This window comes from Nicotiana tomentosiformis, chromosome 7 (genome assembly GCF_000390325.3).
Source record: "Nicotiana tomentosiformis chromosome 7, ASM39032v3, whole genome shotgun sequence".
Lineage (NCBI taxonomy): Eukaryota > Viridiplantae > Streptophyta > Magnoliopsida > Solanales > Solanaceae > Nicotiana > Nicotiana tomentosiformis.
This window is the reverse complement of record NC_090818.1, coordinates 128,239,166-128,311,254: the sequence shown is the minus strand read 5'-3', so window position 1 is coordinate 128,311,254 and position 72,089 is coordinate 128,239,166. Positions and strand designations below refer to the sequence as shown.

Genomic DNA, 72,089 nt, shown 5'->3' with positions numbered 1-72,089 from the left:
TATAGAGATAGCTCGGAGGATCGAGGGTGCACGTCAGTGTGGTCGGGAGAAGGCTACGAGGGATAAGCGGTTTCGGTATTCTGGAGAGTTTAGTGGTGCCCCGACTGGGGACAAGGATCAGTTCATGAGGGGTCATTCTAGTAGGCCCACATATCCAGCACCGTCGCCTTCTCGGGGTGCTCCAGTGCGACCCTATTTCAGTGCCATTCTAGAGAGTTCCTACCGGCTACCAGCCATTCAGGGTTCCTTTAGTGGGTATTCAGGCCATCAGGTTCAGGCTTTCGGTCAGCAGTCCGCCGTTCTTAGAGGTTGTTATGAGTGTAGGGATCTTGGCCACATGAAGAGGTTTTGTCCCATACTTCGGGGCAAGGCAGTGCAGCAGGGACACTAGCCTATGATTACAGTACCAACTGCCCCACTAGTCGTCCGGCCGCCCAGAGGCGGAGGGCAGGTGGGTAGGGGCCGTCCTAGATGTGGAGGTCAGATAGGAGGAGGCCAGTCAGGTGGCGCTCCAGCTAGATTCTATGCTTTTCCAGCTAGACTAGATGCAGTGGTCTCAGATGCTGTGATCACATGTATTATTTCTATTTGCGGTAGGGATGCTGCGGTACTATTTGATCTAGGGTCTACCTATTCGTATATTTCATCTCTGTTTGCTCATTTCCTGGGTGTTGCTTGGGAATCCTTGGGTACTCCTATTTATATGTCTACTCCAGTGGGCGATTCTGTTGTTGTGGATCGGATCTACCGATCCTGCATTGTTACTTTTTGTGGTTATGAGACACGAGTGGGTCTTCTATTGCTTGATATGACCGACTTTGAGGTCATCCTGGGCATGGATTGGTTATCTCCATATCACGCCATCCTTGATTGCCATGCCAAGACTGTTACCTTGGTGATGCCAGAGTTGCCTAGTTTGGAGGGGAAGGGTTTGTCTGTCAGTACACCTAGTCAGGTTATTTCTTTTCTAAAGGCTCGACACATGGTCGAGAAAGGTTGCTTGGCTTATCTAGCCTATGTTCGGGATACTACCACAGAGACTCCAATAATTGATTCAGTGCCCGTGTTCCGGGAGTTCTCCGATGTATTCCTTTATGATCTTCCAGGCACACCTCCAGATCGCAATATCGATTTCTGTATTGATTTGGCTCCAGGTACCCAACCTATATCTATTCCATTGTACCGCATGGCTCCGAGAGAGTTGAAAAAGCAGCTTGAGGATTTGCTAGAAAAAGGGTTTGTCAGACCGAGTGTATCGCCTTGGGGTGCACTAGTATTATTTGTGAAGAAGAAAGATGGGACTATGCAAATATGCATTGATTACCGCTAGTTGAACAAAGTTACCATTAAGAACAAGTACCCATTGCCGCATATTGATGACTTGTTCGACCAGTTGCAGGGTGCTAGGGTGTTCTCTAATATCGACTTGAGATCGGGGTACCATCAACTGAAGATTCGGGACTTCTATGTCCCGAAGACGGCTTTTCGGACTAGATATGGCCATTAAGAGTTTTTAGTGATGTCTTTTGGCTTGACTAACACCCCGACAGCGTTTAAATTGATGAACATGGTGTTCAGGTCATATATTGATTCGTTTGTCATTCTCTTCATTGATGACATTTTGATCTACTCGCGTAGCATGGAGGAGCACGAGCAACATATGAGAGTGGTACTTCAGACCTTGCGGGATCAGAAGCTATATGCTAAATTCTCCAAGTATGAGTTCTGGCTAGATTCGGTGGCATTCTTGGGACATGTTGTATTAGGCGAGGGTATTACGGTTGATCCCAAGAAGATCGAGGCAGTTTAGAGTTGGTCTCGTCCTTCCACTGTGACTCAGATCAGGAGCTTCCTGGGGTTAGCAGGTTATTATCGCCAGTTTGTGGAGGGCTTCTCATCTATTGCAGCACCTTTGACTATATTGACCCAGAAGGGTGCTCTGTTCCGATGGTCCGATGATTGCGAGGAGAGCTTTTAGAACCTTTGACTATACCTTCTGGTTCATGGATGTATAATGTGTATTGTGACGCTTCACGCGTTGGTTTGGGTTGTGTAATGATGCAGGAGGGGCGACTTCTTGCATATGCTTCACGTCAGATGAATCCCCACGAGAAGAATTACCCTGTACATGATTTGGAGTTGGTCGCAATTGTTCATGCTCTTAAGATCTGGAGGCATTATCTTTATGGGGTGTCCTGGGAGGTTTTCACCGATCATTGCAGCCTGCAGCATTTGTTCAAGCAAATGGATCTCAACTGGAGGCAGCGCAGGTGGCTTGAGTTACTGAAGGATTATGATATTACCATCCTTTATCATCCGAGCAAGGTGATTGTAGTTGTAGATGGATTGAGCAGAAAGGCAGAGAGTATGGGTAGTTTGGCATTCATTTCAGCGGAGGAGAGGCCACTAGCTTTGGACATTCAGTCCTTGGCTAACAGACTTGTGAGGTTGGATATTTCATAGCCCAGTCGAGTTCTTGCATGCGTCGTCGCTCAGTTTTCACTATTCGAGCAGATCAAGGCTCGCCAGTTTGATGATCCGCACTTGTTGGTTCTCAGAGAGACGGTACTATAGGGTGGTGCCAAGGAGGTTTCTATCGGTGATGATGGTGTTCTACAACTTCAGGGTCACTTATGTATTCCTAATGTTGATGGCTTGAGGGAGAAGATCCTAGAGGAGTCACATAGTTCTCGGTATTCTATTCATCTAGGTACTGCGAAGATGTATCGCAACCTAAGGCGGCATTATTGGTGGCATCGGATGAAGAAGGACATAGTTGAGTATGTTGCGAGGTGTCTAAATTGCCACCAGGTCAAGTATGAGCATCAGAGGCCAGGTTGCCTACTTCAACAGATGACTATACCTGAGTGGAAATGGGAGCGCATTACTATGGATTTGTAGTTGGGTTGTTGCGGACCTTGCAGAAGTTTGACTGTTGTTGGGTCATTGTCGACATGTTGATCAAGTCGTCATACTTCATTCCGGTTGTGACCATGGATTCTTCAGAGAGGTTGGCCCAGATTTATATTTAGGAGATTGTTCGGTTGCATGGTGTGCCTATCTCCATCATATCAGATAGAGGCCCTAAGTTTACTTCGCATTTTTGGATAGCAGTACAGAGTGAGTTGGGGACCCGTGTAGAGCTCAGTACAACCTTTCATCCGCAGACCGACGGGCCTTCGGAGCGGACAGTTCAGATCTTGGAGGATATGCTTCGAGCATGTGTGATTGACTTCGGAGGACAGTGGGATCGATTCTTGCCTTTGGTCAAGTTTGCTTACAACAACAGTTATCAATCCAGCATCGAGATGGCTCCATTCGAGGATTTATATGGTCGGCGATGTCATTCTCCCATTGGATGGTTTGAGCCCGGCGAGGCTAAGTTGTATGGTACTGATTTGGTGAAGGATGCCTTGGAAAAGGTAAAGTTTATTCAAGAGAGACTTCGCACAGCACAGTCCAGACATAAGGGGATCATGTAGGCGAGAAAGTTCTCTTGAAAGTCTCGCCGATGAAGGGGATCATGAGGTTCAGAAAGAAGGGAAAGTTGAGCCCAAGGTTTATACGTCCATTTGATGTGTTGAGACGATTTTGGGAGGATACTTATGAGCTTGCCTTGCCTCGCGTCTATCGGGAGTTCATATGGTTTTCCACGTGTCTATGCTCCGGAGGTATCATGCCGACAGGTCGCATGTGTTAGACTTCAGCACGGTTCAGTTAGATGAGAGCCTGGGCTATCAGGAGGAGCCGATGGCCATTGTTGATAGGCAGGTTTGCCAGTTGAGGTCCAAGAAGATTTCTGTGATAAAGGTTAAGTGGAGGGGCCAACCAGTCGAGGAGGCGACTTGGGAAGCCGAGGAGGACATGCGGAGTAGATATCCACACCTATTCGGCACTTCAGGTATGATTCTAGACCCGTTCGAGGACGAACGTTTGTTTAAGAGGTGGAAATTGTAACGACCCGACCGGTCATTTCGCTTTCTAGATTCTCGTTCCCCTAAATAAGACTCCTCATATGTGCATTTACTGTTTTATGACTTGCGGGGATGGTTAGTCCGGGATTTGGAAGGGTTCGGGTTGAAATCGGAACACTTGGTTCCTTAGTTAACTTTTAAGAGGCTAAGTTTGACTTTGGTCAATATTTTGAGTAAACGACCTTGGAATCGGGATTTGACGGTTCCAATAGGTTCGTATGATATTTTGGACTTGGACATATGTTCGGACCGGGTTTTGGATGACCAGAGAGCGTTTCGGCGCTTAATATTGATAGTTGGCACTTGAAGGTTTTAAAATTTTTTAAATTTGGTTTGGAGTGGATTTTGGTGTTATCGAGATTCGTTTGGGATTCTGGGCATGGGAATAGTTATGTATGGTGATTTGAGACTTGCTCGCAAAATTTGGTGTCATTTCAAGTAGTTAAAGTATGTTTCGGCGCGTTCAGACTCTTCAGAGTAAGGTGGAAGAACTTGAAGTTCATAAGTTGATTCAATTTGGTTTGGGGTATGATTCTTAGTTTTGATGTTGTTTTAGGCGTTCCAAGAATTTGAGCGAGTTCGTTTTATGATTTCAAACTTGTTGGTATGTTTGGGCGTGGTCCCGGGGGCCTCGGGTGTTAGTTGGACGAGGCGTGAAACTCATTTGGACTTGGAAGGACAGCTGAAGCACCAGGTTTCTGGTGTAATCGCACCTGCGGAGGGCTAGCTGCAGGTGCGAGATCGTAGAAGCGAGCCATGGACCGCAGAAGCGGCGCAACACAGGCTGCCCAGTGATCGCAGAAGCGGCGAAGGGACCGCACCTGCGGAGGCGCAGGTGCGAAGAAGACGATCGCAGAAGCGAACCAGTCAGCCTTAGGCACTTCCGCAGAAGTAGACCTTGGTCCGCGGAAGCAATGCCGCAGATGCGGCCCAGCGACCGCAGGTGCGGAATCGCTGGAGGCAGAGTGATTCTTTTAAAACGGGACTTAGGCTATTTTGAGTTCATTTATTTCACACTTGGGCGATTTTGGAGCTTCAAAGAGGGGGGATTTCCACCTAGCTAATTGAGGTAAGTAATTTCTATGCAATATGAGTTATACATAGATTATAGGTAGATTTAACATGTAAAATTTGTGAAATCATGGGTTTAGATGAAAATTCTTGGTTTTGATAAAAATGGGATTTAACCACGAAAATGGTTATGGGCTTGAGTGAAAACTATATATTTGAGTTCGTGAGGTTATAGGTAATGACTTTCTTCAAAAAATTTCGGAACCCGGGCACGTGGGCCTGGAAGTGAATTGTAGGAATCTTCCAATTTGGGTTGGGTAATTACTATATTAGTTAAATTATGAACTTTTGAGCATGTATTGATTAATTTATATAATATTTGACTAGTTTCGGGTCGTTTGGCAACGAGTTGAGGATTTAAAGCATGTTTGTGGATCGAGAGTGAGCTTGAGAACGAGGTAAGTCTCTTGCCTAACCTTGTAAGAGGGAACTCATACCCTTAGGCGTATGTTGTTGTGAATTGTATGCGTGGGGAGCTACATACGCACTAGGTGATGAGAGTCCGTGCGTGGCTATATTCTATGTGATGTTCGGGTAGTCTTAGGCTTACACTATGCCTTGTTTGCTCTATTATGTTGGTCGTACCTATTAATCATCTTAACTAGAGCTGAGATTAAGGATTCTAAGATTTAAAAGTCTCTCGTTTAAATTTATTATGTGTGGGAAATAATGGAAAAATTTTATAATAACTTTGAGAAATCTATGTTCACTCGCGTCGCAAGTATTTTCGCGAGCTAAGTAAAATTTCCTCTACTCTCATGGGAGCGGGCCGTTCGCCTCGGCAGGTTAATAGATGCATCTATAGTTCATGTCGTTCGACCTTCGGCAGTGCACATTATATTTCTGGATCGGGCCGTATGACCTCGGCATAAATCGTGCGTGACAATACTCGGAGCCTAACTTTTACTTGATATTAATTTATGGCTTGAGCGGTTACAATTATTTAAAGGACATGAGTTTATTCGAAATTTATTGTAAGTGAAGGAAATTATTATTCACTGCTTGTTACTGTGTTGTATTAATTCCTTACATAATCCATTCTTATTTATGATTTTCGCATTTTATTTATAGCCCATAGTAAGTGTCGATGTCGATCCCTCGCCACTACTTCTTTGAGGTTATACTTGATACTTACTGGGTACATGTTGTTTATGTACTCACGCTACACTTCTACACTAACCGTGCAGGATCTGAGGCAGGTGCATCTGGTGGACATACCAGGCCTAGTGGTGAGCTGTATCCTGAGTCGTTCTGCAGCACCTAGAGCCTTTCTTTTGTACTTATTTTTTGTCTATGTTATTTGAGGCAGTAGTTAGAGTTTTGTATATTCTACTAGTGCTCATACACTTGTGACACTAGATCTTGGCACACACTCTAGTAGACTTTATGTTTTTGGTGCATTTACATATTTATGCTTGCATTCAGATGCTTTCAGTTTAATCATTTGACTCTCTATTTCTCAAACTTCTGAACAAATGGGATCTAAATACTTCAAAATTGTTTAAAAGAAGAAATCACATAGTAAATGCATCGTATGCTTGCCTAGCGGTGACGTTAGGCGCCATTACGGCCTATAGGAGAAATTGGGTCGTGACAATTTTGCAGGCCCATCAAAAATGACCTAACTAACAATAGTCATTAGTCTAGGACGATCGTTCCTTATTTCTTGGTGTTTTAGGGCCAAATGAATAGGAATTCAGGACGATTCCCTAATTTTCGTGTGCTATAGTCCATGCCACCAGCTTGTATATGGGGGACCGCCTCGAATCTCCTAAAATTTCTCGGGTCCATAAATAATAACCTAACGAACAATTGTCATTGCTCCAGCACGATCGTTCCTCTTGCTTTGGTGTTTGAGGGCTAACGAACAATTGTCATTGCTACAGCACGATCATTTTTTGGCGTTTTAGGGCCATAAAACTGGAATTCCGCTCGATTCCCAGTTTTCGTGTGCTATAACCCATTCCATCTGCATGGGCCCGGGCCACAAGATCTGGATCGCCTAAAATTTGGTTAGACTATCAAAAATGAACTAAGAAAAATTATTCATCGCCTCACCATGACCGTTCCTCATTTTTGGCGTTTTAGGGCCATAAAACTGAAATTCGCCCGATTCCCAGATTTTCGTGTGCTATAGCCCATGCCATCTGCAAGGTCCTGGGACACCAGACCCAGATCGCGTAACATTTTGTCGGACCACCAAAAATGACCAAAAGAAAAATAGTCATCGCCCCGCCATGACCGTTCCTCATTTTTGGCGTTTTAGGGACATAAAACTGGGATTCCGCCCGATTCTTAGATGTTTTTATGCTATAGCCCATGCCATCTGCATGGGCCCGGGACATCGGATCCGAATCACGTAAAACTTTATCAGCCGATCAAAAATGACCTAAGGAACAATAATTATCGCCTCTCCATGTCCGTTCCTCGTTATTTGGCATTTTAGGATCATAAAATTGGACTTTCGCCTGATTTGCAGATGTTTTTGTGCTATAGCCCACGCCATCTGAATGGGCCTGGGCTACTGGACACAGATCAAGTAAAATTTTGTCGGACCATAAAAATTACCTAAGGAATAATATTCATCGCCTCGCCATGACCATTCCTCATTTTTGGCATTTTAGAGCCATAAAACTAGAATTGGGCCCGATTCCTAGATTTTCATGTGCTATAGCCCACACCATATGCATTGGCTAGCGCCACCGGTCCCGGATCGCCTAAAATTTTGTCGGCCCATCAAAAACAACCTAAGAAACATTAGTCATCTCCTCTCCATGAACGTTTTGTGTTTCTTGGAGTTTTAGGGATATAAAATTGGAATTTCATCCAATTCCCAGATTTCCGTTTGCTATAGTATACGCCATCTGCATGCAATACTATGGATCTCCAAAAATTTTGTCGGACCATAAAAAATGACCTGTGGAACAATTGTCATTGCCTCGCCGTGATCGTACCTCATGTTTTGGCATTTTATGGCCATAAAACTTTGTCAAATTCCCAGATTTCTGTGTGCTATAGACCACTGATTCAGCATGCATCTGCGACCGACCCCGAATCTACTAAAGTTTTACGGGCCAATACAAAATGACCTAATAAATAATAATCATAGCTCTGGCACGACAGTTCATTATAGCCTAAAAGTTTGGGGCCCCATCAAAAATGACCTAACGAACAATAATTATCGCACCGGCACGGCCCTTCTTCATTTTTTGACATTTTATGGACAAAAATAGGAATTCAAGATGAATCCCAGGTTTTCGTGTTTTATAGTTCACACCTTCTGCATGCATACGAGCTTCGGCCTCGAATCTCCTAAAATTTTGTGGGCCTATAAAAAATGACCTAACAAACAATAGTTATCGCTCAGGCATGACTGTTCCTCGCATTTTGACGTTTTAGGGCCAAAAATAAGAATTTAAGACGATTCCCAGATTTTCGTTTGCTATAATCCACGCAATCGGCATGCATCCACGCAATTGGCATGCATCCACGCAATCGGCATTCTGGCCCATAAAAAGTGACCTAAGGAACTATAGTCATCGCCTCACCATGATAGTTCCTCATTTGTTTTGGCGTATTTGGGCCGTTAAACTAGAAATTTACCCGATTCCAAGATTTTCGTATGCCATCTGTTGGGCCTGGGAAATCGGACCCGGATCACCTTAAAATTTGCTGGACCATCAAAAACGATCTAAGGAACAATAGTCATTGCCTCGCCATGACCGTTTATCATTTTTTGGTATTTTATAGCCATAAACGTGGAATTCCGCTCGATTCCCAGAATTTCAAGTGCGATGGCCCACGCCATTTGCATGGGCCCGGGCACCGAATCCGGATCATCAAAAATATTGCCGGACTATCAAAAACGACCTAAGGAATAGTAGTCATCGCCTCACATAAATGTTCCTCAACCGGATTTCCATATTTTTGTATGCTATAGCCGACGCCATCTGCATGGCCCCTGGCCACCGCATCAGGATCGCCTAAAATTTTGTCGGCCCATCAAAAATGACCAAAGGAACAATAATCATCGCCACGCCATGACCGTTCCTCTTTTTTTGGCATTTAGGGCCATAAACTGAAATTCTGTCCGATTCCCAAATTTTTATGTGCTATAGCCCACATCATGTGCATGGGCCCGGGCCACCAAACCCAAATCGACTAAAATTTTGCTGGACCATCAAAAATGACCTAAGGAACAATAGTCATCGCCTCGCCATGACCGTTCCTCTTTTTTTGCATTTTAGGGCCATAAAACTATAATTTCGCCCGATTTCCAGATTTTCGTGTGTTATAACCCACGAAATCTACATGGGCCCAAGCCAATGGACGCTGATTACCAAATATTATTTTGTACCATCATACACGACCTAAGAAAAAATAGTCATTGCCTCGCCATGACCGCTCCTCGTTTTTAGTGTTTTAGGGCCATAAAACTAGAATTTCGTTCGATTTCTAGATATTCGTGTGCTATAGCCTACGCCATCTATATGGGCCCAGGCCATCAGACCCGGATTGCCTAAACTTTTATCGGCCCATCAAAAACGACCTAAGGAACAATAGTCATCGCCTCGCTATGACTGTTCCTCCTTTCTTGTTGTTTTAGGGCCATAAAACTAAAATTTCGCCTGATTCCTAGATTTTTGTGTGTTATAGCCCACAACATCTGCATTAGCCGGGGCCACTGGACCCAGATGGCCTAAAATTTTGACGGCTCATAAAAATGACCTAAGGAACAATAGTCATCGCCTCCCCATGACAATTTCTCAGTGTTTGGCGTTTTAAGGCCATAAAACTAGAATTCCGCCCGATTCCTAGAGTTTTGTATGTTATAGCCTACGCCATCTCCATGGGAGCGGGCCACCGAACCCGGATCGACTAAAATTTTACCGAACCATCAAAAATGATCTAAGGAACAATCATCATCGCCTCGCCATGATCGTTCCTTATTTTTTGGCTTTTTAGGGTCACAAAACTGGAATTCTTCCCAATTCCTAGATATTCGTGTGCATAGCCCACGCTATCAGCATGGGCCCGGGCCACCGGACCCGGATCGCCAAAAAGTTTGCCGGACTAACAAAAAATGACCTAAGGAAGAATAGTCATTGCCTCTCTATGAACGTTCTTTATTTTTTGCCTTTTTAGGGCCATAAATATGAAATTTCGCCTGATTCCCACATGTTTTAGTGCTATAGCTCACACCATATGTATGGACCTGGGCTACTGGACCTGGATCGCCTAAAATTATGCTGGGCCATAAAAAGCGACCTAAGTTATTATATTCATCGCCTCACCATGACAGTTCCTCATGTTTTGGCATCTTAGGACCGTAAAACTATAATTCCGTCTGTTTCCAAGATTTTTGTGTGCTACAACCCACACCATCTGTTGGGCCAGGGAAACCAGACCCGGATTGCCTAAACATTTGTCGGACCATCAAAAACCATCTAAGGAACAATAGTCACTGCCTCACCATGATCATTTCTCATTTTTTGGCATTTTATGGCCATAAACCTGGAATTCCACTCGATTCCCAATTTTTCATATGCTGTAGCACACACCATCTGCATGAGCCTGAGCCACCGAACCCGGATCGCTTATAATGTTTTCGGCCTATAAAAAATGACCTAAGGAACAATAGCCATCACCTCGCCAAGATCGTTCCTCAGCTTTTGGCATTTTAGGCTTAAAAAATTAGAATTCTGTCTATTTTCTAGATTTTTGTTTGCTATAGCCAACGCCATCTACATGGGCTCGGGCCACCTGACCCAGATCGCCTAAAATATTACTAAACTATCAAAAACGACTTAAGGAACAATAGTCATCGCCTCACATAAATGTTCCTCATTGTTTGGTGTTTTAGGGCCATAAAACTGGAATTTTGCGTGATTCCCAATTTTTTGTGTGTTGTAGCCCATCAAATCTGCATGGGACCGGGCCACCCTACCCGAATTGCCTAAATTTTTTTGTCCAATTAACAACGACCTAAGGAACAATAGTCATCGCCTTGCCATGACCGTTCCTCATTTTTTGGCATTTTAGGGCCATAAAACTAGAATTCCGCCCGATTCCCATATTTTCTTGTCCTATAGCCCACGCCATCTGCATGGGCCCAGACCATCGAACACGGATCACATAAAAATTTTCCTGCACATCAAAAACGATCTAAGGAACAATAGTTATCACCTCACCATGGGCGTTCCTCATTTTTTGGCGTTTTAGGCCATAAAACTAGAATTCTGCCCGATTCCCGCATTTTGGTGTGCAATAACCCACTCCATCTGCATAGGCCTGGGCCACCGAACACGGATTGCCTAAAATTTGGTCGTCCCATCAAAAACAACCTAAGGAATAATAGTCATTGCCTCGCCATGACTGTTCCTCATTTTTTGGCGTTTTAGGTCATGGCGATTCCGCTCGATTCCGAGATTTTTGTGTGCTATATCACTCGCCATCTACATGCGCCCGGGCTACCGGACCCGAATCGCCTAAAATTTTACCGGCCCATCAAAAATAACCTAAGAAACAATAGTCATTGCCTCGCCATGACAATTTCTCATTTTTAGTCATTTTAGGGCAATAAACTGGAATTCCGCCTGATTCCCAAATTTTCTTGTGTTATCGCTCACGCCATTTGCATGGGCTCGGGCCACCGGACTCGGATCGCCTATGTTTTAGCCGGCCTATACAAAATGACCTAAGAAACAATAGCCATCACCTCGCCATGACCGTTACTCGTATTTTGGCGGTTTAGGGCCATAAAACTGAAATTTCGCTCGATTCCCAGATTTTTGTGTGCTATACCCCACGTCATCTAAATGGATCGAACCCACAAAACTCGGATCACCTAAAATTTTGCCGGCCCATCAAAAATGACCTAAGGAACAATAGTCATCGCCTCGCCATGACAGTTCCTTATTTTAGGTGTTTTAGGGCCATACAACTGCAATTTTGCCCGATTCCCAGATTTTCGCGCGCTGTAGCCCACGCTATCTGCATGGGCCCGGGCCAGCGGACCTGGATCGCATAAAATTTTGCCGGACCATAAAAAGCGACCTAAGGAACAATAGTCATCATCTCGCTATGACTGTTCCTCATTTGTTGGCGTTTTATGGCCATAAAACTGAAATTTCGCCCGATTCCCAGATTTTCGAGTGTTATTGTCCACGCCATCGGCATGTGTCCGAGCCACCGAACTCGGATGGCCTAAAATTTTGCAAAACCATATAAAGGACACAAGGAACAATATTCATCGTCTCACCATGACCATTCCTCATTTTTTGGCATTTCAGGGCCATAGAACTGGAATTCCGCCCGATTCCAAAGTTTTCGTGCATTATAGCCCACGCCATCTGCATGGGCCCGAGCAAGGGGACCCGGATCGCCTAAAATTTTGTCAGAACATAAAAAACAACCTAAGGAACAATAGTCATATCATATACATGACCGTTCCTCGTGTTTTGGCATTTTAAGGCAATAAAACTGAAATTTCGCCCGATTCTCAGATTTTCATGTGCATAGCCTATGCCACTTGCATGTGCCCGACCCACCGAACCCGTATCTCCTAAAATGTTGTCGGCCCATCAAAAATGAACTAAGGAACAATAGCCATCGCATCTCCATGACCGTTCCTCATTTTTTGGCATTTTAGGGCAACAAAATTGGAATTCAACACGATTCCTAGATATCTTATGATATAACCCACACCATCTGTATGGCCCCGACCATCTTGCCTGGTTCGCCTAAAATTTTGTCAGACCATAAAAAATGACCTAAGCAACAATAGTCATCGCCTCGCCATGGCCGTTTCTCATTTTTTGGCAGTTTAGGGCCAATTGAATTTCGCATGATTCCTAGATTTTCGTGTGTTATAGCCCACGCCATTTTCATAGGCCCGGGCCACCGGACCTAGATTGCCTAAAATTTTGTCGTCCCATCAAAAACAACATAAGGAGCAATATTCATTGCCTTTCTAAGGTTGTTCCTCATTTTTTAGCATATTATGGCCATAAAGTTGGAATTCTATCTGATTTCCAGATTTTCGTCTGCTAGCCCACACCATCTTCATGGGCATTGGCCACCGGACACGGGTCGCCTAAAATTTTGCCGAACAATGAAAAATGACCTAAGGAACAATAGTCATCGTCTATCCATGACAGTTCCTTATTTTTTGCGTTTTAGGGTGAAAAAACTAAAATTTCACCCAATTCCTAGATTTTCGTAAGCTATCGCCCATGCCATCTGCATGGGCCGAGGCGATCGGACCCGAATTTCCTTAAATTTTAGCGGACCATAAAAGCGACCTAAGGAACAATAGTCATCGCCTTGCCATGACCATTTCTCGATTTTTCGTGTTTTAGGGCTATACAAAAGGAATTTCACCCGATTCTCAAATTTTCGTAAGCTATAGCCCACACCATCTGCATGGGCTCAGGCCACTCGACCCGGATCGCTGAAAAATTTGTCGGACTATAAAAAGTGACCTAAGCAACAATAGTTGTAGTTGCGCCATGACCGTTCCTCCTTTTTGGCATTTTAAGGCCATAAATCTAGAATTTCGCCCGATTCCCAGATTTTTGTGTGCTATAGCCTACGCCATCTACATGGGCTCGAGCCACAAAACCAGGATTGCCTAAAATTTTGCCGTACCATCATAAACAACCTAAGTAACAATAGACATTGCCTCGCCATGACAGTTCCTCATTTTTTGGCGTTTTAAGGCTATTAAACGGGAATTTCGCTATATTCCCAGATTTTCGTGTGCTATAGCCCACCCCATCTGCATGTGCACGGGCCACATGACCTGGATAGCCTAAAATTTTGCAAGACCATGAAAAACGAACTAAGAAGAATTATTCATCGCCTCACCATGACCGTTCCTTGTTTTTGGCGTTTTAGGGCCATAAAATTGAAATTTGCCCGATTCCCAGATTTTCGTGTGCTATAACCCATGCCATCTGCATGGTCTTGGGACACCTGACCCAGATCTTATAACATTTTGTCGGACCACCAAAAATGACCAAAGTAAAATAGCCATCGCCCCGCCATGATCGTTCCTCATTTTTTGGCATTTTAGGGACGTAAAACTAGGATTCCGCCTGATTCTCAGATGTTTTTATGCTATAGCCCATGCCATCTGTATGGGCCCGGGACATCGGACCCGGATCGCCTAAAATTTTATCAGTCGATCAAAAATGACCTAAGGAACAATAGTCATCGCCCGCCATGTCCGTTCCTCGTTATTTGGCATTTTAGGGTCATAAAACTGGAATTTTGCCTGATTTCCAGATTTTTGTATATTATAGCTCACGCCCTCTAGAAGGGCCCGGGCTACCGGACCCAGATCGACTAAAATTTTATCGGATTATAAAAATAACCTAAGGATTAATAGTCATCGCCTTGCCATGACCATTCCTCTTTTTTGGCATTTTAGGGTCATAAAACTAGAATTGCGCCCGATTCCTAGATTTTCGTGTGCTATAGCCCACACCATCTACATGGGCCCACGCCACCAGTTCCGGATCGCCTAAAATTTTATCGGCCCATAAAAAATGACCTAAGGAAATAGTCATCTCCTCGCCATGAACGTTTTGTGTTTTTTGGAGTTTTAGGGATTTAAAACTGGAGTTTCGTCCAATTCCCAGATTTTCGTTTGCTATAGCACACGCCATCTACATGGGCCCGGACCACCGGACCCGGATCTCCTAAAATTTTGTTGGACCATGAAAAATGACCTATGGAACAATAGTCATCACCTCGCCGTGATCGTACCTCATTTTTTGGCATTTTATGGCCATAAAACTTCGCCAATTCCCAGATTTTTGTGTGCTATAGTCCACAGATTCGATATGCATCTGCGACCGACCCCGGATCTACTAAAATATTACGGGTCAATACAAAATGACCTAACAAATAATAGTCACAACTTCGGCACGACCATTCATTATAGCCTTAAAATTTGGGGGTCATCAAAAATGACCTAACGAACAATAATCATCGCACCGGCACGACCCTTCTTCGTTTATTGGCATTTTATGGACAAAAATAGGAATTCAAGATGAATCCCAGGTTTTCGTGTGCTATAGTCAACGCCTTCTGTATGCATACGAGCATTCAGCCTCGAATCTCCTAAAATTTTACGGGCCCGTAAAAAATGACATAACAAACAATAGTTATCGCTCCGGCATGATTGTTCCTCGCATTTTGACGTTTTAGGGCCAAAAACAAGAATTCAAGACGATTCTCAGATTTTCATGTGCTATAATCCACGCAATCGGCATGCATCCAGGCGACCCGCCCAAATCGCTTAGAATTTTGCGGGTCCATCAAAAATGACCTAACGATCAATAGTCATCACTCCGGCCACACCATTCCTTAATTTTTGGCGTTTTAGGGCCAAAAACCAGGAATTCAGGGCGATTCCTAGATTTTCGTGTGCTATAGTCCAAGCCATAGGCATGCATCCGGGCGACCAACCTCGAATCACCTAAAATTTTACGGGCCCATCAAAAGTGACCTAACAAACAACAGCCAGCGATCTAGCATGACCGTTTCTCAATTTTTGGCACTGTAAGGCAAAACAATTAGAATTTAGGACGATTCCTAAATTTTCGTGTGCTATAGTCCACGCTATACCGGTCCCGAATCTCCTAAAATTTTGCGGGCCTATAAAACACGACCTAGCGAAAAAGGTCATTGCTCTGGCATAACTATTAATCATTTTTTGGCGTTTTAGGGCCAAAAAACAGGAATACAAGACAATTCCCAAATTTTTGTGTTCTATATTCCACGCAATCGGCATGCAACCGGGCGTCCGACCCCAAATCCCCTAATATTTTATGGACCAATCAAAAATGGCCTAACGAACAATATTCATAGCTTTGGCACGACCGTTCCTTATTTTGTGGTGTTTTAGGGCCAAAAAAGAGGAATCCATGACGATTCCTAGATTTTTGTGTGCTATAGTCCGTGCCATCTGCATGCATCCGGGAGATCGTCTTCTAATCTCCTAAAATTTTGCGAGCCAATCATAAACGACATAATGACTAATAGTCATCGCGCCGACATGACCGTTCCTATTTTTATATTTTCGTGTGCTATAGTCCACGTCATCTGCATGCATCCGAGCGACCGACATCGAATTTGCTAAAATTTAGCGGGCCCATAAAAATGACCTAACAAACAATAATCATTACTCTGGCACGTCCGCTATTCATTTTTTGGCATTATATGGCCAAAAAACAAGAATTCATGAAGTTACCTAGATTTTCATGTGCTATATAGTTCACGCCATCTGCATTTATCCGGGCGACCAGTTCCGAATCGCTTAAAATTTTGCGGGCCCATAAAAATTACCTAACAAACAATAATCATTGCTCCGGCATGATCCTTCCTCGTATTTTGGTATTTTATGGATAAAAATATGAATTCAAGAAGATTCCCAGATTTTTGTGTGCTATAGTCCATGTTACATGCATCCGGGCGCTCGGCCTCAAATCTCCTACAATTTTGCAGACCCGTAAAAAATGACCAAACGAACAATATTTATCACTTTGGCATGATTGTTCCTCACATTTTGATATTTTAGGGCCAAAATCAGGAATTCAGGACTATTCCCAGATTTTCGTGTGATATAGTCCACGCAATCATCATGCATCCAGGCGACCCGCCCGAATCGCTTAAAATTTTATGGGCCCATAAAAAATGATATATCGATCAATAGTCATCACTCTGGAATGATCGTTCCTTATGTTTTGGCATTTTAGGGCCAAAAACCAGGAATTCAGGGCGATTCCTAGATTTTCGTGTGCTCTAGTCCAAGCGATCGGCATGCATCCGGGCGACCAACTTCAAATCGACTAAAATTTTACGGGCCCATCAAAAATGACCTAACGAACAACAGTCATTGCTCTAGCATGACCGTTCCTCATGTTTTGGCATTTTAGGGCGAAAAAACAGGAATTCAGGAAGATTCCCAAATTTTCGTATGCTATAGTCCATGGTATCGGCATGCATACGGGCGACTGGCTCCGAATCTCCTAAAATTTTAAGGACCCATAAAAATAACCTAGAGAACAATAGTCATTGCTATGGCACAACCGTTCCTCATTTTGGCGTTTTAGGACCAAAAATAGGAATTCAAGACGATTCCTAGATTTTCGTGCGCTATATTCCACGTAATCGGCATGCATCCGGGCGACTGCCCCCAAATCTCCTAAAAGTTTATGGGTCAATCAAAAATGACCTAACGAACAATAGTCATAGCTCCGGCATGACAGTTCCTTATTTTTTGGCATTTTAGGGCCAAAAACGAGGAATCCATTAATTTGCCCAGTGATTATAAAGTACTCTATTTCGGAGGTTTCGACCATTTTTGCATATTTGGAGCTATGGAGCTCGGATTGAAGCGATTTTTGAAGTGATTTTTACCATATAGATTGGAGTAACTGTTCTCTACTTGATTTTGATTTTATTTCATGAATCTATCTTCGTTCTTGGCATTTGATTGAGGATTTCAAGAGAGAAATTGGGGTTTTTTGTCTAAAGTTTCATAGAGTGAATTTTTGAGTTTTGAACATCGATTCGGAGACGGATTTGAATGAAACTAGTATGGTTGGACTCATAATTGAAAAGATTGCCAGATTTTGTAAGTTTCATCGGGTTCCGAGGTGCGAGTCTGGGTTTGACCTTTTGGTTGACTTTAGGCTTTTGATTAAAGATTCGACCTTTATCATTTGAAATTATTTCTTTAGGCATTATTTGATGTATTTGAGTTATTTTTGGATAGTTTCGAGCCGTTCGGAGGTCGGTACGCACGAGGTGGAATTTTTGGAGTATCGTTTGGCTTGCTCGGTATTGGATTTGGCTTGTTCGAGGTAAGTAACACTTCTAAACTTGGTGCTGAAGGTATGAAACCCTGAATTACGTGTTGTGTGATTGATGTTGAGGTGATGCGCATGCTAGGTGACAGGCGTGTGGGCGTACACCGTGTGAATTATGATTTAGTCGATTCCATAGAACTGTGTAGTTGTGTGATATGCGTACTTGATACAGGCATAGAGATGCATTTCCTCATGCTTCATGGTTTTGGTGACATTCATGATTTCACTTGCATATTGATATGTAGGTATAGAGATGTACTTTCCTCATGCTATCTGAAAATGAAATATCTTAATTATTGTTAAAAGATTTTTGAAAAAAATTACAGTTTTCAGATTTACCTATATCTATGGTGATTTGGTGAAAAGAACTGAGTTTTACTGATATCTTTGAAAAACATGCCTATTTTCGCGTAACAGTGAATGAGTTGAACATCATACCTCTGTATTATTTCTTGTACCATTTTTATCATGTTGTTATGAACTGTTGTTGGCTATTGGTGTTGGACTCCGACCCTTGTTCCAACTTGTCACTACTTTCAACCTATGGTTAGGTTTGTTACTTCTGCACCTTCTGTATCTTGCGTGCAGATGTTGGATGTTAATGTTGTTGCGTACTGCGACAGCTGGATCTGAAGATGTACCTGCATTCCAGTTATGGCTATCACCTTCCTTGGTAGAGATTCGAATGTTGTTCATTTCCATTTCAAACAGATGTTGTAATTATTTCAGTTCAGTCTTGTAAAAATCTAAATCTTAGAAGCTCATGATTTGTACTACCAGTCCTTGGGTAATTCTTTGTATAAAAGTAGTTGTATTATAATTCCTTCTCTTAATAAATCTCATTGAATTGGTTAGTTGTTAACTAGCTTACCTAGTGGGCTGGGTTAGGTGCCATCACGACTAGTTAGATTTTGGTTCGTGACAAGTTGGTATCAGAGCCATAGGTTCATAGGTTCTATAAGTCATGAGCAAGTATCTAGTAGAGTCTTGCAGATCAGTATGATGACGTCCATACCTATCTTCGAGAGGCTACAGGGCATTTAGGATAAACTTTCCATCTTTCTTTCCTTATCATGCGGCATTGATTCAGCCTGAAGCGTAACCCTTTGAATCCTTTCCACGTATTTGTGTGCGCATGTGAACACTCGATATTAGCGGTGCATCGATAACTTGTGATTCTATGGATGAGATGCAAGATGTGATTTCTATGTGCTGATGATGAGCCAGTCTAGAGGACTTGAGGCCGGGTTTTGATCGTAGCTTGAGCACGAGGATTTCGGTTATGTGAGCACATGCTTTTGGACTTATATGTCTGATAGTGTCCCTATGAGTGGTATTTGTGCCTGGATGGCTATATGATAAGTATGATGTGACTGCAGGATGTGTTTAGATGGATTGAATGTGACGAGAAGAGTTTGCTTGAGACATAATAAGGACTATTGGGTGCCTGATTTTGTTGTGGATGTGACGTATAGTCTCGAGTATGGGTGTTTTGAAGGATCTTCATGTTGCCTAGTTGTGGAACGAATTAGATTCTCGTGTCTTATTGATGAGTTCAGACTGGGAAGATTAAGTGATTATGTAATAGATGTGGTTGCGAAAGGGTATAGAGAGATGTCAGTTTTAGGCTAAGCAGGTGGGTTATAACATGCGGGGTAATCTACGGATATGTGGTTTTTATGATATTGTATGGAGGCTTTATTTTCTACCAGTGGGATATATGTGTTGCGATTTGAGTTTGGATCGATTGTAATAATTGACTTGGCTGTCACGAGGATGAATGCGAGAATTACAGGTGATTTGAGGTATTAGATGGTTTGTGTTGCATGAGCTTATGAAGGATTTAGTTGAATCTCTCGGTGGTATTATGGTAGCAATAGAGTATGGGCATTGTGAGTTATCAAGTGTTTTGATCTATGGCTTTGAGCCAAGTGGGGGAGTCTGCTATCGACAATTTGATTGCATGGTTACATGTTGTATTGGTTTCTGTCTGAGGCATACTTGTGGATCAGTTATGACTTACAGAGACTAGTTTTGAGGATGACTTAAGCCAGGAGATTTCTAGATGTATGGTGTACTACACATGACAGATATATAGTAATCTTAGAATGATTCAGGTTTGTTGTTCGTGGTAGATGTGATGTACTAAGGAAAAGAGGTTCACTCGGTTGCTTAGAGGTGTAAATTACTTCTTTGGGGGGTTATTGAGGTAATGGGGCACAAGTTGTTCGGCCCGTTTGGGCGATGCAATTGAGATGTGAGCAAAGTAGATGACTCTCGAGAAGTTTCTAATGGATTCAGGAGTTATATGTGGCATTTGAGATTTTTCGGATCCGTACATGGCTAAGATCTGAGATTTGTGTTGGATGGTGCCGGGGCTTGCAGTATTTTGGTATCATTATAGATTCTACATTTCAGTATCACGAAGGTGAGGGAAATAATTTTAGATTCATAGAAGGTCTCTTCAGAGTAGGTGTCTCGGTTGTGGTACTTCTGGGGTGCTTAAGAGGGAATGTAGTGACTTATGGGCCTTAGGGCGGTGTGGTTTGTGCTAAGATCTCTTATGGTGAGCTTGGGGTTAGGATCACGGTGTTCTGAGAAAGAAGAGTGCAACGTGAGGTTAATTCGAAAGGAGCTCAGAGAAATATGATAGCTTGGTAGTAGGTTAGATCAGCACGATAATGGATATGATTGGTTCTTTGGGTACTTATGATGTGGTGAGTCTTTACAGGTGTTTTGTAGCAATAATCTTGGGTTTGGCGACCTGCGAGGCTTGGTTGAGTTAGAGGGATTCAGTTCTGATGGCTTGGTTATGTGCAAATAGATTTAGAGGTGTTCTCGATAATTTCTACCATGGTTTGAGACGGATATTTCCTACCAGCGTGAGGAGCATGTTGAGTATTATGATTTGCTACTGGATGGGATCATGTGAAAAGTTCCTGGATAATTGAGTATGTAGTTTGCTTGTGACTCAGAGTTGATTATGAGATTCTCGTACTTTTTATATTATGGCATGACAGATATGGTGTGTTATGTGGGATTGAGATTTGCATGAGCTAGGTCACGGTTCAGTTTTGAAGGGAAAGTCATGAATTCTTAGACATCATAGAAGAGTTCAGATGCTGACACTAATTGGTATTACTTGAGTAGAGTGTACATTCAGAAGGCGCATTGTGTTTTGACTTACAGATGCTTCATTGGTAATGCGGTACTCGCCTGGTTGATCGACTGCTGATATTCAAATTTTGCTATGTGGAACAAAAGGATTATAGAAGTATTCCTCATGGGATGATCACGTATGAGAGATGTGTTAGACATTTGGGCGGTGGAGTTGGGATCAGATATGGTAATTCGTGTGTTCTATGAATTTGGAGGCTGAGAGTTCTAAGAAGCAAATTGTTTCGTGGTTGTGGACTATGAAAATGTGGCCAAAGCTAGCAAGATGATAGTATGTGTTATGGTTAGGTCATTGTGGACTTTAAGAGGGTTATTTACCTATTTATGGATGACCAGGGTTGATTTGGGGGCTCATTGGTAGGCCTAACGAGGATGTGTATTCTACACCGAGGCGGATGGGTTGACTCCATACTACTATTGTTGAGGGATGTGCGATTCGGTAGAATTGATCTCATTCATATCTGGTGTGTTCTACGAGTTACTTTTCTATGCTACGAGGAGTTGTGATTCGTTGGTTATATGCACACATGGTGCGGTTCTATTTGGGCCTTATAGCGAAATTTGAGTGAGATGGATATAAGGGTGTTGAATGATTGATTGTGCATTGGTTATGTTCTTTCCGGGTTGTGGTATTGTGTTATTTGTTTCTCCGTGGTTATGGTCATGCACCTTGGGTACTTGATGTCGAATTGAGGGTGGTTGTTGATTTTAGGCATGTTAGCTTGAGATATTTCATATGGACAAGTGTTTGGATGGGGTCACGCATTGCAGCGGAGTTATGTTGATATATGATCCTTTGTGTTAGATTCGTGTGTTTTGGTTCTACTATGTATGATGGACTCATGGCATTGCGGTGGTGGTGGTACTTGTTGAACTTGCAGGACGGTTCTCTTATTTGAGTCGTTTTCCATTTTTGGGTACATTGGAATGGTTGCTTATTGGTGCACAGATTGCACAAGTTGTGATTCTAAGTAGTATTGGTGTGGCATGTCAATGGAATAGTTGCGCTTGATGAGTTAAGGTCATTGGACCTAGAATGTATACTATCGGAGTTGATTACGGTATGTCTGGAAGAATAATATCGAAAGTCAGCTTAGGACTTGCCTTTGGTTCATGTCGGACGAGGGAGAGCTCCATGACTTGTTGATCTGATAAGTGGTTAAGAGTTTCTGTATGTTTCTGTCATCATTGGCAGTGTACAAAGGTTTAGAAGAAGACTTTTGTTGGGATGAAGTTTGTTACCGGTGCCGAGTTGGTTATCGAGCAGCTATTGCGATCGAAAGTTATAGCTATGAGTATTTGAGTTATGTGGTATATCATGTGATTGTGTCTTGGATTATGGTTATGGCTTGATACACCCTGTTTAAACTCATACAGTGTGTAGATGCAACATTTGAGTCTTGTAAGGAATTCCGGATATTGGAAATTGGGTTCTAAGGCTTACAGAAGACTAAGGTTAAAGTAATGACCTTAGTTATGAGGTGTTGTCAGGCTTACATGGATTGGGGTGACATGGGATCACCCCCGGGTATGTGCATGGTCAGGTTACACGACGATTTGATGGCTTTGGAACGACTCTGGGCATGTTCGAGGACGAACGTATGTTTAAGTGGGGGAGAATGTAACGACCCGATCGGTCATTTCGAGCATTTCCACTTCACTCGGTAGTTTGAGGGCATGAGTAGCTATGTATGATGTATTATGACTTATGTGAATCATCGGTTTTGGTTTTCAGGTTATTCAAAATCGATTTGGAAGAATGAATTTTATAATTGAAGCTTTAAGTTGGAAGAGTTGACCAAGTTTAACTTTTTAGTATTTGACGGTTCCGTTAGGTCTGAATGGTGATTTTGGACTCAGGCGTATACCCGGATTTGTCTTTGGATGTTTCTAGAGGGCTTCGGCACTAATTAGTTAAAGTTGGAATTTTGAAGGTTTGGAAAGATCATAAGATTGACCGAGAGTTGACTTTGAGAATATCAGATTCGGATTATGGTTCTGGGAATGCAAATAGCTTTGTTACGTCATATAGGACTTGTGTGTAAAATTTGAGTTCATTCCGAGTTTGGAAGTTGGAAGTTGAAAAAAATTCAAAGTTCATTAAGTTCGATTCGAGGTGTGATTCGTCATTTCGATATTGTTATAGGTGATTTGAGGACTCAAGTAAGTCTGTGTTATGATATGGGACTTGTTGGGATGTTCGGACATGGTCCCGAGGGGCTCGGGCGTGTTTTGGATCGAATTCAGATCATTTTCCTTCATTTTGGCATTGTTGGTTCTGCTGAACATCTGGTTTCCTTGTTCACGATCGCTTAGGGATAATTATGATCGTGTAGTGTTGTTTGATGGCTGGGGAGAAGTTGTTCATCGCGTTCGTGTAGGTTGCTGCAGAGTGAGTATCGCATTCGTGCAAGTGTGCACGCGTTCGCGTAGTGATTTGGGCTAAGCTGGGTAGAGGTTGGTTTCTCCTTCGCGTTAGCACTGATCATATAGCAATCGCATAGTTTAGATGCATGTGGTCATTGATGGTAGGCTATAATTTCATATTTTAGTTGCTTATTGCACGCTAATTTACTGCACTTTAATTGAGTTTGAGCATTAATCGCTAGTGTTCTGCACTAATTATGTATTTTATGCCTTGTAGGAGGATTCAGAGCTATGTAGATATTACGGAATAGATTTGAGCTATTTGGAGCTTTGAAGTTTGAGTAAAAGCCCACGGGATAAAGCCGGGATCGCGTTCGGGGGTCGAACACCACGTCTGGATTTCAAAATCGAAGCAAAACCCCGACTATGAGAAAAGTGTACAACCGCAGCCTACCGTCTGTCAGAAATCAACTCTCTGGAAATCCCCACTAATGCCCCGCATGGCGCGCCGCCCCATGCGGTGCGCCTGTGTAATTGTTATAGAGTATTTTCCTATTTCGCGCAGGAGAAGGTATTTTCGTCTGGGCCCGACCCTACTTGGTATAAATACATGGAAAACATTATTTTTTGGGACTTTTGACACATCTAAGACCTAAGGAGGCTAAGGAGGAGGTGGAGAAGCAAAATCACAAGGAATTCATCATTCAATCCTCACTCAAGAGAAGAGTTTGGATCGTTTTATGTTTTTCTTGACTTTAAACATATTTGTGATGAATTACTCCATATCCATGGAGTAGTTCTCTTTAGGAATTGATGGATTTGGTGTATTGATATTTGTTTGCCGATTATAACTCTAGTTTTTATGTATTGAATTGTTTTGGATATTTTAACTATTGCATCTATATTCACATGTTCATGTAATTGAGAGAGGCATAACTTGTGATATCTTTGCATTATCTCATTGGTTGAATTCAATAATTTTTCTTAGTAATCGAAAGAGGCTAGTTGAATTGTTGATTAAACCTAGTTAGGAGGATTATCGAGAGAGGTTCTCCTAAAGACCAATCCACTACGAAGTCGTGCATATTTTCACCGAGCTTAAATTGGTTCATATTGTGAGGTTGAAACTTAATCGAGAGAGGAGTTTCTACTAAACGTTTGAACTGATAATTGAGTGAATTCGAGAGACTCACTTGAATATTAGAAGTGAATTAACTAGAGTTAAATCCCAGGTATTTATCTTGAACCTATCCAATCAATCATTATTTTCTCCTATTGAGATTTTTCTTGCTTACTTTTATTTCGATTGTCATTTGTCAATTAGCTCTAGTTCTTATTAAATTTTAGTTTTAAATAACACAATTCTAAATTATTGATTATCTTAGATAGCAATCTAGTTGCAAACTACAAGAATATTGTTTAAATCCAATCCCTGTGGATACGATATTATACTATACTATATTTAACTAGCGAGCATAATTTAAGTGTGTGTTTTGCGCTCGTCAAATTTGGCGCCGTTGCCGGGGACTGGCAATCAATAGTGTTTGAAATATTTTGTAGTGCTAATTCAGGAATTGTTCTTTTTATTTTATTTTTTTCTCGTTTTACGTTGGTGTTTTTTTAACTGGGTGCAGGCTACATATTAGATTGGTGTATGACTCGATCTTCTGGGAAAGAATTGCTATCATATGAACCAAAAATCGAGAAACAACTGCGACAGTTGAGGAAGGAAAGAAATCTCCCCGAGAATATAGAGAAGGTTGGGCAATCCTCAACCAAAGAAATTATGGCTGGAGAGGATGATAATGTTGATTTGGCTACAAGAGAGGCAGCCCAACAACGAGAAAAACCTGCACGAGATGCGGAGGAAGATGCTCTTCGAAATGTACAACTTGTCTATGAAGAGGAGATGGCTCGGAGAATTCCTCAGAATCGACCCGTGGGTGCAGACCAGTTCGGAAATATACCTCTCGGGACTGGAAATCTTTTGGCATTTTAGGGGCATAAAACAGAAATTTAATATGATTTCTAATTTTTTGTATGCTAGTGTTCACGCCATCTTCATAAATTCGGGCGACTGGCCCCGAATCGCCTAAAATTTATTGGCCCCATTAGAAATGATGTAATTAACCATAGTCATTGTCTTTCCATGATTGTTCCACATTTTTGGCATTTTAGGGCCATAAAATAGGAATTCAGCATGATTTTTGATTTTTCGTGTGCTAATATCCACGCTATCTTCCTGAATTAGGACGACCAGTATTGAATCACCTAAAATTTTGTGAGTCCATTAGAAACGACCTAATGATTTATAGTCATTGCATTGCGATGACCGTTCTCCATTTTTTGGAGTGTTAGAGCCATAAAATGTTATTCGTATTGCATGACCCCGAATTGCTATAAAATGAACTCGAAAGTCATGACGAAGCAATGAGTATTAGTCACTAGGTTGTTTCCTATGGACCTATAAAATTTCAGGTCAATTGGAGTCTGTCAAAAAAAAATCAAAATCAGCATGTATTAATACACATAAAAAAATGGGTATAATCACGAATTTGTGTTGCATGACCCCAGAATATCAAAAAATAAACCTGAAAGTCATGGCGAAGCGATGAGTATTAGTCACTAGGCTGTTTCGTATGGGGCTACGAATTTTGGCCAATCGGAGTCTGTCAAAGAAATTCTAAAAAACAGCATGTACTAATATACACGAAAAAGTGGATATAATCACAAATTCGTGTTGTATGAGTCTAAAACACCAAAACATTAACATGAAAGTCATGGCAAAGTGATGCATATTGGTCACTAGGCCGTTTCCTATGGACCTACAAAATTTTAGGCTATTTAGAGTCCGTCAAAAATATTTTACAAAATTAACATGTACATTACACACGAAATATAAGTATAATAGTAAGTTCATGTTTCCAAAATGCCATAAAATGAACTCGAAAATCATGGTGAAGATATTCATTCGTTAGAATTTAGCAGCCACAACAAGAGAATAAACTTTAAAAAGAACAAATGTTGTGTATTTTCTTACTGCATGCGTTGACTGAAAAAGAAGATAGGAAAAGAAAGAAAAGACCTGTCATCAATTTTGACTCATACGACCAAAACAAGTTTTCATATTCAAACTATTTCATGTCCAATTGCGCAAAGATGAAAGTGAAGCACTTGCGAATATAGGCGTAAAGACATCATCGGTTCCACAAATTTTACTACGTGAATTCATAGTAATAAACTCTTTCTCGTTGTACTGGAAAAAAAAATTAAATTCTTTAGTCCGTAGTTCAATTTCGAAAATAGCAAAGCTTATAACTTGAACCCGGGTCGTTTGGTTGAAAAATATGTTATTCAATAATTAATTATCCCAGGATTAGTTATTCTGAGATTAGTTATCTCATCCTCCCATAGGGATAAAAAAAATACTACAATCCTAGAATAACTAATTCCAGGATTATCTATACCACGATTTTATCACAAACAAATATGGAATAAACTCATCTCAAATTTAATCGCGAGATTAGTTATCTCTTATCTCTCATATCAAACGAATCCTTAAGCGTATAATAATACAGCTTGTTACTTTCCCGTCCGAAAACTAGCCCCTAGCCCCCCTCCCCCCCCCCAAAAAAAAAAGAAAGAGGAAAAAAACAAATATATCTTCATAACTTGTTATTCTTATGTGATGTTTGGCATATTTTGATATGTGTTGATATTATTTTACCCATGTTTTAACCATTTCTTGATGTTATTTAATCTTTAAAACTCCCAACATGGTGTAATTATTGGTTTGATGACTAATTAAGTTATGTGTGACGATTTAAGGTGTTCGGAGTGCAAAATATGAAGAAAAGGTGGTTTAGCCAGAGGAAGAAGGGTTGGATGCGTCGCATCCAACCTAGGAAAACATCATCCTGCGTGCAACCTTAGCAGTGAAGTTGGGCCATAGCGTTCGCCATCGCGTGCGAAACTGGGAAGTAGAAGAGAAGGCTGGATGCGTCGCGTCTACCCTCACATGCAAAGTTAAGAAATGGAGGACGAGGTGGATGCGTCGCATCCGCCTTAGCATCAACCCCTGAAGCCGATTTGGACTAGAGTTAGGAGAACTCTAGATTACAACTTTTGGACGCAATATATAAGCTTTAAAACGCCTCTTGTAGAGGGAGAGACGGGGGAAGAGAAGAAAAAAGGCTATAACCAAGTTCAAAGACCACGGAATTCGTCTGGAGTTTTATCCTTTCTTTCTTTTATTGATTTTTATGCAATCTTATGAAATTTGGGATGATTGCCTGAATATGAGTGGCTAAGAACCCTATTATTCTAGGGTCATGGGTATACATGAATGTTGATGTTTGAAGTTTAATTTGACGACGTTGGGTTTATCATATTGGGTTGTTTATTTAATTCTGTTTCTAATTATTTTGATGAGTAATTAACAGTGAAATACTATCTACGAATCTAGAGTTGAACTCGAAAGTGGGAACCCTAGATTGCATATAGAAGTAAATAGAGTAAGTTTTCAAAACCCGGGCATCGGGGAAAGGATTCGCGATTAGGATAGACATATACCTAATTGCCTTACTCGGTTAAAATACAGGAATTGTAAATGAGTTCTTGTTAAACTTAATTCCATAGACATATAGGTATTAAGTTAACTTGAGCATGCGAGTAAGAACTCGACAGATTCTTACGAGTGAAATTAACCCTGTGAATCAACAATTCAGATAAATCAATTAGCTATTTTAAAATACGAATGCAACATGAATGTTAGATGACCCGTGACCCTGGAATATTATATCCTATTGATTGTTGAACAAAACTATTTAAGTGTTGTGTTGAATTCTTAGCGATTCATTATTTGATCGTCCGTAGGTAGTAAGTTAGAAAATTATATATTTTGTTAGAAATATCTTGAATCAATAGGCTATTCGAGTTTGAATTAGTCAAAGTTAATCATAAGTCTTCGTGGGAACGATACTTTATTCACTACTTTATTACTTGACGACCACGTATACTTGCGTGAGTGTGTTTGGCCGTAACAAGTTTTTGGCGCCGTTGCCGGGGACTTAGAAATTAGCTACGTGACTAAGTTAAGCTTTTATTAGATATTTATTTTCAAGTTTTAATTTTCAGTTTGCCTGGTTTGTGTCAACGCAGGGTCTTCTCTCGAATGCAGAGGAGTAGAAGTGCAAACAACCTCATTCCTCTTGATCCAGAAATCGAACGAACACTACATAGAGTGAGAAGGGAACACGAAGCTAGAACGAGAATAGAAAGAGAGTTGGACATCGCAGTCCAACCACAGCCAATAGATATGGCAGGCAATGAAGAGCGTCCGGTAATTGAAGCCGCAAGGCCCAATCTTGCGAATATGACTCAGGCTATTGTGAAGCCTGATATCACTGGGCATTTTGAACTCAAACAGTACATGGTACAGCTGATTCAGTCCACAGGACAATATGTGGGTCTATCTCATGAGGACCCGCAGAGGCATATTCAGAACTTCTTGGAAATCACGGACACTTACAATTATCCGAACGTCTCCAAGGACTATGTCAGGCTGACACTATTCCCTTTTTCACTGTTGGGGGAAGCTAAAGAATGGTTGCAAAAGGAGCCCGCGAACTCTATCCACACTTGGGATGATCTAGCAAGGAAATTCCTGATCAAGTTTTTCCCAACTAAGAAGACAAAGTCGCTGAGGAGCCAAATTCTTGGGTTCCAACAACGGGATGGCGAGACACTTCGTCAAGCTTGGGAAAGATACAAGAAGCTACTCAGAGACTGCCCGCATCATTGTCAAACTGATGAGGTATTGGGTCACACTTTTGTTGATGGGTTAGATGAAGCATCAAAGATGAATCTTGACTCAGCTTGTGGGGGTAGTTGCATGGCAAGACCGTATAGTGAAATACAACTCTTGCTAAATAATTTCACTGCTAATGACCATAATTGACAAGGAGAGGGGGATTCACGAAGGGAAATTAAACAGAAGGCCGCCGGTTTGATTGAGCTTGATGACTTTTCCGCCATGAGAGCCGATATAGCAAAATTGGCAAATCAGATGAATAGAATGACAACACAACAAATGCAACATGTACAACAGATGTCTATTTGTTGCGAACTATGCGGAGACAGTCATATGATTGACATGTGCCCCACGAATCCTGAATCTATATACTATGTGGGGCAACAAAACAGAGGTCCTATGAATCAACATGCGCAATATGGGAACACTTACAACCCAAACTGGAGGAATCATCCTAATTTCTCATGGGGCGGAAGTCAACAGAATCAGTATAGGCCTCAAGGGAATTTTACTCAACCTCAGAAGCCACCCCAACAAATGGAAGAAAGTACGAATGACTTGCTGAAAAAGTTGTTGCTAGACAATCAACAGCTCAGGACCGATTTCAGAAATCTTGAGAGGCAAATGGGGCAGTTAGCAGCAAACCAAAATACTAGACCTACAGGCTCACTTCCCAGTGATACAGAGAAGAACCCTCAAGTTAATGCAGTTACACTTAGAAACGGGAGGAAACTAGAGGAAGTGCCAAGGAAGATAAAAGAAAAACCTATACCTGGGGGGAGTTGACACCTAAGGCAACACAAGAGTCAAAGGAAGATGATGCAAGTTCAGAGCGAATGAAGGTTACAAGGCCACCACCACCTTTCCCCCAAAGATTACAGAAAAGGAATGACGATCGCATGTTCAACAAATTTCTCTCCATGTTGAGTCAGGTTCAATTAAATATTCCATTAGTGGATGTACTTCGTGAAATTCCAAAGTACGCTAAGTACATAAAAGACATAGTGGCTCATAAGAGAAAATTGACTGAGTTCGAGACGGTTGCACTTACTGAGGAGTGCACATCAAGGGTCCAAAACAAGCTTCCCCAAAAGCTTAAGGATCCTGGCAGCTTCACCATTCCAGTACAAATCGGTAATATTGACGTGGGACGTGCTCTGTGTGATTTGGGTGCAAGCATAAATCTGATGCCTTTATCCTTGTTTAAGCAATTAGGTCTGGGAGCTCCGAGACCAACCACCGTGATGTTGCAATTAGCTGATAGGTCCATAGCCTACCCCGAAGGAGTGATTGAAGATGTGCTGCTGCAAATTGGAAAATTCATCTTCCCAGCTGACTTCATTATTCTAGACTTCGAGGCTGATGAACAAGTTCCAATCATATTGGGACGACCTCTCTTGGCTACTGGCGATGCAATAATTAAAGTGAGAGAAGGGAAAATAATTATGAGAGTGGACAACGAGGAAGCAGTCTTCAATGTCTACAAAGCAATCCAACTTCCCCGCCACTATGAGGAGCTCTCTATGATATCTGTGGTGGAGGTGGATGAGAAACTTCTTGACACGAGTGTATATCTAGACGACTGTTTAGAAAAAGCAATCATGATGTTTGATAGCTTGGAGATGGATGATGAGGTTGAGGAGATGATGCATATCCTAGATACATCATGTGGTTACATGCAAGGAATAATCCTGTTTGAGTCCCTGAATAGGCCAAGTGGCCCCCCACCCAAGCCGTCAATTGAAAAAGCTCCAAATTTGGAACTTAAACCCCTACCCCCTCACCTTCAATATGCTTATTTGGGAAGTTCTGACACTTTACCTGTTATTATTTCTGCTCACTTGTCTAAATTACAGGAAGAAAAGCTATTAAGGGTGCTACGTGAGCACAAGCGAGCAATTGGGTGGACAATGTCTGACATTAAAGGCATTAGTCCAGCTTTCTGCATGCACAAAATCCTCATGGAGGACGGACACAAGCCAAGTGTAGAACACCAACGCCGACTAAATCCAATCATGAAAGAAGTGGTAAGAAAAGAAGTGATTAAGTGGCTTGATGCAGGTATTGTATTTCCAATCTCTGATAGTAAATGGGTAAGCCCCGTTCAATGTGTGCCGAAGAAAGGGGGATAACCGTAGTAGTTAATGAAAATAATGACTTAATTCCTACAAGAACTGTCACTGGATGGAGAATTTGCATAGATTACAGAAAACTGAACAATGCCACCCGGAAAGACCACTTTCCCCTTCCTTTTATTGACCAAATGCTTGATAGATTAGCTGGCCAGGAATACTACTGTTTCCTGGACGGTTATTCGGGGTATAATCAGATTGCTATAGCCCCAGAAGACCAAGAGAAAACTACATTTACATGTCCTTATGGCACGTATGCGTTCAAGAGAATGCCCTTCGGTCTTTGTAATGCACCTGCGACTTTTCAAAGGTGTATGATGGCTATTTTCACTGACATGGTTGAAAGATTTGTAGAAGTATTCATGGACGATTTTTCTGTGTTTGGATGTTCTTTTGATAGTTGTTTGATGAACCTTGATAAAGTGCTAGCTAGGTGTGAAGAGACGAACTTGGTGCTAAACTGGGAAAAGTGCCATTTCATGGTACGTGAAGGTATAGTTTTGGGGCACAAGGTTTCAAAAGATGGTCTACAGGTGGATAAAGCAAAGGTGGAGACGATTGAAAAATTGCCCCCGCCGACATCCATCAAAGGCATTCGCAGTTTCTTGGGTCATGCAGGTTTTTATCGTCGTTTCATTAAAGATTTTTCGAAAATTTCTTCCCCTTTGTGCAGGCTTCTAGAGAAAGATGTTACCTTCAAGTTTGATAATGCATGTCTGAAAGCATTTGAGGAGTTGAAGGGAAGATTGATGACTGCACCAATTATCATTGGCCCCGATTGGGCACAACCATTTGAGTTGATGTGCGATGCAAGTGACATAGCAATTGGAGCGGTGTTGGGGCAAAGGAGGGATAAAATCTTTCACTCCATTTATTATGCAAGCAAAACTATGAATCCAGCTCAGATGAATTATACAGTGACTGAAAAGGAGTTGCTTGCAGTGGTGTGGGCGTTTGACAAGTTCAGATCCTATCTAGTGGGAACCAAAGTCATCGTCTACACAGATCATTCAGCTATCAGATACCTATTTGAAAAGAAAGACGCCAAGCCGAGGCTGATTCGTTGGGTCCTCCTCTTGCAAGAATTTGACTTAGAGATCCGAGATCGAAAAGGGACAGAAAATCAAGTGGCCGATCATTTGTCCAGATTAGAGAGCCGGAACCATGTAGCTGAAGGAGGGTCAATTAAAGAAACATTTCCGGATGAGCAAATATTAGCAATCACCTCAGGTGAAGCCCCATGGTATGCAGATTATGTGAATTTTATCGCAAGTGGGGTAACGCCACTAGAATGGACAGCTGACAATAGAAGAAGATTCCTACATGATGTAAGGTTCTACGTGTGGGATGAGCCATTCCTATATAGGCAGTGTGCAGATCAGTTGGTGAGAAGGTGTGTTCCTGAGGAAGAGATGAAGGCTATACTACATGACTGCCATGCGTCACCATATGGAGGTCATCACGGCGGGGATAGAACCGCCCAAAAAGTGCTACAATCAGGTTTTTATTGGCCAAAATTGTTTAAGGATGCACATGCCTTCGTTAAAAATTGTGATAGATGCCAAAGAACTGGAACTATCACGAGGAAGCACGAGATGCCCTTGCAAAATATTCTGGCGGTAGAACTTTTTGATGTTTGGGGGATTGATTTTATGGGACCATTCCCATATTCTAACGGGCACAGATACATCTTGGTGGCGGTCGACTATGTTTCTAAGTGGGTAGAGGCCATTGCTCTTCCTACTAACGACGCAAAGGTTGTGGTAGGCTTTGTAAAGAAGCACATCTTCACACGTTTTGGGACCCCAAGAGTGTTGATAAGCGACGGGGGAACTCACTTTTGTAACAAACTGCTGAATAATATTCTTGCAAAATACGGAGTCAAGCACAAAGTTTCCACTGCCTATCATCCCCAAACGAGTGGTCAAGTAGAAGTTTCCAACAGAGAGGTCAAGCAGATTTTGGAAAAGACAGTAAGTATGAATAGAAAGGACTGGGCCGGGAAGCTGGATGACGCATTATGGGCATATCGCACTGCGTACAAGACCCCAATAGGCACTTCTCCATACAGGTTGGTTTATGGGAAGGCCTGCCATCTGCCCGTCGAGCTTGAACACAAAGCATATTGGGCGATTAAAAAGCTAAATATGGAGATGGACTTGGCCGGTGAGAAGAGATTGCTACAACTCAACGAGCTTGATGAGTTTCGATTGCATGCGTATGAAAATGCCAAATTGTATAAAGAGAAGACCAAAAGATGGCATGATAAGCATATCCAACATCGTGAGTTTGAACCAGGTCAAGAAATTCTACTGTTTAATTCAAGGCTAAAGCTTTTTCCAGGAAAGCTTAAATCTCGATGGTCGGGTCCGTTTGAAGTGGTTAGTGTGAAACCTCATGGTGCGATAGAATTGTGTGATAAGGGGTCCAATACGACATTCTTGGTAAATGGCCAAAGAGTAAAACACTATTGGGGTGGTGACATTGCACGTCACAAGACCACAATGGATTTAGTGGAGGCATGAAGAACATGTTGCGTCGTGCCGCGACGTTAAATCAGGCGCTTCTTGGGAGGCCACCCAAGTTAGTTAGTTTATTTTTATTTTTATTTTTATTTTTTTTGTAGGACATAGATCTTAAAAATAAAAAAAAATAAAAAAAAAAAAGGTTCCCCAGATATGAGAAAACGAGGCGGATGCGTCGCATCCCCCTTAGCAAAAAAAAAAAAATTTTTGACGGGCCAATTGCTCAAGGCAGTAAAGTCTGCCTATCGCGTCCGTGTCGCGTCCGAAAATTTTTTGAAGGAAGACAAGGGGATGCGTCGCGTCAAAGCTCGCACGCACAGGTACGTACTATATATTTTAACACATCTTAAGATAACGAATTCGTTAAAAACTCTTCTTGCGACGCATCCACTCGTCTTTTTTTTGCGACGCCTACGAACGCAGAACGGATTTCTTTAATCAAAATTGCAACGCATACAAACGCGACAGGTATGCATCATCCTCTTCGTTCTTCCGTTGGCTTCTCCCCTAATTCTTCTCTCTTCCCTCCCTCAATGGTAGCAACAAGTAGGTTTTGCAATTTCAAAATTTTTTAGGGCTGTCGTTCTTGGTCGTTGTAATGGTTGCGAGATGATAAACTATAATTCCCTTCATCTCGTCAAACTTTGGGAGGGTAGTTGCATTGCTCAACTGATAGAATGAACTAGGCACACTTGTTGCATACCACATGTTCGACGAATTGTCCCTGAGGAAAATTTAGGCGTCGGTGAAGTCTGAGTAACCGAGCAACATTGGTGTATGCTTGAGAATAAGTGTGGGGTCGAGTGAGGGGCTATGTGAAATTGAATTTTTGAAGAGAGTTATCACATACTTGCTGAAAGTCATGAGCTACGATTCCATGAAGTAGTGAATGGCATGACTTTACGAATAATTGGAAGGGCAAGCTGTTGCAATTGCTTTCAAGCTGAACTTCGCTGTTTCATCTGCTAATTGTTGAATTCTTTGCATTGCAGGTACTTAGATTCGTAAAATGACAGCAGTGAGTAAACCATCCAAGCAACAAGACAAAGATGGTAACAAGCAACCGCCCAAAAAGCCTACCGGAAGGGCAGCGGGCGGTCCAAATCCACAGAAAAAAGGAAGCGGACGGAGAAGGAAATGGAACTGCTGCCTAGGCAGTTAAGTGATGATTCAGAGCAAGAGGAGGAGGAAACATTAGTCAGGAGGACAGTGAAGAAGGGTATTACACCAAGCAAAGGAATAGAGATAAGAGAGCCTGTGACATACCAAAGAAAAGCTTCGAAAATGAGTGATCCGACTGATAAAGGGAAGGAGAAGATTACTACAGAATCTGAATCCGATTCCGATTCGGACAATGACCACCTACATGTCAACATGAGTGATGAAGACGAGGGTGAACCCATAGACCGAGTTGATTGGGAGAAATACTTTGTTAATGAGAAGGCATTCTGAGCCTATAAGAAGATACTGGTTTCAAAGAAGTATATTCCGGAAAAGCCGATAAACATCGGACCACTGAAGACAAAGTACTCAGAGTTTCTAAAGTCAATTCGAGAGGTGCAAAAATGGGGACCCATCTTGAAAGGTCACGGCAAAGCCAACCTCACCATTGTTAGAGAGCTCTACGCCAATTGGCGTCACGCAAGGGGAAACATTGTGCGAGTAAGAGGGGTAGATATTAATGTGTCAGCTGAAGCTCTGAATAACTTCTTAAGGGTGCCACACACACTTACAGACAGGTTTGACTCCATATGCAAAACACCAGATTATGCACACATTAAGTCTGTCCTATGCCCTACCAGGAAGGATGCAGAATGGAAGCATGGGAGTATGGAGTACCACTCTATAGCCAAGGAATTCATGAGTGCGTTAGCACGTGTGGCTCTAAATTTCATTTGTAACCGCCTGCTGCCATGCCAACATAAAACTGATGTCCCTCGTTACCGCGCACTCGTATTATATGCTTTATTAGAGGGGATACCACTCAACTTAGGAGCCATCATGCATGATCAAATGCAGCGAACCAGGATGAATTACATGTGGAGGCTGTTCTTTGCTAATACCCTAACGGCTTTTTTGACAGAGATGAGAGTACTATGGGACAAGGAGAATGACGACATTGAGGCTAAAGCTCCAGGACCATATGATGTCACTCATGTTCTAGAGCCGAACAAGGGAAGGTCTTCTAAGCTCACCATTCAACAATTATTTGAGCAAATGCAAGCAGATATGCAAGAGAACAGGGCTGAGCTGATAGCGACTCGTGTCGAGTTGAGTGCCACCAGGGATGAGTTGAGACAGACTCGTGCGGATCTAAGCCGAGTTCAGACCGAGCAGGCCACGATGATGAAGGAGATATCATTACTCCTCAGAGCTCTGGTTCAATGTGTAGGTACAGACATCTCCCAGCTGATTGCATCATCCACTGCCGGACCATCCACTCCTGTTCCTCCCATAGTCACTGAGGCTCCACTCAACAGGCCTACTGAGGTCGCTGTAACACCTGATACAGAATCAGCACCAGTTGTTGATGATAGGAATGCTATGGATGCAGATGCTCCTCCACAGACTGCGGATGAGCCCTCCACCTTGACTTGAGGGAGTTCTTCTCACCCTACTTTACCTTGTTTGTGTGCGTTGGGGACAACGCACAGTCCTAAGTGTGGGGTGGGGGTGATTCATGTTTTGATGTATGGATGAATGTACTAAAATATTCACTGGATTAATGGCATAAAATAGCAGTAAATTCATCTATATGGAGTAACTATCAGTTTATCATTATCAAAAAAAAAAAATAAAAAAAAATATATATATATATATAGTATCTTTGTAGATAGTAATAATCCCCTGTGGTTTTTCTTTGTGCCTCGGTTCTTTTCCATGGGATGTAGTTTGAACCGGGTAATTTTGTTTTCTTTTTAGAGTAGAGTAGGAATGTAGGGAATAAAAGGAGGAAGAATGATGAACCTAGGTGACCTTGACTTGGTTGATAATGGCATATTTAGGCTTTTACATATGTAATATCTTCCCTTCTCACTCTGAAATTATTGATGATGCCTTGTTAAAATGGATAGCATGTTTTGTGGCGCCTATTTCTCATTTTCTTGACTTGTGTTCACTTTGCGCTTAATGCTTAATATCTCGTTGCTCCGTGAATACTTGCATTGTTTGAGAGTCGGAATGTGACCGTCCTTAATGAGTCATGTGCCATGTGTGGTAAGGTTTTTGTGTAGTCCATGTAGTGTACTTGTGTCTAGAACTTGCCCGGTATGTGAGTTGAAGCGAAATTTTAGGTGATGCTCGGTTTGAAAAATGATTTTAGGCTTTCTTTGATCTTTTTGAGCTTATTGCTTATCACAAATAAAATCTATCCCTAGTTAACCCTTTTGAGCCTGTAGACCTTTTATTTGGTACCCACATTACAAGCCTATACCCTTTTTATTCTTAATTGACATTATTTTGATCCTTTTACCTCTTAAAGCACTTTAATTGTTAGATGAGCGCTAAAAGAAGTAAGAAGGGACTAAGTGTGGGGTGACTTTTGAGTGGAACCAATGAAAGAAAGAAGGGTGCACTTATTTTGTAAAATAATACACCACTAGCGGAAATTGAAAGAAAAAAAAAGAAGAAAAAAAAGGAAATTGTTGTCTTGTTCTTGCTAGTGGATATGAATTAAAGTAGTGCTTAAAGAAAGAGGAAATATTGTTTGGAGTGATATTATTGGTGAAATTGAAAGGGTGTTGAAGAATTCGCGCTTAAGTTATTTGATGATGTGTTAAAGTGCTTAGGAGGGTGAGTCACTATTCCTTAAATATATCCTACCCGTCCCTTAGCCCACATTACAACCATGAAAAAGTCCTAATTGATTTTAGATCGAGCGAGCTTACATTAGTAGAGATTTACATTAAGGGCAAGCCTATGGTACCAATTACATGCATGTGACTTCTTTTGTGAGAGTGAGCAATTTTCTTTGTGAGCATGAGATTCGAATGTGTGGATTGATTTTACTCTCTCTGCTTTTGTTGTGAGGGCACATGGTTTCACGAGGGATAGGTAACGTTATTAGACTTCTCTATGATGTTGGTTGTTCAAGCCATGAGTGCATTGTGACATTGAGTCGGTTTTTGAGGTTAGGATTGTTGTGAGCATGTTGTCTTTGTTCGAATATGTTTAAAGAAGGGCATAAGAAAAGGGAAGTGTGTTGATGCATAGTCTAGAGCCTAATTGTAGCAAATAACCATGGTCATAGATGTAGTGTGCTTTGAATGATAAGAGCTTAATTTTATTTTGTTTACTATAGTGATGGTTTGTTCGAGGACGAACAAAGGTTTAAGTGTGGGGTAGTGATGTTTGGCATATTTCGATATGTGTTGATGTTACTTTACCCATGTTTTAACCACTTCTTGATGTTATTTAATCTTTAAAACTCCCAACATGGTGTAATTATTGGTTTGATGACTAATTAAGTTATGTGTGACGATTTAAGGTGTTCGGAGTGCAAAATATGAAGAAAAGGTGGTTTAGCCAGAGGAAGAAGGGTTGGATGCGTCGCATCCAACCTAGGAAAACATCATCCTGCATGCAACCTTAGCAGTGAAGTTGGGCCATAGCGTTCGCCATCGCGTGCGAAACTGGGAAGTAGAAGAGAAGGCTGGATGCGTCGCGTCTACCCTCACATGCAAAGTTAAGAAATGGAGGACGAGGTGGATGCGTCGCATCCGCCTTAGCATCAACCCCTGAAGCCGATTTGGACTAGAGTTAGGAGAACTCTAGATTACAACTTTTGGACGCAATATATAAGCTTTAAAACGCCTCTTGTAGAGGGGAGACGGGGGGAAGAGAAGAAAAAAGGCTATAACCAAGTTCAAAGACCACGGAATTCGTCTGGAGTTTTATCCTTTCTTTCTTTTATTTATTTTTATGCAATCTTATGAAATTTGGGATGATTGCCTGAATATGAGTGGCTAAGAACCCTATTATTCTAGGGTCATGGGTATACATGAATGTTGATGTTTGAAGTTTAATTTGACGACGTTGGGTTTATCATATTGGGTTGTTTATTTAATTCTGTTTCTAATTATTTTGCTGAGTAATTAACAGTGAAATACTATCTACGAATCTAGAGTTGAACTCGAAAGTGGGAACCCTAGATTGCATATAGAAGTAAATAGAGTAAGTTTTCAAAACCCGGGCATCGGGGAAAGGATTCGCGATTAGGATAGACATATACCTAATTACCTTACTCGGTTAAAATACAGGAATTGTAAATGAGTTATTGTTAAACTTAATTCCATAGACATATAGGTATTAAGTTAACTTGAGCATGCGAGTAAGAACTCGACAGATTCTTACGAGTGAAATTAACCTTGTGAATCAACAATTCAGATAAATCAATTAGCTATTTTAAAATACGAATGCAACATGAATGTTAGATGACCCGTGACCCTGGAATATTATATCCTATTGATTGTTGAACAAAACTATTTAAGTGTTGTGTTGAATTCTTAGCGATTCATTATTTGATCGTCCGTAGGTAGTAAGTTAGAAAATTATATATTTTGTTAGAAATATCTTGAATCAATAGGCTATTCGAGTTTGAATTAGTCAAAGTTAATCATAAGTCTTCGTGGGAACGATACTTTATTCACTACTTTATTACTTGACGACCACGTATACTTGCGTGAGTGTGTTTGGCCGTAACATTATGCTTTACATTATTCTTTTAATTTGCTATTGTTGTAGTCTATAAACATCAAATTCAACTACCAAAAAGGTATTGGAAGATATTTAATAATTTTAGTGTTGCTAGAGTTCATCCTTTTGAGTCGTGCTTTCTTGTTGAGATGTCTCTGGGAAGCAAGATTTAGAGGAAGCAAAACTTTGAAGCCACAACTCATCAGCCATAACTGAGTTATTGTCATTGTTTCTATGCCATGACCAATGTGCATGTGTTTTGTTGTATACCTTCAATCGACCATGTCCAAAGCTTGCCTCTCGAAACACTGATATTGATGGGCTTGGTTTTTCAAACCTTTAAAACGTAAATAACAAAATGTAAATCATGTTAGCCAACATGAAAATTTTGGTGAAACTATATGTTTTTGTAATATATTAGTAATTGTTTTTTCTTTTATAACTATCTAGTATCCGACTTTCTGATAAAGAAATGGACTTTGGGCCTTATTCAACCTGAAAAGTTAGCTGATGGTAAGGACTGTCCAAGTCCATATAAGAAGACCATTCATCCCCTTCACTACCAATGTGGGACTTTTCACATTTGGGACTGGACATCTGGAGCATGGGACTAGTCCTACTCTGATACCATGACAAAGACAGACATTTAGTCTAACTCAACCACAAAAGCTAGCTCATAAGGTGATGATTGTCCAAGTCTATATAATGAGACCACCATCGATGTGGGATTCACACTTTCCCAATTAATTCAAATGTTCTTTGCATAGGATCCATTAAAAGGGAAACCGCTTCATACTAGAGATATTTTCATTCTCGAGACTCGAATCTGAGACCTCTGATTGAGTGGAAGGGGATCAAATTCATCACACCAAGCTCCGTGGTGGTACATATTAGTATTTGTAACATGCCAGAAAATATTGATTCGAAGATCAATATTAAATATCTTTTAAGTCTTGATCTCGACCTTGATGTTTATCTATTTTTGTACATTAATTAACATAAACAAGAATCAGAGAGAACTTACATCATAGCAAGCCCTTCCCTGTTTCCTCCATCTCCAATTGTCACGTAAATTGGACCACATGGATCTGCCTTGTTATTGTATACCCTAGTCTGCAATATGCCAAAACAAAACAATATGAGTTTAGTTTCTATACATTAACATTATAAACGAATTTGTAATTTATCAAATTATATAAAGCATAACTAAATGTAACTATTTAATTTCACAAACAATTAGGTTAGCTATTTAATTCTAACTACACTCCAAGAAACATATTACTCCCTTAGTAGTCTTAATTTATGTGACACTCTTTATTTTTTAGCCAGTTTCAGAAAGAACGACACATTTCTATATTTAGTAATAATTTAACTTTAAAATATTTATTTTACCCTTAATAGGATACAAGTTTCAAAAGTCTTTTTTTCTTTTTTTCTTTGGTACAGTCCGTCAAACGCCAACACATAAATTCACTACTAAAACTCGAATAAGCTACGAACTTCGTCGCTAGTCTGTCGCTAAATCGCTCGTAGCTAACATAATTTCTTGATAATCGATAGCTAATTCGTCGCTAAATAGGATTAGCAACAAATTTTTTGATTTAGCTACAGAATTTGTCCATCGCTAAATCCTATTTTTTTTAGCAGTAATTGGGACGGTGGAAGTAATTAAGACAAATTAAGAAGAAGCTTAGCACTTACAAAACGTTCATATGCATGAACATGCCCTGAAAAGACTGCATCTACTCGAGCCTTATACAACACTTCTTCCATAGATCTCCTCATACTTTCACCTTCTCCTTTATGAGCTGCATTAGAGTTGTACCATGGTGCATGGATAAGGGCAAAAATCCACGGCGTTTTTACCCTATCGACTTTCGCCAAGTCAGCCTGTAGCCACGTGTATTGATACGAGTCGGCATCGAAATCTGTGTACGAACCCAACATGACAACATGGCAACCTGCTACATTAAATGAGTAGTATAGGTTTGATGTGGAACTACTTTCTTGATATGGCATTAACCATCTTGAATTGTAGGCTTTAAAACCATGAGGATAAATAATTGGGAAAATTTCGATTTCGTGATTTCCTTGTGTTACCATCCACGGCCTTTTGCTAGCATAAGGTTCGACTAATCGACCAAATGAATCCCAAAGTGGTTGTTGAGTATCTGCATACGATAAATCTCCAGGTAACAAAAGTAGATCATAGTCTTTTGCACCTATATGTTGTAAAGTTGAGGCTGTCCATTCTGTTTGACCTAAGTCCCCTATATAATCACAAGTACATGTATATCAGATAGAGTTTAAGTTCTATAAGTATTAAAGAATATTTATACAATTAGACACTTATAAGATAATTATAAGTAATGAATTTAAATTATATATACAGTCACTGAACAAAATTTATACTATCAGGTCGATCATATGATATCTACAAGTAAGCCTCCTTAAAATGTGGAGTTTGTAATCTTGAAAATAAGACAGGTTACTTGCTACAACCGGTAAAAATGACCTGATAGTGTAAAAATTATGTATGCTGACAGTGTATATAACTTAAACTCGTTATGTGTCTATAAAAAGAATTACGCATTCGATAATATTGTAAAAATGGAATCTAGCCCACCTATGTACGTAAAAAATCGATGATAGTGTAAAAATATAAAATCTTTACACTGTTAGTATGTGTAATTAACTAAACTCCTAGTGAGATAAATATTGGAAAGTAGAATTTTTTGAAAAAAGATAGAAATCTGTAGTAGGTTAGCATGACAAAATGAAAAGTCATAAGTTTTTTAAAACATGAAAATCTTGTGATCAGAATTTGTTCGGTTAGCAAGACAAAGTGGAAAGTTATATATGAGACATTTAAACACCAATTTATTTTTATCAGAACACCTTGACTTTTTTGTCAAATTTAAACACCAATATATTTTTATCAGAACACCTTGACTTCTTTGTCAAATTAATTGCAGAGCAAGACTACTATTAAACAGCAGTGTTAAGGTGTGGCACCAAAAAGAAAAGAAAAATAAAATGACTAATGAAAAAGAGATTTCGTAAAGTGTGAGCAAATTTGCTGTGCCAAATTAAAGTAGAATTATCAATGCGTGAAGTACACTATTGTGATCGAGTACATATTTTTCTAATTGGTCTGACAATATCATTATCCAAAGTTAAAGCTTAAGAGCTAAAAAGAAGGGGAAATTATTATCTTTTAATTGATCAGACTAAAAGAAGATAAAATTAGTTTTGTTGTAAATTATTTCGTTCAGCTGGAATTGGACTTTTGGTATTGACTTTCGTTTAACAGATCTGCTTATAACCTAGATGTAGTACCCTTTGTCAACAAAAGATTAGTTTAATGTCAATGTATCTGAAACTAATTACATTTTTAATTTCGTGTCAGCGGAAATTCAGATCTTCCTTGTCAAGTAAATTGCTAGTTCAATAAAATTTTCTCCTAAAACAATTCACTACTTAAAAAACGGGAATTAGCAATGAACAAATTTTGTATCTAATTAAACAGAAAAATTGATCGCTAATCCTATTTTAGCAATGGATTAGCAATAGTATCAAAAAAAAATTAATCAACTACGAGCAATTTAGCAACAGATTAGGGACGAAGTTCGTTCAGCCATTCAAGAAAGAAAAAAGAAAAAAGAAAAAGAAAACTATATCTCAAGCCTTTGTTTGTGTAGGATGGAAAGGAAAAGAAGCGTTGAAGTGAATCATAAAGGAAGGACAGAGAAAGAGGAGAAAATGATGGAAAATAGCATCAAAATTAAATGTTTGGTTGAAAACAAAGGAAAAAAGATGGTTGCACCCCATTAAACTCAAAAAATACTCTTATTATAATGTTATACAAACAACTTTTCTTTTGAAAAATTAACCTAAATAGCCCGACCGTTTAAAATAAAAATTATCGATAAATATATAATATATATGTAATGTATGTATAAATATTAATCAGTATATAATCTACGTATACCGTCTAGAAAAAACAAAAAGTGAGTGCGGCGGCTATTTGTGTACATATCCCTTCTTCTTTTTTCATTCTAGAGTTACCCAAACAACTTTTTCTTTTTCTCTTCTAACGGTAACTAACTTTATTTGTTTATTTCTTTTTAACAAACTAAAACTAAAGGAAATACAAAAAGTGCATGAAACATAAAGCGTAAGCAAAATGTAAAAAAGTTGCAACAAACTAACCGGCGATGGCAAATTCTATAGGAAAAGTTGAAGGTGGTGTTTTAAAGCTAAACTCCGGTCCACTACCACCACATCTATAGTAATATGTAGTATTTGGCTCCAATGGTCCAATAGTAACATGATGAATCTCGCCGGAGCTGTAAAAAAAGTATCGGTACGACGTACGTTCTCCGGTCACCGACGAGCTGTGGTAGTTCCCGGGCGATGTCCCGTACTCCACAATCGATTTCGCATGTTTATCGGATGTAATCCATGTCACTCTCATGTAATCTTTCCCTACTAAAGATATATGTACCTGCAAAAAAAAAAAAAAATTCAAGTAAAGTTTCGGGTTTGAGCCATCTGCATGCAGAACTTTTCAGTAGAGAGTGTTTTATCCGCTCAGTGGACTTACTCACCACGAATTCGAATTAGTCAGACCAGTGGATTGAATCCCATATAATTAAACAAAAAAATACTTATAATTTTCAATAGCCACAAAAGATTTTAAAATGAAAATTTGATGTTAGGTGACTAAAATGTTGTCGTTGAGTACCTGTTCGGGTTCGGATTCGGGCCGGTTATGACCGGTGAGGATGACCGGACGGTGATGAGGACGGGAATATTCCGGTGATGCATGGATATTTTGGAGACAGTTTAGGAGGAGGAAGAAGAAGAGGAGAAGTGAGGAGTATTTTGCCATTTTGATAGGTACGTAATAGAAGTTCATGATTTTAGAAAGAGGGGAATAGTATATATGAAGAATATGAGAGAATATTTAAATAGTTTAAAGATGGGGTCCAAGAATTGTGAAAATGAATAGAATATGCTAACTGAGATGGCATTGGCGTGAAGTAAGTCCATTCAGACAATTTTTGGATATGCTTACGGCAATGCCTACATTAACTGAAATAATAATAATAATAATAATAATAATAATAATAATAATAATAAATACAAGATTGACAAAGATAGTTTAGCACTTGATATATGACTACATTAACCGGAAAAATTAAAGAAAGAAGAAGAAGAAACTAGTAATTATAAACATACAAATATATCAAATTAATTAGCATCAAAGTTCAGGAAGTAGCGATTTTAAATTAAAGTTAATTTGACATCCATTACTTAAAATTTCTGAGTCCGCCACGCTACGAGGGACAATGAAAAGGTGAGAAGGAAGAACTGTTAAGGAATTGAAACCACACATTATTATCCATTAAATTGCAACTCCGATTTTTTGAACGTATGAGTACGATGAAATTATAACCTAACAAACCACAGAAATCAAGATATATCTAAAAAACCTAGGCTTATATTAGCTGGGTACATCATTTATATACTAGAGGGGAGGTGAATAGTTAATAGTTTTCTAAAATTTGCCTATCTAAAACTCCGTAGTTCACTTACTTCCACAAGAAACAGAGTTTAAACTTAAATTCTATAATTCCTGTAACAACAAGTAAGAAAAATAAATAAATAAATAAATAAACAAATAAGACACGAATTTTTATGTGAAAAATCTCCTTACTCAAAGGAGTAAAAATCACGATCCATCTCTGAAAATTCTCTCACAAAATTCACTAAAACATTAAGTTATATGAAGTTACAAAACTCTTTATAATCTAAGAAACTAAACCTTAGGTAGCGTTTGGCCATAGATTCTCAAATTTGTTCTGAAAAATCTGATTTGGATAAAGTTTGGTTTGAAGATGAAAATGTGTTTGGATATCAGTTTTCAAAACATATTTCCTAAATTTATTTTGAAAAAACATGAAACATGACTTATACCCACAAGTTATAAAAACTATCACAAATACCCAACAGTACCATTATCAATAACACTCATTATATTATCGCAAACCATAGTCCTGAACATAAATAAATTTGATACAAAATTATCTTTTTTATAATGAACTACATGATACACTATCAGGTGACCGAGAATACGAAATAACATTGTTACAAAATAATAAATAGTGGGATTTTTTATAAAATACAAAAATTTGGGGCAATTTTTAAAAAATGTAATAGCTATTACCTTCAAGTTAAACTTATAGCCTAAATGTAAAAGATATCACCAAGAAAATGTTACACAATGCTTTTGAAAAAACAGATAAGATTATAACTCAATTGCTTGAACGTGATTATTGTTCAGTTTTTCTTGCTTGTGTTCTCTCAATGCTCTCAATGTAGGTGCGTAAGCCTGCAAAGTTAAACGGTAGTAATATATAATACACGATTAGCAGCCGGGTTAGAGATAAAGGAAGTGTATCAAGAAAATATTCTCCAATTATATATAACCCAACTTCCTTATAGACTTAGCCTCTAAGTTCGTAATAAAATATTTGCCAAGATTAAATTCTCTAATATTTAGGTACCTGCCATATCATTAAACATGAAATAAATAAATATCTTGCGCGAAAGAAAATCTTACCGCAGCTAGGATATATTAACTGATAGGACCAGAGTCTTTAGCTTGCAATAATAACCTCACAAAGCTGCATATTTGTTGATCATTAAAACTTAATTCCAATCGTTTATGCTCTAGTTGTTAGCGTAGGACCAATAAACACCGCATTTAGTTTGCTAATTTGGACCATTATATATCGTTTAAGCAGAAATTTATCAATTTAGGTAGTAAACTTCTAATAACCGTAAAATAGTAGATGTCACATATACTATATTCTTGCAATAGTTGCTCAATACTTTACATTTGAGAAGAAAATAAGAAGTAAATTCTTTTTGTTGTTCTCTCATTATCATGAAAGTTTGAAGCTCAATTTTTCCTTCTTTTTATAATTTCAAATAATTGAAAAATATTCTTATAAAGCTTGTGTATTTTCTATCCTTGGAAGAAAATTGAGGAAGAAAATAAAGACTAAAGATTGATGTGACGATGCTTCAACTTGGTTCTCCTTGAAGATTATTAGCAGCCCCTGTTGACTTGGTTTCTTTGCTTCACTTGCCAAACATGTTTCACACTTTAGGAAGAAAACATTTGCAATAGGGAGCTAGAACTTTCATTATATAGAGTACAAATATAAAAAATTAAACATACGAAAAAGCCAAGTAGATTAAAGGTATATATATAGAATTTTACCTAGCTACCAAATGCTAATTTTCGGCAATTAACACCCCTAGGGCAAATTAAAGGTGACTTCACCACTGCACATTTGTATATTTATTGTATACTATTTGACACTTGAAAATTTCTATCACCTCTATACAACCTCATTTAATCATTTAATTATAATAAGCTAATATAGTTTGATATTCATACAAGGTGTATTGTATGTATTTTTTGTTTTTCGTCTAATCAATGTGAAAAAGAGAGTTGATTCACGTCTTGTTCAAATGGACCTTCACCGCGAATTCAGATAAGTCGGGCCACAAAGCGAACATGTGACACCTGTTAAAAACCAAAAAGCAAAAAAGCATGTGGACGGTGGCAATGGCAGCGCATTTCGTGGCGTTGGAGTTTCTTCAATAGAAGAAACAATGTCTACGTGGTTTCCTCCAAAAATATATTTTCCAAATTTAGTTGCGACAAGAAACCCCAAAAGCAAAAACAATTAAAGAAAATTCATCGAATCATTTATTTGTCGCATAATTGAATGTCCTTTTATTCCTAAAGGGTCAAACTATCTTTTTGAACTATATATAACTTACATTTTTTTTGTGTGCGTGTATGCTCAATATTTTTTTTTTGCTTTTGGAAAAAAGCTACAAATTCTATCTTCTTTCAAAAGTAAAAGTATAAGTAAAAAATTAATTTATTCAAGATAAAAATAACCTTACAATAAATTTTTATTTTTTAAATTATCCCTCATTAATTTAACATATTCCTTTTCCTTTTCCTTTTTCTTTTTATTTCTATTATACATTCCTTCTCTTTTTATTTTAATCATATTTTATTCTCTTTCTCCTAGTCCTAAGAATAGATTTTAAATTTATATTGAATGATGTATTTTGACATATTTAAATTATCATGTAAATAATAAGTAATGCCAAACACTCAATGTTATTGTTTTAGAATAACTATATTTTATATTGATTGGAGTTTTAAATTTATATTTTTATTTTATGTTTTACATTTTAATCGAATTCTTTTATAAATATTTAAATTTATTTTTATTTTTTAAATAATAGTAATTGCATATTGAATATTTAATGTCCTTTTTCGTAATTTGATATTTAAAAGTGCTTTTTTAAAAGATTGGCCAAACACATTGAGTTTGCAAAAGGCACTATTCGAACGAATTGGCCAAACACAAATTGTTATTTTGCAAAAGTATTTTTGAACAAAAGTATTTTTTTAAAATAAGCAGTTTTTGGCAACTTGACCAAACAAGTTCTTAATCAATCTGCTTTAATTTAATTAAAAAGCTTCATCTTTTAGATATGAGGTTTACATGATTATAAACTATACAGCCAAAGAAGTTTAGGGGATTAAGAACTCCATGAGAGAATTGTCCTTTGTGTGTGTGTGTATTACTAGCCCTACTAATTCAAAGTCACGTAACATAGGACTCATTTGAGGGGAAGGGGTTATGTATAAAACGTTTCTCCATTTTTAAAATCCGAACCCAATCTCTAATTAAGTAAGAACGAATCTCATCCATCCACTACATCCAATCCACCTCTCGAGAAAATTATTAGTTTACATTTTGGTTTAATATAAGGTGAAAAGGCAGCCCGGTATACTAAGCTCCCGCTATGCGCAGAATCCGGGGAAAGACCGGATCACAAGAGTCTATTGTACGCAGCCTTACCCTGCATTTCTGTAAGATGCTTGTGTACGGGTAAAATCGGGGATAAAGCTTTCCCCGATTCCCCGATGAGAGAACAAAGGGGGAGCACAGCTCGAAGTGATTACAATCGAGGCCATGAACCTATATCGAGACCCAGGAAGAATGAACGATATATCTGAGATCGGACAAGGTAAGGCGACGTACCCCAAACTAAATATAGCTTCTGGACCTCGAAAGACGCGATGAACGATTTTGCACGACGGATAGGGGTCGTAATATTCGTCGGTGCGAACCCCGTTCGGTATCAATTATTGATCAATAATTACCGGAAAGAAGATTTTTATCTTTTTTAAACTTGTACTAGGACTAAAATTCTCCAACTATATAAAATGAAAGTTTTTCTTTAGTCTAATACATTGTAACACGCCATTCAAAGCAAAAAAGATTTACTTTTGTCTTCTAGCTATTGTTCAAGGCATTACTCATTTGTTCTTTTTTTCACCCCGCGACCGAGCTTGTACCGAGGGTTCAATCGAGGACGAGTTCTATTGTTCAATTTAAGATCACGCTTGATCATTACATTGCGATTGGTTTGATCGTTTATTTTGTCTTTAGTTCATTTACATGTTATTCTTAATTATTCGTATTGAATTAAACCACGTATCCTTTAAACCGCATACAAATTTAATTGTTACTTATTTTTGGGCTAAACAATTTGCGCCCACCGTGGGGCTAAGGATAATAGTGGTGATTTGATACGGATCTCCAAAACACACCTTACTTTACGCTTGTTCTTTGAAATCTTACTTTCAGGTCAGCCTAAGAATGTCATACTCTTAGTCTTCTCACTTGAACGTTGACGCTTAGTCAGGCCATCACAGTGACAATAATAATATGGTGCCCATTAATTATATGCCTCATGCCGATCCCAATGGTATCCCAGCCGCCGACCCGGTCGATGCTAACTCGCAGGTGGCCATCAACATAAATTTGCCAACTGATCCCGAAATAGTGTTCGCGGGGGACCCCGGCCAACGGCTCGAGAACCGCCCGAGGTTGAAGGTGATAGGGTGAGACTACGATTGAATTTTGAAATGTTTCAGGCTCAACAAGAGGCAATAGCACAGCTGCAAAACCAAAGCCACGCCCCTAACCAGGTCGAGCCCGAACAATCATAGGAAAATACTCTGAGAGATGAATAAGTTGCCGTGAGACCGGGTGAAGCTGAGCCCGTAGAAACTTCAGAGGTAATAAAGATGCTAGAAGCATTAACAAAAGGGGTGGAGTCAGGCGAGAAAAAGATTGAGGCCAACGATAAGAAGGTGAAAACATACAACTCCAAAGTCGATCGGATCACGGGAGCGCCTCCGATATTGAAGGGACCAGACTCCAAAACACTTATCCAGAAGCCCTTCCCCCCGAGCGCGGCACCAAAGACAGTCCCGAAGAGGTTTTAAATTTCCGACATTCCCAAATATAATGGGACCACAGATCCAAATGAGCATGTAAAATCCTATACATGCGCGGTCAAAGGGAACGACTTGGAAAAAGATAAAATCGAGTTGGTCTTGCTGAAAAGGTTTGGGGAAACTTTGTCTAAGAGGGCAATGATATGGTATCACAACTTACCACCAAATTTCATTGACTCGTTTGCTATGCTTGCAGATGCTTTCATAAAGGCCCATGCCGGAGCCATCAAAGTCGAGACCAGAAAGTCAGATCTTTTCAAGGTCAAACAAAGAGATAACGAGATGCTCAGGGAGTTCGTGTCAAGACTCCAGATGGAACAGATGGATCTGCCACCAGGTTCGGATGAGTAGGCCGTTCAGGATTTCACTCAAGGCCTCAACCCTCGAAGTCAGTTGGCCTCTCAACAGCTAAAATAAAATTGGTGGAGTACAATGCGGTAACCTGGGTCGACATCTACAATAGGTACCAATCGAAGATCAGGGTCCAAGACGACTAACTCAGGGCCCCTTCTTGATCTATTTACCCCATCAGAGCTGATGATAGATCTAAGAGATCCATTGATCAGGAGCCAAGGCCGGTCCGAGATTGATACCAGCCACACAACGTAGGTTAGAGAGGAAACAGATCCGGGCATCACCAACTAGGAACGAGAAGAGAAGTGATCGAGGGTCGAGCGGCCAGGGCCTGATGAGCAAGAGCGGGTTTAACAGGTCGATCGGGAGTAGGGAAGCACCAAGATTATAAGAGTACAATTTCAACGTGGACGTTGAAAGAATCGTGTCGGCCATAGGGCGCATCAAAGAGACCAAGTGGCCCCGACCATTGCAGCCCGACCCTACCCAGAGAGATCCTAATTTTATGTGTAAGTATCACGGCACTCACGGTCATAGGAACGAAGATTGTCGATAGTTAAGAGATGAATTTGCTCGATTGTTTAACAATGGGCACCTCCGAGAATTCCTAAGCGAGCGAGCCAAAAAGTATTTCAGAAATAGGGATACCCGCAAACAGGTCGAACAAGAGGAGCCTCAGCACATGATCAACATGATCATTGAGGGAGTCGATGTCCCTCAAGGTCCAATGATAAAACATACCTGTGATTACGTTCTGGAGGGAGCTATCTAGTTCAGCGACGAAGATGTCGATGGCATCGTACAGCCTCACAATGATGCATTGATAAAATCTAAACTTATCAATAAAGTTAAACGTGTATTAATTGATCCAGGTAGCTCGGCCAACATCATCAGATCAAGGGTTGTAGAGCAACTGGGGTTACAAGCTCAAATCGTACCGGCGGTCCGGGTATTTAATAGGGGTATGTGAGACCACGAAAGGAGAGATAACTTTGATGGTAAACACTGCCAAGATAACCCAAGAAACGAAGTTCTACGTTATCGAAGGGGATATGAGGTACAACGCTTTGTTCAGAAGGCCATGGGTCCTCAACATGAAGGCGGTACCTTCGAACTTACACCAAGCACTGAAATTTCCCACGCCGGGAGGGGGGGGGGAGTCAAAACGTTCTACGGAGAACAGCCAGCTGCAAGGGAAATATTTTATGTCGATGAAGTGATCCCGGTGTCCGTGGTCTCAACATCAAGAGGTGCAGAACCTACCAAAAAAGAAAATACTAAATAGCAATCAATGTTACCGGCCTCGGCCGAAACGGAGAAATAGGAATAATAAGGAGCGGATGATGAGGATGATTACAGTGTCCCGAGATAATTCATAGTAACCAATGACACCGACGCCACCAAATCAACGAGGAGTTGGAGCAAGTTATATTAATCGAGCACCTACCAGATCGAAAGGTATACCTTGGCATGGGGCTAACCCCTGAGCTCAGAAAAAAACTTATTGAGTTTCTCAAAGAAAATGCCGATTATTTTGCCTGGTCTCATCTAGACATGACAGGGATCCCACCAGAGGTAACCACTCACAAGTTGAGTTTAGAACCCAAGTTCCATCCGGTCAAGCAGAAGAGAAGGCCACAGTCCGAGATCAAACATGCGTTCATCAAGGATAAGGTATCCAAACTTCTAAAAATAGGCTCCATCCGAGAAGTTAAATACCCAGATTGGTTAGCTAATGTAGTGGTAGTACCTAAAAAATTAAATAAACTAACGATGTGTGTAGATTATAAGGATCTGAAAAAGGCATGTCCAAAGGATTCTTTCCCTTTGCCTAACATCGATCGAATGATCGATGTGACGGCCGGACACGAGTTACTCAGTTTTCTCGACACCAACTCTGGGTACAACCAAAATTGGATGGACCCGGACGATCAAGAAAAGACCTCTTTCATAACAAAGTTCGGCAACCTGCTGCTATAACGTATTGCCTTTCGGATTAAAGAAGTTTATATTAACGATATGTTGGTCAAGTCCCTGCGAGCAGAGGATCGTTTGAAATATTTGCAGGAAACCTTCGACATATTAAGAAAGTATAACATAAAGCTAAACCCGGAGAATTGTACATTTGGGGTCGGTTTGGGCAACTTTCTCGGGTTCATGGTATCTAATCGGGGGATAGAGATCAACCCCGACAAAATAAAGGCCATAGAGGACATCACCATAGTCGGCAATGTCAAGGCGGTTCAAAGACTGACCGGGCAGATAGCCGGGCTGGGTCGGTTCATCTCGAGGTCGTTAGATAAGAGCCATCGGTTCTTCTCACTATGGAAAAAGAAGAATAATTTTATGGACTCCGGAATGCCAGCAAGCTTTGGAAGAACTCAAGCGATACCTGTCGAGCCCCCTTTGCCGCACTCTCTGCTGCACACTCTGAAAGCAGATAAACAGTTGTACCTCTACTTGGCGATTTTCGAGGTGGCAGTAAGTGGTGTCCTAGTCCGGGAAGAGGAAGATACATAATTTCCTATTTATTATGTTAGTATAACCCTAGGCGATGCCGAAACAAGGTATCTTTACCAAGAAAAGTTAGCGTTCGCCTTACTATGCGCTTCCAGGAAACTAAAACCATACTTTCAATGACACCCCATATGTGTCGTGACCTCTTACTCGCTGAAGAATGTCATGCATAAGCCCGAGCTCTCGGGCTGGCTAGCTAAATGGGCTGTAGATATCAGCGGGTACGATATCAAGTGCAAACCCCAGACTACCATAAAGTCTTAGATTTTGACAGACTTTGTGGCCGACTTTACGCTGACCTTGATACCCGAGGTCGAAAGGGAATTGCTGCTTACTTCAGGGGCAAATTCAGGGATTTGAACCCTATTCACGGATGGTGCCTCTAACGCGAAAGGGTCTGGACTCGATATCGTGTTAAAATCACCTGGGGGTACCATAATTACACAGCCTATTAGAATTGTAAAATTGACTAACAATGAAGTTGAGTATGAAGATATGATTGCAGGTCTAGAACTGGCTAAGAGCCTCGGGGCAAAAGTGATCGAAGTCAAATGTGACTCCCTCCTCGTTGTAAATCAAGTTAACTAAATGTCTGAAGTAACAGAGGAAAGGATGCGGATATACTTGGACAAATTGCAGGTAACCCTACACCAATTCAAGGAATGGACTCTACAGCCAAACCTCGGGATCAAAACAGTGAGGCCGATGCACTAGCCAACTTGGGGTCGTCTGTTGACTCCGATGAATTCAACTCGGGGTAGTGATGCAGCTGATGAACTCAGTGGTGGAAGAATGTCATGTCGAAGTAAACTCGATAAGTTTGACTTGGGATTGGAGAAATAAATACATAGACTACCTGAAGACAGGAAAATTACCATCGGATCCCAAGGAGTCGAAAGCTCTGCGCACCAAAGCTGCCAGGTTTAGCTTAGTCGAAGGGAAATTGTTCAGAAGGTCCTTCTTCGGCCCATTGGCTAGATGCTTGGGTCTAGGCGAGACCGAATACGCCATGAGAGAAGTCCACGAGGGCACTTGCAGGAACCATTCGAGGTCAGAATTCTTGGTTCGGAAGCTAATCAGAGCTGGCTACTACTGGAATGAAATGGAGAAGGATGCGAAAGACTTCGTACATAAATGCGACGAGTGTCAAAGATACGCCCCGATGATTCATCGACCGGGAGAGATGATTCACCCGATCCTGTCACCCTGGCCGTTTATGAAGTGGGGAATGGATATCGTCGATCCCCTTCCATGGGCGCCCGATAAGGCCCAATTATGATGGATTATTTTCCCAAATGGGTCGAGGCTCAGGCGTTCGAGAAGGCTCGGGAGAAATAAGTCATCGACTTCATTTGGGATTATATAATATGTCGATTTGCGATACCAACCGAGATCGTTTGCAATAATGGAATTCAATTCCTCGGCAGTAAGGTAAGTAAGTTTTTCGAAGACCACAAGATCAAGAAGATATTATCAACGCCTTATCACCTAGTGGGAACAGGCAAGCGGAATCAACGAACAAAACTAAATTCCAAAATCTAAAAAAAAAGATTGACCGATTCAAAGGGAAAGTGGAAGAAAATCTTGCTCGAAGTCTTGTGGGCATACCGTATGACTTCAAAGTCGAGTATCGGAGCTACCTCGTTCTCTCTATTCTTTGGAGTGGAAGCCTTAATACCAGTCGAGGTAGGGAAACCAAGCCTCAAGTTCCAGTATGCTACCGAAGTGTCAAACGATGAGGCTATGACCACGAGCCTGGAATTATTGGATGAAAGGCAGGAAGTCGCCCTGGTCCGGTTGGCCGCCCAGAAGCAGCGAGTAGGGAGGTACTACAGCCGAAGATCCAATCTTCGACATTTTCAAGTCGGGGACTTGGTGTTGAGAAAAGTAACGCTACAAACCAGGAACTCAAACGACGGGAAACTAGGCCCAAATTGGGAAGGACCGAATAGAGTTGCCGGAATAATCGGCAAAGGCTCATATAACTCGAGTCGGTTAACGGTGTACAATTGCCGAACAACTGGAACATGACTCACTTAAAGAGGTACTACTGCTAAGGTACGAACTCAATTCCCTTTTTAATTTTGTTATATTACGGACTAACTTATGCAGGTACTCGGCTAAGGGCAAATGTGACTATTAGGTCTGAAAGCACGTATTGTACTCTTTTTTCCTTGAACCAATTTTATCCCCAAGTAGATTTTTCGGCAAGGTTTTTAATAAGGCAACAGTAAAATGTGCTACCTTAGTTTTGAAGACCAGCGTTAAATTGGAATTGTTGATCGTTCGCAGCAAACCAACAATATTCGAGCCCTCACAAGTTCGGACTCAAATACTGGGGGCCATTACCCCTAGGTTAAGATCTTTAGAAAGGGCAAATTTTATATGTCAAAAGCTAAGGCTTGGTGGTTAGGATTTATTGTAAGTGTCAAACGGTCAAATAAACAGTGCCCATATAGCCCACTTCAGCCACGGCACAAGGCTTATGCGCTTCTGGTTATATACTCTACATATAAAACAATGAAAGAAATCTTTGCTTCCTTCATACTTTATTACTACACATTTCACTTCGTCAATGCATCACAACAGATCTTAGATCCTAAGGCCCATGGACTACCCCGACTCGGGGACTGTCGTCCAATAAAAAACAAAGGACGGCCAGGGCTATCGAATCCCGAAGGCACCAAGCCTATTAGGCAGTGCCTGAATAAGAAAGGCTACGGCCACCCTAAAAAGGTTCGGAGACGTCCAAAGTCCGTACTCAAAAAGTAAGGCCCTTACGTATAATCAAAACCTATTAAAGGGTTACCCTCGGCAAAAACATCATCATATATGACTAAAAAACTTAAGCATCTTAACGGCCTTCGACTTTATCGAAATTTCGAAGCCATGAGTAATCCGAAGTTGCCATCGAAATTGGGCCCCATTTGAACCTCCGAAAAATGGATGCTCTAGGTTACGTTTGATTCTATGCTAAGCTATTAGGGACGATAAGCAAATAAAAACAATTGGCAAATAAATGCTGAAAAGTAAAAACACGATGTTTCCAAAGGGAAAATTTTATATACATATCTCAAAAAATATTTACAAAGGCACGATAAAACGAACTCAAAATAAACATGAAAGAAAATGTACAAAAGGGAAATAAAAAAGAACTAAGGCACCTATGCATGATCTTCACCAGAGCTCGACTCGGCACCGGAACCTTCAGAACCTTCGGAGCCTTTGGGACTTTCAGGCTCATAAAGTTTCTTTGCAACAGCCTTGAGCCTCTTGGCTTCTTTAATCTCGACCGACAGGTCAAATCCTCGGGCGTGAATCTCCTCGAGAGTCTCCCTCTGGGACAGCCGCTTTACATACTTGATCTTCATCTTTAAATGGGCCTCGGCTATCTCTATATCAGTCTTATACTAGGCCAGTATTTCCTCGACTTTGGAGGAATCAATCAAAGTTTTCTCCAATTTACACTTAACCACAGTATATTCCTGGTCAAGGGCATCCCATTCCGAGGCGGCTGAATTCAGTTGTGTCCACAGTTCATCATTTAGTTGTGACCACTTATTGGCCTTGTACTTTTCCACCTGGAGCTGGTTCTTGATCGATGTCAGCTCCTCGTTTGTAGCCTCCTTTTCTGAAGCCAACAGGTCCATCCTGCCCCTCAATGCCTCGGCCGCGACCTTGACCTCATCCATCTCGGCCCGAAGCTGGTCAATCAAGTCTATCTTCTCTTGGACCTGCAAAGTTGCGTCGTTAGTCATCACGGGTAGCCTCTCCTATTTAGCCTCAAAGATCCTTACCTTCTCGATCAGATCGGTGTGCTCCCGTTTCACGGACGAGGCCTCCTTTTGTTCCTTTTCCAGCTCGGCTCGGAGAATTTAGAGGTCCTTGAGAGCCTCCTGTTGTTATTCATTGAGAGCCCTGTACATTTCCTTCTTCTAGACCTGCTCCTTGAGATCGAACTCGAGCTGGTTGATTTCCATTCGTGGACCGAAGGAAGCTTTCATGGTGGAGCACCGAAGCTTGAAAAACAAAATGATAAGGTCGTTAGAACATACTGAAACTAAGCAAGATTTGCAAAGGGTACAAGGAGTAGACATCTTACCCGGTTTAGTGCCTGTTGCACCTCGTTGAAGAGGTTCGATGTGCCTCGTTCATCTTTTCCTGGTCCTCCTCGATCAACAGGTAACGAACATAGTTGGCCACACCCACCGGAGCGGACAGTGCCCGGGCATCCGCCGGGATAGTAAGAACTATTGTTCTTTTACGGTCGGGATCCACACTTGGGGCTGGGAATTACCTCACTAGCTTCGGGCTCAAGCTCGACTCGCCCGCTCCCGATGGCACGTCCTTTTTTTGGACCTCCAGGTGACCAAGCCCGAAATAGTCCTCCAATGCCCTCATGTCCATGCCGTCAAAGAACATGTTGAGGGCATCTTCTATGCCCCGTGTCTTCTCGTTTGATTTCTCTTTATCGGTTGGAGCCTCTTCTACCATAGACTCTATGTTGGAGCCTTCGGTTCTTCTTCTGGATCCCGATCTAGAGGGGGATTGGCCTCTCGGCCACCTTCTCCGGTTGCTGCCTGATCTCCTTCATCAATGGTCGACCCATGAGCGATGAACTCCAGATCATCGTCCTCAAGGTAATCCCTCAGCCGGGAGAGGGAATCGGGGTCCAGTACCCTGGCTTTGGTTTTCTTTTTATTGCTTTTTTGGAGCCAGACAGTTACCCTCTTCTTCTTCATCACCTCGGCGCCCGGGGAGCCAGAAGATTTCCTTTTTTTATTCTATCCCAAAGTGGAGGATTCAGCAAGTGAAGACGGGGCCTCGTCCTCATCCAATGGCCAAAGCTTGGTGGTCTTGGGCAAACCCGTGAAAGGAAAAAGACTTAGCATAAATAAAAGCTAAGTATGCAAATGTAATTATTCGGGAGGAAGACTCATCATGGGAACGTGTCTCCCACTTGCCCTTCCAGAGCTTGCGCCATTCGCGCTCGAAGTAATACATTTGTTTGCAGGTCCCCTCGATCCACTCATTGAAGCTGGAGACTGCATTAGGAACCTTGGCGACCGCTGTACAACAGTAGACACAGACAATTAGAAAAAGAATACAAGGAAGTACCAAGTAATCAAGAAGAAGAAGACTTACAAGATGAGTTCCACTTTTCAGAGAACGGTAGAAACTCGGGGGGAATAAGGTCATCGATTTTCACCCTAACGAACATCCCCTGCCAACATAGATCTCGATCTTTATCGATGCTCGAGAATGGATCTTTACTTGCTCGGCGAACGAGCTTGATCAACCCCCTCAGAAGATTTGGGGACTGTAGAGACAAAGCAGGTGGTAGAGGGTGAACCGAGGTGTTTCGGTGTTGTTTACAAAGTGGCAGAGGAGGATTACGATCCTCCAAAAAGATGGGTGAATCTGCCCAAGACATACCTCGTACCTTTTGCAGAATCCGAGGATTATAGGATCCACCGAGGCTAGCGTGATGGGGGTAAGTGTAAACACTTAGATACCCCTCCACGTGAGTGGTGATGTCTTCGTTGGGCTCGAGGATGACCGCCTTCTTGCCCTCCAAGTTATAGTCCACCCGAACTGTGGGGAGTGTGCCCTCAGTAATGGAGCTTATGTACCTCCATACTCCTTCGCCTTGGTCCTGTTGATTGGAGGCCTTCTCGACTTTGAATTCGTTTTCAGTGGAACAGCCCCCAGGAATAAAACTCTTCAAAGGAGGCTCCAGGACCACCTCAGGAATGGCCACCTCGGCATCCGTGGCCGGATTGAAAGTTTAAGGGGCGGTTTGTTGAGGCACGGATTTGGAAGTTTTTGCCATCGTATTCTGAAAAATATGAAGGTTTAAAGATAAAGATGAAGATTTGAAGATGGGAATGAAGATATGAAGGTCTAATTTGAATATTTAGAGAAGGAGTATGAAGATTTGAAGATGAAGATTTGAAGATCCAGAAAGCAATGTATGAAGATTTGAAAGGGTTAGAGTTAAGTGGAGAATTCGAGGGTAAATCAAAGAGCTCTCGAATCGGAAAGTAAAAAGGTGAAAAAGGGGTGGGAGCTTTTATAGAGGAAGGATAATCAATACGTGACGTTTCACATTCGAGGACTGTCAACCGACGGCTGACACGTGTACGAAGTCAGAACGAAGCGACTAATGGGACGTTTCACTGACCCGTCAACTCGGTTGTAACGTACGAAAGAAGGAACCTGGGTTAATTTATCGATTCTCGTCACTTCGATAAATCTACTCTTCGGAAAACGAGGGGACTATCTATGTACATGTAAAATCGGAGGTAAAGCTTTCCCCGATTCCCTGATGAGAGAACGAAGGGGAAGCACAGATCGACGTGATTACAATCGAGGCCAGAACCCCTCATATCGAAACCTAGGAAGAATGAACGATGTATCTGAGACCGGACACGGTAAGGCGACGTACCCCGGACCAAATATAGCTTCTGGACCTCGGGGACGCGGTGAACTATTATGCATGACGGATAGGGGGCCATAATATTCGCGCTCAAACGGATATTACAACGCGAATCCCATCTGGTATCAATTATTGATCAACAATTACCGAGAAAAGAAGATTTTTACCTTTTTAGACTTATACTAGGACTAAATTTCTCCTGCTATATAAAGGAAAAGTTTTTCTTTAGTCTAACACATTGTAACGCGCAATTCATAGAATTAAAAGCTTACTTTTGTCTTCTAGCTATTGTCCAAGGCATTACTCATTTGTTCTTTTCTTCACCCGCGACTGAGTTTGTACCGAGGGTTCAATCGAGGATGAGTTCCACTGTTTAATCTAAGATCAGGCTTGGTCATTACATTGTGATTGGTTTGATCATTTATTTTGTCTTTAACTCATTTACCTGTTATTCTTAATTATTCGTATTGAATTAAATCACGTATCCTTTAAACCGCATACAAATTTAATTGTTACTCATTTTTAGGGTAAACAATGCTATTTTCACGGCTCGAACATGTAACCTCCTGGTCACATGGAAATAACTTTACTAGTTACGCCAAGGCTACCCTTCGTTTAATATAAGGTACAATTCTTAATATTCTTTTCCATTACTTTCTTTCTTACGAGACCTCCCCAGCCTAAAAATTAAACTAGAAAAATAGCTAAGGCAGTTTAATGACCATGTTACATAATCCCAAACGACAAGGCATTGATCACTCACCTCACGCTTCCCTAAAAGCAGCATATTAGAAGACCTATAAGCATCAAATTCTAGTCAAAATTATTCTTTTTGTTCTAATATACTCTTAAGTCCTAACACTTTTGGTACATATTTTTTGTCTTCTAAAGTTTTTTGCACACTTATTAAACAGTTGATTATCTTACTCATAAGAATATTTATCAAAACTTTTATTAATCCCTTTTTAAATGTATCACTTAGTTAACATCACACTATATGAAATGATAAACGTAGATTTGGAAAATAAAATAAAATAAGCAAACGGCTTCTTGTTTTTTTCTGAAATGCAAAAAGATTTTGAAAACTAGTTTTCTTTGCGAAAAGACTAATATTTATAAATTATAATCTAAGTTAGTGCATTATTTTGAAATATACGCTTCATACGTCGTATATATTACCATTTTGCCGGTAATTCCCCTTGTTTTGGTTATTTTACTGCTTTGTTATTTGTGTTGTTGATGTTTTTGTCTTTAACATTTTTAGCCTGACCTCTTCGTTAGTGTTCTTCTGTTCAGACCTGCTGAAATTGTTTATCTTGACTCGAGGACATTTTGAAAACAACTTATCTACTTCGACAAGGTAAAATTAAGATCTACGTGTATTTTATCCTCCCAAACGCCGTAATATGGAATTACATCAGTATGTTATTGTTTGTTTGATTACTATTTTGCCTGTAATTATAGGGAGTCGTGTAGCTAGATCACTTTGAATTTAAGGACGACGAAAAATGACTTGTGGCCTTTCCCACAAGCCAAAGCAAAATGTAAGTCAAACCTGACCAAATTTATAAGAATTATATGGATTCGTCAATAATCGGAGGAATATGACGAGGCTTGATATATTCATCTCCCAATTGGTTACATTTACAGCGTGAAAATTTTTCATTCATTGATATTAATAAAATTGTTATACTAAATAAATAACATATTATTTTAAAATAGAATTACTGGCCCTCAAAGATTTACCTAATGATAAAGCCCCGGAAATTGATGGTTTTACTGCTGAATTCTTCAAAGAATATTGGAGCATTGTAGGGGATGATATAACACAGGCAGTAGTGCAATTTTTTGAAACTAGCAGCTACTCAAAGAAACCAATAGTACTACAATCACATTGGTTCCAAAACTAGCCAATCCTACATTTGTGAAGGAATTCCGACCAATTGCCTGGTGTACAACTCTTTACAAGATAATAGCAAAAATACTTACTACTAGACTCAAACTAGTTGTGAACTACTTGGTTGGTTCATCATAATTTGCTTTCATAGCAGGGAGGAATATCTTAGATAATGTCATAGTGGCACATGAACTTGTCAAAGGATATTCCCAGAAAGGTTTGTCTCCAAGATGTCTGTGAAAGTGAATATAAGGAAAGCATATGATTGTGTTGAATGGGAATTTTTAAAAGAAATTCTGGTGGAGTTTGGTTTTCCAGGGAAGTTTGTTAACTTAATCATGGAGTGTGTTTCCACAGTGAACTAGTTGATTATGATCAATGGGGGCCTTACTCCTAAATTCAAGGCAAAGAAATGACTTAGACAAGGGGACCCAATGTCCCCTTACTTGTTTGTGCTGGCAATGGAATATCTGAACGGATTTTTGAAGCAATTGAGGCACAACCATGACTTTAATTACCACCCTAGATCTGGTAAGCTAAAGTTAGTGCACATTTGTTTTGCGGATGATTTGTTAATGTGCTGTAGGACATATGAAATTTCTATAAGATTGATGCTTCAAGCATTCAATCACTTCTCTGATGCCTCAGATCTTAAAGCCAATCAAGAAAAGAGTTCCTTGTATATAACTGGAGTCTCTCAAGCACCGAAGGAGCAGATTTTATCTGAGACACAATTCTCATTAGGGGAGATCCAATTCAAATACCTTGGGGTACCTTTATCCTCTCGGAAGATCAACATACATCAATGTCCTCCACTGGTAGAGAGAATGACAGCCAGAATCAGGTGCTGGACAATAAAACTTTTATTATACAGTGGTAGAGTGCAATTGATCAAGAGTGTTCTCTTTGAAATGCAAACTTACTAGGCTTAGGTATTCCTACTGCAAAAAAAAAAAGTGCTACAACTATTCACTAGTGTTTGTAGAACCTTTTTATGGACTGGGAATGCTCAAGCATCTAAAAGAGCATTAGTGACTTGGAAAAAACTATGTATGGCAAAATCTGCCGGGGATCTAAACATAATTGATTTCTTCACATGGAATAGGGCAGCCATATGTAAACTGCTTTGGTAAGTAGCCTTAAAAAAAGACACCCTTTGGGTCAAGTGAATCCACAGCTTCTATATAAAAGGCAAAGAACTGAGTAGTATAAAGACTCCACAACAAGCGTGATGGATTGTAAGGAAGATAATTGATGCTAAACAGTGGTTGCTAGGTGGTGACCCTCTACATGAATTGCAGAAATTTGTCCTAAGAGGAAAGTTTAGTATCAAGAAAATATACCTATCTCTCACCCCGCAACACCAGAAAGTTGAAAGGAAATGTCTGATCATGAAGCCAATGCTACTACGATATCAATTCATTGTTTGGCTTGCAGTACAACAAAGATTAGCTACAGCTAATCGATTGGAAAGATGGAAGATGCATGTTCCTAAGGAATGTGTACTATGTAACTCTAGAGTAGAGGAAAACTTAGCTCACCTCTTCTTTGCTTGTGCATTCTCTGCTACTATCTGGAATGTGCTACTGAAATGAATGGGAGAGCACATACAATTAGGAACATGGACGGAGGAAGTTAAGTGGATAACCAGGAAAGTGAACAACAATAGAGTGCGAGCAAAAGTGTTGGGTTGGCTCTTTGCTGCAATAATTTATCACATTTGAGGGGAACGCAATGTTCGAAGATTCCAACAGAAGCAACAACATACCAAGCATATCATTAGGGAGATTGTACTCCAACTACACATTAGAAGGCAACAACAAAGTAGATGGAGAAATGTACTAAATAGTTTAGATAGCTTTCCTTGCTAGCCATAGCGGATAGATATAGAGTTTAATTCTGTCTATGTGATAGGTAGAATATGAAATAGGAGGCCTTGTTCTTATAGTCCAAAAAGAACGAGCGGTTGAAAATATAATCTTGGCTAAATAAAATTTTAAGGTTTGACCAAAAAAAAATAGAGCTAGTGACCTTACTAGGATGATTACCATTTTAATATCTGCTATAATCAGTTATAATTTGAAAGAAGAAAATGTCTCTATAAAATCTCATGCATATAATTTACTAGTCTCAATGTTATATTGTAATTATTTTCTGCTCAAAAGAATTACATTCTAAAAATAAAAATTTGTATTTGATCATAAAATCGATCCAGCGATCTCCCCTATCTTGGGCTTGAACTTTGCTGGACATATTTGTCAAAAGTACAAATAAAAACGTGGAAATGATAGCACGTAGCCATTTTTAAGCGTGTTATTTAAAATATATTTACAATTTACAATATATTTAAATACTCTATCCGTTTTATAATAAGTGATCATTTTACCTTTTTACTTTGGTCCAAAATAAGTGTCCATTTATATAACCAAGAAGGAATTAATTTTATTTTTCCAAAATTTGCCATTGTTTACATATTCCAATGTATCAAGGTAACAATTAATTAAGGTTAATTTAGTGAATACATCTTTTTTTGTCACGACCCAAAATCCAACTAGTTGTGATGGCACCTAACACAACCTGTCAGGTAAGCCAATTAATAACTAATCAATTTAGAGAGATTTATAAAGAAAAGAAATGATAATACAACTGCTTTTATACAAGAATTTCCCAAGAACTGGTAGTACAAACAATGAACTTCTAAGATTTCGAATTTACAAAGCTGATATGAAATAAAGTACATCATCTGTTTGAAATATACATGAACAGATTAAAATTTTAAAGCGACCAAGATCAAGAGGCAGCTATGACCTGAACACAGGTACATCTTCAAATCCAGCTCTCACCGTGCACAGCAGTATCAAGATCCAATATCTGCACACAAGGTGCAGAAGTGTAGTATGAGTACAACTGACCCCATAATTCAATAAGTAACAAACCTAACCTTAGGTTGAAAGTAGTGACGAGCTGGAACAAAGGTCGGAGTCCAACACCGATAGCCAACAATAATTCATAATAACATAATAAAAGTGATAAAAGAAGTAACTCAGAGATATAGTGCTCAGCTCGTTTATAGTTCCGAAAAATAGGCATATTTTTCAAGTATGTCAGTGAAACCCCAAATCTTTTATCCAAATCACCTAAATATGAGTAAGTTTGTAAAATTGTGATTTTTCCCAAAACTTTCAACTGATAAATGTATTATTTTCAAATGGCATGAGGAAAGTACATCTCTATTCCTACATGTCAATGTGTATGTGAATTCATGAATGACGCAATGTCGTACAGTATGGGAAAAATGCATCTCTATGCCTGTGTGTCAAGTGTGCATGTCGAATGCAAATGCAACTCAGTGATAAAACCATATGCATACTCTCATAGTATCAATTCACTTAGTCCTCCCAGTCACTCAGCACTCCCAGTCACTCAGTCCTCACAATCACTCAATCCTCCCAATCACTCGGCACTCGCACTCAGTAGGTACCTGCGCTCACTTGGGGTGTACAGACTCTGGAGGGTATCCTTCATCCCCAAGCGCTATAACAAGTCAATCATGGCATAAATCAATAAAACATGTTGCGGCGTACAGTCCGATCCCATTATAAAATAATAATATCTGCTGCGGCGTGCAACCCGATCCCATAAATATCCTCACCATCAGGTCCTCGACCTCACTCAGTCATCAATCTCTCCAGTCTCTCGGGCACACAATGTCATAAAAATCAGCACAAAATGATGATATGATGTATCAATAAATGGTAACAGAGACTGAGATATGATATGCAAATGAATGTGTATGACTGAGTATGTAATTGTAATGTAAGGAAATAACTCAATAACAGAAATAACCTCAGTGGGTCCCAACAGGATAAGCATATAGCCTAGACATGGTTTCTAACATGGATCACAACTCAATTACTCTAACACGTAGAGATTTCATAGATACAAATAAGATTAAGTAATTACACAGTACCACAGAAATAATCGAGTCACAATTCACATGGTGCACGCCCACACGCCCGTCAACTAGCATGTGCGTCACCTCAACACCAAACACATAATACGTATAATCAGGGTTCATACCCTCAGCTTAAAGTTTAGAAGTGTTACTTACCTCAAACAAGCCAAATCCAATACCGAGCAAGCCAAGAGATGCTCCACAAATTCTATCTCGCACGTACCGACCTCCGAACAGCTCGAAACTAGCCAAAAGTAACTCAAATACATCAAATAAAGTCTAAGAAAGCAATTCCAATTGATAAAGGTCAAATCTTTACTCAAAAGTCCAAAATTAACCAAATATCAAACACGGGCCCGCACCTCGGAACCCGACAAAACTCACAAAATCCAACAACCAAATAAATTTCGAGTCCACCCATACTAGTTTTACTCAAATCCGACTCCAAATCGATGTTCAAAACTCAAAAATTTGCTTTATGAAACTTTAGGCTAAAAACCCCAATTTCTCTTTATAATTCATAATCCAACTACCAAAAACGAAGATAGAATCACGAATATAATCAAAACCGAGTGTAGAACACTTACCCCAATCCTTATAATGAAATTTGCTTCAAAAATCGTCTTAATCCCATCCCCAAATCTCAAAATATGATAAAAGAACCAAAAACCTCGATATATAGCTTCTACCCAGGCATCATCGCATCTGCGACACACTTAGCCGCTTCTGCGGCGTCACTTCTGCGAAAAACGTTCCACTTCTGTGGAGAGGCACTGGATAAATGGCCCTCGCACCTGCGGAGAAATATCCGCTCCTACGACATCGCAGGTGCGGCACAAGGACTCGCATCTGTGCCAACTCCCGCTCCTGCGCTCAAAATCTCGCATGCGCTACAAAAATCCGCTTCTGTGGTCTTCCTCACCAGCTCTCACCTCTCCTCTGCGATGGACAGCCCGCATCTGCGAAGTCGCTTCTGCGGCCAAGACTCCGCAAATACGGCTGCACCAGTACCAGCAACTCTTCAACAAGGCAACGAGAGGAAAAAATTATCTGAACCAAGTCTGTAACTCACCCGAGCCACTCGGGACCCCGACCAAATATACCAACAAGACCCATAACATAATACGGACCTACTGGAGGCCTCAAATCGCACCTCAATTCGAACTCGAATGAACTTTGAACTTTTAACGTCTAAACCTCGCGCCGAAACCTATCAAATCAACCCGGAATGTACCCAAATTTTGCATAGAAGTCCCAAATGACATAACGAATCTATTACAATTCCCGGAACCACAATCCAAACCCAATTTCATCAAAGTCAACTCCCGGTCAAACTTATAAACTTTCCAAACCTTCTAATTTCCAACTTTCGCTAATTAGCGTCGAATCCTTCTAGAAATATCCAAATGCAAATCCGGACATACGCCCAAGTTCAAAATCACCATCCGGGCCTAACTGAGCCCTCAAAACTTCGTTCTGGGTTCAAATTCCCAAAAGTCAAACTTGGTCAACTCTTCCAACTTAAAGCTTAAATCATGAAATTCATTCTTCCAAATCGATTCCGATTAACTTGAAAACCAAAACCGACGATTCACACAACTCATAATACATCATATGGGGATACTCATACCCTCAAACTACCGTGCGAATTTCAAATGCTCAATGTCGCACCTTTTTTTCTCGCGAAAGCGGGTTTCGACATGTGACAACTCTTTGAGGTATTGAAAGTGAAGAGTCACCACCTAACGATTTTAAGGTGCGTTAGGGCACCTATTTGCAAATAACTCTATTTGACTAGTCAACGCCACCAAAGATCGGCTAAGGGATTAAATTACCTCAAAGAGAAGGTGTTAGGCATTCTTCGAGGTCCACAACTATGGGTCCCGACCGAACTTTAGACTATGTGGATGATCTAATTAAGCTAGGTGATCAAATAAATAGAAGGTAAATTCAGAAGTTGTAGAGTCTTATTAAAACATATGAGAATCGGTACAGGTCTTAATAACTGTAAAGGTACAAACTATATTGAGCTATGTTAAATGACTAAGTGTGACTAACACGCACATAAGAGAGGGGGGTCCTAAGTTTTTTAGCCTAAAGGATCACCCTATGCAACATAAATAATACTTCGCAACTCTCTGGAGGTAGAGGTTGCTCGTATTATTCAGCGGGCACAAACTATCATCTCCAGCTACCCGATTACTATGTTGAAGTTGTTTACTTAAAGGCGTTCTAATTCAATTCTAAGCCATACCCTATGAGTGCACTACTCGTCCCATGCCTATGGTCCAGGAGGCTTTAGACCTACTATCAGGTGGTTCTAGACTTTACTTAGGTTTCTCAAAAAATGATAAAATTGGGCGACATTCAAAACAGATAGGACTACATACAATTGCAATAAAAGGCTCAAGTTAACCTCCACACATAAGCACGAAAGAATGCAAACAGATTTCTGCTTAGGCAGTAGACAGAATTAAGACGTATTAGAATCATTAAGTCATGTAGGCATTATTTTTATATAATTCCAGTTATATACAGGTAGTGATGTAATTTCTAGACTAACGTATAAGCAAATTAGAGCGTTACAAGTCCTATAAACATGATTTCTAATCGTTTGCGTAATAAGGTAATGCAAAACAATCCCAGAACTTTGAATTACCAGCACTGATTTTATAGGTTTGCGTCGTAGGCAGGTGACAGTACCTTATAGACATGATCTCTAACGGTCGCATAATTAGGCGGTGAGAGTCGTTCGAAAACACAAGATTAGTAGCATCAATAAATGCCCTATAGGCGGAATTTCTAACAATTGACAATTATACTTGAAATTATAACACTTTATCCCTATAGGCATGCTATCTAAGTGAGGCAGTACAAAAACAATATGAAGTAGTTGATTAATTAGTTAAGACCCTATAGTCATAGTATCTAGATAAGCAAAGGTATTGCATTGTTGTATCCTATAGGCATATTAGCTAAGAGCGCTGAATAGTAGACATGGTAACAAGTGTAGCATATTTTGGCAAGTGAAGTGAAGTGTGTGTGTGATTCCTATAGGCATGCTTTCTATTAGTGTACAACACATTAAACTAAATAACATATAAGGAATGCTGAACAAAATAGTAAATAGACCACATAGACCCTATAAGCATGTCTTCTACCCTTTCATGCAAGCATTAGAATATACATGTTTACCCCGATTTTACTAGCACCCCAATTATTCGTTATTACAAGTTACAGGACCAAAATGGAATAATACGAACTCAAAGGTAACAGAAATACAGACTGAAACAGAACCTATCAAATAGCATAAGGCTGCTACAAAATACCCTAGTGAATTTCTAGGCCTTCAGCAACCTCGCCAACCAACAGATCCAAATCTCGGGCTCACAAAGGCAGTAGAATCGGTTACATAAGAACAAATGGACAAAAGGAGTAATTTCAGCAACTCTTCAATATTAATAGCAAAATGAACAGTAGAACCCAGGAATCTCAGTGTGTCAGAGTTCCCAAGGGTTTCGAATGAACCCCGGGCAATGCTCACACTGAGAAAGGTTCGAGAATTGAATTCTAATGGCCTTGGCTTTTAGCCAGCCAAAAGATTGAACCTCAGAATAGTATAAGACAAGAAAGAATTGGAGGACACTAGTAGTTTTTAGCGATTAAAGTCTGTCCCAAGGGAAAATTGGGGAGGGGTTTATATAGTAGTCGAAATCAAACCTCCAAACAAGGTAACACAGTAAATCAACATAAATAAGGAAAGGGGAGCATGCAGAATCGTTTAAGAAATAAAAATTAGAAAATAGAATCAGGCAAACCCTAATTTGACTGGAACCAAAAATCGACTAAAGATCTTGGTAAATCAGACCCATATTGCCTGATAGTGAGTGTATATAGACGAAATATCATCTAAATATCGAAGGTCTGGAGATGATTGTGCTTGATTTAGGTCTGTATACTTGCCAAAGATAGAAAAGTATTATGTGATACCAATACCATGTAAATAACGAAGAGATCGAGCATATATGGAAGGAAAATCATGAGGAGATTTCATATTAGGACTGGAATCGGGGAAGATTGAGTAGGCGGCTATTAGGTTTTGAGAGGAGAAGAAGAGAGTAGAGAGGATTTAGGGGCGGCTATCTCTGAAGGATGGGGCTAGGGTTTGGGGCGGATATAATTAAAAGGGTGGGGTTATCTTGGACCGTTGATCTTTAGAGATCAACGGTCTGGATTAAAGAATGGCGGGGCGGGTCTTTTGAAGTGGGTTGCGACAGGGTTGGAATAAAGAGGTCATTTGGTTTGGGCCAGGGTAGATTGGGCTAAGGTTTGGGGGTGTTTGGGCCATTAATTTGATCCGAAAATTAGCTTGGGATTAGGCTGGATTTTAAATACAAGGAATTAAGAAAAAGAATAATAATTATAAAAATAACTAATAAATAGTAAAATATTATTCACGTAGTAAAATGCTTTAAAATAACAGCTAACATTATAAAAATATAAGAAATGTTATTTTAGTGTAAAATAATATAATAAATACAATTATGTACAAAATATTGGCTATTATTGCAAAATTAAGTAAAATCGCTTTAAAATACAAATATAATTATATACAAATAAGTAAAATATTATTAAATATATATGTGGATGCAAATAATAATTTTTGGATGATTAAGTCATCATAAAATAATTTAAATATGTAATTATTAAATATTTGAACAATTTAAATGCAAGAAAATCAATTTCAAAGCCTTACAAATTTTGAAATATTACAAATGGTACTTATATAACCCTTGTAAATTAAGTAATGATGCAAAGTGATATTTTAAAAGTATATATTATTTGAAAAATATGAGGACAAAAATTGGGTATCAACACTCAAAACGACCGGCCAGGTCGTTATATTTTTTCTCTATGAGTTTGTATTTCCTTAGTGGGTGTGCCAAAGATAGAATGGTCATTTATTGAGGACCGGAGGGAGTATTAGCCAATTTTCTCAAAATTCAGGACATCATATTCCTAAAGTTCGAATATCATGTCCAGAAATAGAATTTAATATCCAAATTTTTAAATTAGCAATTCAGAGATCCAGAACACTTAGTCCTAAATTTTAAATTAACAACTCAAAAATTTAGGACACTAAATCTCCAAATTAGCAGCTCGAAAATTTAGGATACAAAAAATCAAGATACTTAGTACTAAAATTTAAACAAATTGAATAATTTTTAAATATATTATAAATTATAAATATATTTTAAATAGCGACCAAAAAGTTGCTACTTTGCACCTTGCACAATAAAAACTGATGTAACTAAAGCCCAGACCCAACACCTAAACCATGACTAATTTGTCGAAACAATAGAAGATAGTAGATTATTAGCTCTTTCTGATTATTTCAGAAAGACAATATTAATGAGAATTAATTATTTTATTTCACAAATACTATTTATGATTCAGGAAATTAATTTAATAATTTATTTAATCTACTCCTTGGTACTCATTTTATACGAAGATGTTTAATTGAAATCGAAGTTTTCTATAGACCTGTCAATCTGGGAGGGGTCGGGCTAGCCCAGCCCAGTCCATGTATTTAATAATTTATTTAATCTAGTCCTTGGTACTCATTTTATACGAAGATGTTTAATTGAAATCGAAGTTTTCTATAGACCTATCAATCTGGGAGGGGTCGGGCTAGCCCAGCCCAATCCATGTGGGCTTTAGTAATTGACGGGCTGGGCTGGACTGGGCTAGCCCAATATTTTGATGGGCCTTATAATGGTCAGTCCATCCCAGACCTCCAAATACTCATTAACAATTGGTATTGAATCAAGAGTAGATTGCTCGACATTCGTATTTGTAACTGTTACCATATGATAAAAATACCCTTTTGTGATCATCTTCATCGCCTTAAGGTAGGAAATAAACCTATCCCGGGGCTCAGCAATATTGCACATCCATACACGAACTGGTTCATTTGAAAATTCAAACTTGACTATCTTGCCACGACAATCAAGAGTGGCATAATATTTAGATAACCAATCCATTCCCATGATCGCATCAAAGTCAACTATCTCTAGCTCGATAAGATCTGTTGTAGTCTCGCGATCCAGGACTGCAATCCTACAACACTTATAGACACGGGAAGCAATAATAGAATCTCCAACCGAAGTAGACACAGAGAAAGGCTCAAGCAATTGTTTTGGATCTATCCCGAAATCCAAAGCAAAATATGGGGTGACATAGGAAAATGTGGACCCGGGATCAATAAGAACATAAGCATCAAGTGCGAAAACAGTAAGTATACCTGTCACGAAGGCATTGACCGCCTATGCATCAACTCTTGGAACTAGTCCATAGAGTTGGGGTTGTCCACCTAAAGTAGAAGCGGCACTACTGCCTGCAACTCGCCCAGTCTGAGTAGTAGTGCCCCGAACTTGGGGAGGTGCAGCCGTAGTAGCTGTAGATCCGCCCTGCTGTACTGAAGGACTACCTCTATCCCTCTACAACTTGCGGCACAATAATGTCAAATGCGATTCTCTCTACGACACTGCCCGCAATAAACCTTTCCATAATTGCCACAAGTAGGTGCCCGCTGTGAAAATCGTGCTTGAGGTGTAGCACTCTGAGTTGGCCTAGAATAGTCTCCCTAACCTTGTCCTTGCCACCCAGATGGAGCGCTGCCAACAGATGGTGACAAACCCCTACTACTACTTCCACTAGAAGAACCACCATAACCACCTGTGGTACGAGACTTCTTGTTCAGATTCCAATCTGCCTTGTTCTACTTGTTCCAAAGTTCCAACCTCTCAGCATGGCTTACAGCATAAGAGAAAGAGAAGGGGTGCATAGCGACGGCAGAGGTATGCGATTTAATATTGTA

At 40.1% G+C, this 72,089-nt stretch overlaps 1 protein-coding gene across 2 annotated transcripts; it reads right to left on the bottom strand.

Moving 5' to 3' along the window:
* Positions 1-26,980: 26,980 nt before the first annotated feature.
* Positions 26,981-44,586, bottom strand: LOC104098526 (purple acid phosphatase 22-like). Of its 2 annotated transcripts, XR_011409258.1 has the most exons (6): positions 44,381-44,586; positions 43,846-44,140; positions 41,335-41,903; positions 40,658-40,746; positions 39,641-39,970; positions 26,981-27,150 (listed from the first exon to the last, which is right to left on the bottom strand). XR_011409258.1 is itself a non-coding variant. In XM_009605281.4 (5 exons), exons 1-5 carry the CDS (start codon positions 44,552-44,554, stop codon positions 39,745-39,747), a joined length of 1,353 nt encoding a protein of 450 aa, XP_009603576.1. In that variant the 5' UTR covers positions 44,555-44,586; the 3' UTR covers positions 39,512-39,744. The 2 variants fall into 2 exon arrangements, 1 of the variants encoding a protein (XP_009603576.1); XM_009605281.4 differs by lacking the exon at positions 26,981-27,150 and having other exon boundaries at positions 39,512-39,970.
* Between the last annotated feature and the right edge of the window lie 27,503 nt (positions 44,587-72,089).

Coding starts and splice junctions, on each gene's coding strand:
- LOC104098526 (XM_009605281.4), bottom strand. CDS start 44,554: ATGAACTTCTATTACGTACCTATCAAAATGGCAAAATACTCCTCACTT. Junction 44,141..44,380: donor CCGAATCCGAACCCGAACAG/GTACTCAACGAC, acceptor TTTTTTTTGCAG/GTACATATATCTTTAGTAGG. Junction 41,904..43,845: donor TATAGAATTTGCCATCGCCG/GTTAGTTTGTTG, acceptor GTGATTATATAG/GGGACTTAGGTCAAACAGAA.